Here is a 72,089-nt window from a genome sequence, read left to right on the forward strand (position 1 = left end):
GGCAATCCCAGTCGAAATAGAATTACTCTGCCCTCGCGGCACAAAATCCTGACATTGTTCTGGGCCAATCAATTCATTCCCAAAATGACATCGTATTGTACCATATCGATTAAGATGGCATCAATAAGCAAGTGTTGCCCAACTATCTCTATATCCAGGTTTTTCACACACCGGATACACTTGGTACGTGAACCCAACAGATTGTACACTTCGATCATTTTATCAACTGGTTGTACCGAAGTGTGGAGTTGTTCGGTAAAATCATCGAAGATAAAGGTATGAGTAGCACCACAATCAAACAAGACGTAAGCTGCGTGTCCATTAACAGGTATGGTGCCTTCAATCAGGTCACCATTTTTTACTTGTTCAGTCGTTACAGCGTATACACAACCTGCAGCAGGCCTTTGTTCTACTCTAGGTGGAGGTCGTTGGAACTGTGATCACTGTGGTATCTGCTGAGAGGGTCTGGCAGATCCGGCGTTCCTCTTTTGCTTATCTGCAAGCTTCTTTCTACATTGTCTTGCAATGTGGCCAACTTTGCTACAGTAAAAGCAACCACCTGTGTCACGCAGACACGACTTTCCATAGTGGTTCACATGGCATTTTGAGCAGTTTGAGTTGGACTGCTGATTGTTTGGAGCCACGTTCTGCCTTGACCTTACGACTTGTTGAGTTGTGTTCCCACCTTGAAACTTCCTCTTTTGAAAGGGTTGTCGTGAACCCTGGCCACTTGGGAACGTCTTCTTGTGGTTCTCACCATCAACTACGGGCCTCTTTGCTATGATCACTTTCGATCACTCCCAATCAACTTGTATTTTTGAAGCAGCTGTCACAGCTGCTTGAAAAGTTTGGGGCATGCTGGTTATAACTCGTGATTTTAGCCCTTCTCGTAGCCCATTGATGTACTTGTCGGCCCTTTCTTGGTCGGTCTCAAATAACTAGAAGCAATATCGTTCAAGGTTTTAAAATTTAGTGGTATAGTTGATAAAGCTCATACCACCCTGCTCCAGTTCCAGAAACTCCATCTTCTTTTTGTTTCTGAAATGCAACAGAAAGTAGTTATTCATGAAAGTTCTTTGAAAGTCAGTCCAAGGGATGACTTCGACTTGTGAGAACTAGATAATCTTAGTGGTATCCCACCACTTTCGTGCATTGTCTTTCAGCCTGTACGTGCCAAAGTTGGTCTTTTTCTTTTCTGGTACTTCTAGTACCAGGAAGGCACATTCGATTTCTTCGATCCAACTCTCTGCAAGCTCTAGATCAGCTCTACCAATGAAAACTGGCGAGTCAAGTTTGAGAAACTTCTCATAGGTTATTCCTCCCAGGTTCTCGTTGCGAGGTGTGACTGGTTCTGGCCTCGTTTCACGGATGGCTGTAACCAGGTTGTTGAGCGTCTCTAGTATGAATCCTTGCGTATGAAACTCCTCGCTCGACATGGTTCTCCTCGTCGTAGGAGTCATTTATCTATTCACACACAAGCACTTGTTTTTAGTTTCTCGATGTATATAAGTATGTAAAACTTTATTTACTTATATACATTTCATTACACAAACATCGCCTTATATACAAGTGTCATGACACACTGGCAGACATAGGCGACAATAAACTATATACATGAGTCTATAGACTCCAAAGCATCACCAGTCGCTTAAGATCTGGATTTTCTTGATGAAGATGAACTCATAAAAGTCCATATGTTGCCACATTGCCTTGGTTTAGGCACAACAAGAGTCGGCTTGGGCGGCACTTTCGCACTCTTAAGCGAATTTTGGGGATAGATGAGGGATACCGATCCACTCTCCCAGACAGCAGTATCAATACTCAGAGAGTCTAAAATTATGATTGGCGAATAAAAGGAATCCCCTCTTTCATTCGGATCATTCAAGCTTGGCGTATGTGAAGCTGGGTGGTAGCTTGACGAGCGATTGACTTCCGCAAGGAAGTTCAAATCGAAGTCTCTCAGCTATGGTGATCCATCAGAAGTCGTTGGGGTATTGTTGCTCCCAACACTTGAGTGATGCGGTCCACTGACACGCGAGGTCTCATCCCTAAGACCCTTTGATGTCCGCCAACTCATATCGACGATATACCTTCTTTGGCATTCGTTGGCGGAATGCCCATCTTCGCCACAAAACTGACAGTCTTGGACTTCATACGGGCATATACACTCATCATGCATGAATTTGCACCGATAGCAATAACTGCGAGAATCGTGAGTTGCCATCTATACAAAGATGCACCCAAATCAGAAACAAAAGTATAAAATTTATACTTACAGTGCAATATCGCAAACACGACGGATCTTGAATCAAGTTTCTCAGACACAGGATTTGATACCAATTATGTAACGCCCCGGATTTTCAAAACAAAGCTAAGTTGAAATTTTTATGAATTTCTTTTTTTTTTCTTTGCGGAACTTGGAAAAACTTTTAGCAACGGAATCAGACGATAATGAGTCGTCAGTTTTAGAAAACCCCAGGCACATTACAAGTATGTGGCCAAGCAACTCATTGACCACCAAAGTGTTCCATTTTATCAAAAACCACATGCTTATTACAACATCACTGCTTGGAAAAGCAGTATAGGTTCAATAAAAGGAAGCAGTATAACTCTATTTGGAGAAACCCTGGAACTCGATGCCGCCTTGCTCCACATATCGCAACGCAGGTTCAACACCTAAAATCCCCATTAAACGGGGTCAGAACCACTGATGGTCTGGTAAGCAAGCAATCATATATCCATTCAACTCAAGTAAATGCGTTGAGCACTCTGGGTCGCAGTTCGTAATAACGACGCTCAAGCCTCCATGACTTAGCGTATATCGCAAGAGCCTCCTCAGGGCTATGAGTTGAACATTCGCTCAAGTCTTCATGACTTAGTGCAAGCTTCTTCAGGGTTGTGATTTGAATAACTGCTCAAATATCCACGACTTAGCCTTGACCTCTTTCGGGTCTCAAAGGGATGTCTAACTCAAGTTTTCATACTTGGCACATATGTATCTCACGCATCTAAGGATAGCTCATCGAGCTTCGCTTAGTCGTGCGGATACAACACGGGTCTTTGCCTAGTTGGTCCAGTCGTATACCAATCATGACACCTTCACAAAGGTTATGCAGGACTGACTCAACAACGTTCATCCACTCATACATTCAAGCATCGTTGAACCTAAGCTAATGCTTTGTTTCGATAATTAACCCCTCCCCATGGGCTTAAGAAAGGTATAACTGAGCACCAATGCGACGATCTGGGGGTTGATTATTCTATGTATTTTTAGATACCCAGAGGCTTGTTGACCCCATCTCCTTAATAGGACGGTATATCATACCAGAAGAAATCCTTACTAGGTATTCGGATGTATCTTGTCACTGCAGTAGTTGGGTTCAATCCTTAGATATTTAAGGATAACCACGACCTCCATACCTCTGAGTGACGGAGGCCATCAATGAACTCTATTAGGTTCAGGTGTAATATGTGTCACTCAAGGTTGCGCCATCACCGTCTTCCTCGGTGAGAAATTTTGAAGGGCTTTGTCGGTCTGACAAACTACTTAATGCATGCCTATAGGGTAGCCATTGAGGAGTATATACCTGACCCTATTCAGTATGCCCCTGCGGGGTCTTTTCATTTTATTCATATGCATGCTTGATTATGCTCTCGGCACTATAGCCATTACGAGCATCTCACCTCTTTTGGGTGGACAACGTACTCTAGCTCTGCGGCCCTTACGAGTCTAGTTGTGTATCGGTCTCTCGATGATGATGCATATGACACGATCACAATGGATCAGTTGCTCGACGTATTTTTACCCAATGAGCCCAAACCTAGACACGGCGTAACCTCTACTCTGGCTCTGCGGCCTTTACGAGCAAGGTGCTCTTACAGGTATTTGGGAGACAAACCATTCTGGCATCGTTCAAACGACGGACATCATTATGTCGTTCAACCGATTTCGACAGCTCCTCTGCAAACCATTTCGTCAGCACCTCCCCTGCTCCAAAGGCAGGTGTGCAACAATCCTTTCTACATCGTAGAAAGTGTTCCATGCACCGGGTAGCACTCCGCTATATGATGGAGTATCCTGCTATGTTCTTTCTGAGCTTATTCATAGCTTTTTCATAAATTTCAGTAGCACTTCTTCTCTTTGACGGATAAAGTGTGTGTTTCTTTTATCCATTTCAGTGGCATTTCCCCTCTTTGGCGAAAAATCGCTACGCTTAACTCGGAAAATAGATGTGCACCGTTGGGCGTACCTTGCATCCATCAAGGTTGTTGGAAACCCTGGGCCATAGTCAGGTCATACGTAAATGACTTAATATTTACGAAAAGAGCAATTTGCCAAAAAGTGAAGCCTTTCCAATAGGGGCTTCATTCGTCAAGAAAAATCTTGAACAAGGAGCAGTAAGGGAATCACATTGGCGATTTGGATTTGATCTCCATTTGAACGCTCATTTATGCGTCATATATGTAGTATAAGCAGAAACATGTGCTTTATACAGTGGCAGCGTAAAGGAAATGCATATACTATTGTTCAAGGTGTGTAACTGAACGAAATATTCTACATATATATTTGCAGAAAGTAGGAGCCTTGGCGTCTTTCAACGCGACGCCGTAAGTAGATGCATAATCGAAAGTGCATAATCGAAAATTACAGAAAGCAGGAGCCTTGGCATCATACGACGCGACGGCAAAGGTAAATTATAAAGCCTGTGCGATATAAGACGCGTCGGCAGTATTCAGTCGATATATACCTAGATTTGTATCCAACGAGAGTTACGAGGCGAGCGAGTGAACACTGAAGTGTCCTAAAGGGCTCAACCAAGAACTAGGGTAAGATACCATTTTTAAAAATGCATATACTGCATATTCAACATATATATCCGATGATAGTTACGAGGCGAGCGGTTGAACACCGGAGTGTCCCAAAGGGCTCAACCAAGAATTAGGATCAAATACTACTTCAAAAAGTATACGCTATATACAAACAAGCAAATACTTGAGAAAGATGAATCAACGAAGCGAACTTACTTCAAATCGTGAAAGAAACAGCTCAGGGTTGCTCCTTCTGCTTTGAGCCTTCCTTCGAGAGGTCAGACTAAGTCAGATGAAGTCGACTTAGTTGAGAAAGAGGTAGAGTAGGTCAAGTTGCTTAACCTAAGTGGTTTGAACCAAACTGGGTTGGGTCCAAGTCAACTAGGTTCAGCAGGTTCGAACTCAGCCCAAGTAGGCTAAGTCTGGGTTCAGAAAACCAAACCAAAATTTGGACAAAAAAGGGTCTTGACTTTGACTTCAAACCAAATCAAGTTCAAGTCAAGTCAACTGGGTTTGGACCAGGTCAAGTGAGCTAGGACCAGTTCAGGTAGGCTAGGACCAGATCAGGTAGTCTCAAGCCAGGTCAGGGAGGTTCAGACCAAGTAGGCTAGGTAGGAGAGGTTTTTAGGAAGGAGGAGAGAGAGAGAGAAGGCTAGAAAGGGGGGAACAATTTTTTCTAAAGAGGTGCACCTTTATTTATAGAAAATGAAACTTGGCCCCCAAGTTTCCCTTTTACCTTTATGCCCTTGGCTTTTTTTTAATTCCAAGAGGTTCCTCGGTGTGGGGCCCACATGGAAATTCCATGGGATATTTTTATGGGTCCCACCAGATATTTTCTGAGGAATATTTATGTGGGTCCCACCAACATTTTCGTGGGTCCCGCAAAATTTTTGAATTTTCGGTGATTTTTTTCTGAAAAATTCTGAGTACGTCATTCCCTTCGTATTGACGTAACTAAAAAAGTTGGCTCGAGGAAATCTCTTGATTTTGTCCATGTAGGAAGTTATGACTTCCAGAGTGTTTGAGCATACATTCACAAAGCGATGAATATCTTAAGTATAATTGGTTCGCAAGAATTGATTTGTTTCGCATTATGAGAAAAAAATGTTATTTTTACCGGTTAATGCCTCATGAATTTTATTCATAAATCATTTGAAAAATTGTGGGTCTTACAACTGCAGTCGCCACTGACGGTTGGCCACTACAGCCGACAACGACCCACTGTTGTCAGCCATTGTCGTCTGCCGGTGGCTGCAGCGATGGAGGGCTACTAGACAGGTAACAACAATTTTTTTTTTGTAGACGACCTATGTCAACTGCAATCACCGGCGGCCGACCACTGCAGTCGACGATGACCAACTGTCGTCATCCACCGCTATCCACTGGCAACTGCAATGCAGATAGGAAACAACATTCCCTGTTCCCTGCACTCGTTGTATCATTCACCATCACCATCGGCCACCTCCGGCAACTAGTCCTGGATGCCGCCGGTGACGGCCACGACCATAGGTCAATGATGAGAGGGGGCTTCGTACCCCAAACCAAACAAGTTTTCAGTTTTTAAGTGTATTGTTCCCATCTTCGTCTCATCCAACCATTTCTGTCGATGGACGCCACCTGTGGCCGGCTATAGGCAACGTTAGAGACGGCTAACCTCCAACAGCCAGCCGCTGGTGTTCTAAGTTGTCTGTCAGTGGCTGCAGTGGTGAAATAGTTAGATGGGGGTTGGCTATGGCTCTACGAGGGCTTTGAAAACCCAGTATAAGCCAGATTTCGGCGACCCTGCTCGCTGGCAAAGCATGCCAATGCACCCACACACGCAGCGAAAGCATGGTGGTACCATAACCCAATGTTGGCAAAACCAGTATAAAGAACAAAAACATACTGAAAGTCATCATAGTCAATCTGAACGAAACTTGTGTAGACACGGGTGCTCGGAATTCTCCTCAGCCTATCGACATCCATATGAGCCCAGGCCGTTAGGTCAAAAGGTGAGCAGGACCCTCGAATCCAAACGAGAGAGACCACCTTGGTTCCCCTTATTAAGCAACCATGTGTCTTTTTATATAAGAGAGAAATAGTGAGGGTTACATGCATGGCATTCGTGCATGTGAACCCTTCACATGCCCATGTTGAATGTGATCCAACCCCCCTCCCTACTTATATTTTTTATTAAGTGTGCTCTTTGTCAAACCGAGTCACTCACGGTACGACCCGATCCGAAATGTCCAACATTTGCATCATCGGGTAAAGTCCGGCGATCATCTAATTTCAGATGTGATTTTAAGGTTTTGTAACGTAGTCATTCAGATTTTCCATGGTTTTAACTTTCTTTCTTTCCTTCTCTCCATTTTCTTTTGGGGGTTTTGATGGTTTCTTCCCGGTCTTCGTTTCCGTTAGGTTAGCACAAAATGGTGAAGAATTTGGTAGTGATGTTAGTTTCCCGACAACCTGGGAACTTGAGACGTTCACAGTTTCCCACCCTCTCTTACGGCCAAACAGTTCTGGTATGGATGCACATCAGGTCCGATCGAACCCCACTGAAGAGGAAACCAACACCAAACAAATGAGCAGAGCATTTTAAAATGAGCTAAGTTTTTGGTTAAATAGCGACCAGCCTCATCATGGTGATTAGAGCAGTGTTGTGAGAGGCGTACGCCTCAGTGCCTGAAGCGTATGCCTCAGAGGCGAGGCGCACGCTGAAGGTACTGAGGTGAAGCGAGGCGTTCTGCAGGTTCAAACTCGGTTTTATTGAGACTTATGTTGTGAGAGGCGTATGCCTCAGAGGCGAAGCGCAGGCTCAACGCCTCGCTTCGCCTCATCGCATTTAACAACCTTGGATTAGAGTCCACCTAATCATTTACCTGTAATTGTGATACTTTCAGTGTTTTATTGCGTGTCTTATATAAATTGGACCAAAAAATTGTGATCCCTATAGTTTATTTAGTGCAAAAAGTCGTCTATTGGATTAGAGAATATATAAGGTTTATACATATTTATATAAAGGAATACCAAAGTCAACCGTTCATATTCTATATATTTCATGATTAAAAATTTCAGGTCTTCTAAATAAAAAAGCTTGGATTTGAACCATGTTTTCTACTCATCAAACAATGATATGCAGATTCAAATTAAGTAGAAACCACTTGTCATAGATTTCTCAATTCTTTGTCCGCGCCGTATGGTATTAGGAGAAACCAACTCATATATATATATATATATATATATATATATATATATATATATATATATATATATATATATAGAGAGAGAGAGAGAGAGAGAGAGAGAGAGAGAGAGAGGTGGTAGCTAGTCTACTGCCAGCTTACCAGGCTTTTCATGTTATCCTTACCAAATGTCTTATGTGTCTTCAGTCTTCATATAAAGCATATTTCTTACTAAATAAATTATAAGAATAAATATATAAGGTCCGGACGTTCAAACATTAGTGAAGGGAGCATAGATTATAGATTTCGGACCTTCTTGGTTGAACAGTTCCCTATATATATATATATATATATATATATATATATATATATATATATATATATATATATATATATATATATATATATATATATATATATATATAGATTTCGGACCTTCTTGGTTGAACAGTTCCCTATATTTATATATATAGATAGATAGATAGATAGAAGGATGATTTTTTTTTCTTAAGCTTCTTGCCACGCCAAAGATTTTAATCAGTTTCTACCTCTTTCTTTACAAGATAAAAGAAAAGATAGGATAGACATAGTGGCTTTAGAAGCATGGGACCACGTGCTTCTTTTATGCTTGAAAAAACTATACGAAAGCTTGCTTCCCCAAATATGAGATCAAACTTTTGATAATGGAAATGATTTTTTTATGTTAAAAGAATTGTCTTTGTTTTTTTATTGTGAAACATGTGCATGATGGGTTATTTAAGTAAATACACAGTTTTTTTTTTTATTTCCTATTTGCTTCAAAGTTTTGTTGCGTACTCACTTCCCTTTATATATGCATGCTTCCAAAAGGCTTTGTAATTCACGTACTAAACCATTTCTTAAACACTTGCTTTTGCATGTCACTTTTTGCTTTTAGCAAGGATAACTAAATTCTCATTATCTAGATTCAAGGATATTGAGATAGCGTGCACTTAAGATCACACCTTGGATTATGTTTTTTTTTTATAGGCAAGCTGGGTTAGGCAGAATCCTACCAGATATCTACTAAGCCCTATGTGGCAGAGGGATTCGAACCTAGGCCTTCAGCTTGGATCAGGACCCTGATTACCACAAGGGATACTTATGTTTTTTCTAAGCAATTAAAATCATGACCTTTTTAAAAGATTTTAGGAAATAAGGGCACTAATTGAGTGACTGCAAAACTAGTTTGGATTTGAGGTGGCGTTAGGTTGGGTAAGGATGATGATTAGGGATGTCAATGGATTGAATTTTATCAAATATCCCACCAAATCTGACTCCCTTTAGTTGAAATTGGTAAGCCAAAACCATATCCGAGTTTAATCGGATGCAGATATAGTATTTAACTTTTTCCCCACTCAATCCAATGAATATCTGGATATCGATATCTGTTTAAGTGAAGAGGGAAAAAAGAAAAAGTGAACTTGGTACGAGCTTTTCACCATCCAAATCCGAATTCAAATTTGAATACAATTAACCAACATCCCATAAAATCGTGATACTGTGTTGAGCACGACCCCAATCCAAAACCTTTACATCTCCAATGATCTTGAAGAGAAAGCTAAGTGGGAAATACATAGCTTGGGGAGGCGCTGACCATCCATCATGCAAGATATACGGCCGCATGCAGATACATTGATGGTCCCATTTTACGAGGTAGGCCCACATGTGTGTTCCTCCTTTTTTTTTTTTAATCCAGATGGTCTGGTCCCACACATGAGCTTGACAAATCCTTCATACCATGTTGTCTGTAGTGGTGTCAACGGGTAGGGTTTACGTACCCCAGACCCGACCCATACCAAATCCTATTGGGTTCGGATATAGTGATAAATAAGAAGACCTGATTAAGACCCAGGTCCAGACCAGAGGGTCTAGTTAATACTTGGATCTGGGTATAGTTTGTGAAATTTTATACCAGACATGGGCTCAACCTGAGTACCGATTAAGACCCACAAAATTTCAAATGTAAAAATGATACAACAACAACAACTACGCCTTCATCCCAAAACAATTGAGGTCGGCGATATGAACCAACAAAGAAAATCATTATGGGTCTTCCACATGAATCCTTCTCCTCCATTCATTTCTATCCAATGCCATGTCCTAGGTGAGGTTCAAAGCATTCATATCCTTTCTTATCACCTTCATCCATGTCTTCCTAGGCCTACCCCGACCTCTTTTAACTAATATATTTTCCCATTTCTCCATCCTTCTAACTGGAGCATCATTAGGCCTTCGTCGAATATGTCCAAACCACCGTAAACGATTCTCTCTCATCTTATTTTCAATGGGTACAACGCCTACCTTCTTACGTATCTCCTCGTTCTGAATCTTAGCTTTTATTGTATTTCCACACATCCATCTCAGCATACGCATCTCAGCTACACTCATTTTTTGAATATGATGTCTCTTGGCAGCCCAACATTTTGTACTATATAGTAAAGCGGGCCTAATAGTCGTCCTATAAAACTTTCCCTTCAACCTCAATGGCATTCTACGATCGCACAACACTCCAGTTGCACTCTTCCATTTCATCCACCCAACCTTTATCCTATGATTTACATCTCCATCAATTTCTCCATACTTTTGAATGATAGATCCCAAATATTTGAAAGAATCATCCACCGGTATTTCGTGCTCACCAAGCTTCACTACACTCCCATTACTACTTCGTTGCTTACTAAATCGACATTCCATGTATTTTGTCTTGCTCTTACTCAACTTAAAACCTCTTGCTTCCAATGTCTGTCTCTATAATTCTAACTTAGCATTAACCCCGGCTCTAGACTTATCAATCAAAACAATATCATCAGCAAACAACATACACCACGACACATTTTCTTGAATTGATCTCGTAAGCTCATCCATCACTATAGCAAATAGGAAAGGGCTTAAAGGAGATCCTTGATGTAACCCAACCGTTATAGGAAAATTGGTTGTCACCCCTCCACAAGTGCGGACATTGGTTACTACTCCTTCATACATATCTTTAATTATACTAATGTACTTGAGAGACACCTTTCTTCATAATTGTCCACCAGAGAACGTCCCTAGGTACTCTATCGTAAGCCTTCTCCAAATCAATAAAAACCATATGCAAATCTTTGTTCCTCTCTCTATTTCTCTCAATAAGTTGTCTAAGAAGATGTATAGCTTTCATAGTTGATCTTTCAGGCATAAAACCAAATTGATTCTCCGATATCATGACAATCTTCCTCAACCTAGACTCAATCACCCTCTCCCAAAGTTTCATAGTATGACTCATGAGTTTTATACCACGATAGTTTGTGCAATCTTGTATATCACCCTTATTCTTATATAGAGACACCAAAGTACTCTTCCTCCACTCATTAGGCATCTTATTTGTCTGCCAAATTTTGTTAAAAAGATTTGTCAACCATTCTAAACCTTTCTCTTCCAAGTATTTCCAAGCCTCGATAGGTATACGATCTGGGCCAACTGCCCTTTTTTATTTCATTTTCTTCAAAGCCTCTGCAATTTCTTTCTTTTGAATCTTGCGCATGAAGTCACGATTCATCTCATGAAAAGAAATTGAAAAGTCTCCAAGATCCTGAGCATGACTTTCATTAAATAGCTTATCAAAATAATCTTTCCATCTCTCCTTAATCTCCTCATCTTTGACTAAAACCCTTTGCGTTTCATCTTTGATACATCTAACCATACCCAGATCCCTCGATTTCCTATCTCTCATCTTTGTAAGCCTATAAATATCCTTCTCACCCTCTTTGGTATCCAACTTGTCATAAACGTCCTTATATACCTTATCCCTCGCGTTCCGAACTACTTTTTTAGCTTCCTTCTTTGCAATCATATACTTCTCCAAATTCTCATTATCACGATTTTTACTTAGATTTCTATAACACTCTCTTTTAACCTTAATAGCTAATTTGACATCCTCGTTCCACCACGATGTATCCTTACCTAGCGGTGCACCGCCTTTAGACTCACCCAATACTTCCTTAGCCACCTTTCTCATGTCACCCGCTATCTTATTCCACATAGATTCTGAATCCTCCTCGAGCCACCAATCAACTTCCTTAACTACCTGCTCTACAAACATTCCTTGTTTAGCTTCTTTCAGTGCCCACCACTTAATTCTATGATCTATCATATGTCTATCCCTTTTGCGGTATTGTCTAATTCTAAGATCTAAAATTAAGATTCTATGTTGTGTAGCTACACTTTCTCCCGGTATAACCTTACAATCGATGCAACAACCCCTATCTCTCTTTCTAAGTAGGAAAAAATATATCTGACTCATATTAACCCCACTTTTAAATGTTACTAGGTGAGACTCCCTCTTCCTAAACCAAGTGTTTGCTAAGATCATATCATAGGATAAACCAAAATCTAAAATCCTTTCTCCACTTTCGTTTCTTTCTCCTATACCATAGCCTCCATGAATACTCTCAAATCCATCCATACTAATGCCTACATGCTCATTAAGGTCACCGCCGATGAAAAGCCTTTTTCCATAAGATATCCCTTATACTACTCCATCTAAATCTTCTCAAAATTGACGCTTAATGGAATCATCTAAACCTACTTGAGGTGCATAAACACTAATAATATTTGTACCTAATACTAATTTAATAAGTAAAATCCTATCACCCTTCCTACGGACCTCAACTACATTATCTATAAACTCACGACTCATAACAATCCCTACTCCATTCCTATTCCTATTTATTCCTGTATACCAAATCTTATATCCCCAAGGTTCTATCACTTTTGCTTTCTCACCTACCCATTTGGTCTCTTGTAGACATAAAATATCAATCTTTCTCCTACACATAACATCTACTAACTCTACCAACTTATCAGTTAAAGATCCTATGTTCCAAGTGGCTAACCTAATTTTATGGTCTTGGACTAACTTCTTTACCCCCACCCGTCCAACAAAGTGAGGGAACCCTTGCTTATTTGACACCACACCCGGGCGCCGGTGTGACGCGTCGCTTCCGGGCGACGACCTAGCAACCCTTGCCCATTTATCATTGTCTCCGGTCCTATAGAGTATAGCGCGTCGCTCAGTAGGGAACGCCCTAACGAAATTCTCATATTGCTTCATATTCATAGGGTATGACTAAGTTTTTATGCTGGCTGTCACAGGCCTACCACAACCCTCCTCCTTTATCCGGGCTTGGGACCGGCAGTGTATAACTAACAGTTATACACAGGCGGAGTTTCAAATGTAAAAATGATAAAAAAATATTATTTTAATGAGATGGCCTGGGTCTAGTTCATGTAGTTTTTATTGGGTCCGGGTATGATTTTTCTTATGATGGGTCTGATTAGATAAGGGTCCAGACCCAATACCATACCTGAAAATTGAAAATTGGGCCAGGTCTGGTTTCACCTGGGTCCGAACCAAACCCGACCCGTTGATACTCCTAATTTAATGCCCAGTCAGGTGGGTCCTAACCTAGTGCCTTTTGCACTTGACCTTGGCCTATTGAAAAGGAAACCACACGGGAGGACCACAAACATGAAGCCAAAACTAGTCCATATAAGCGCAAGAAAATAAACGTCACTGTCCCACCGGCGAGCCTACACCCTTCCCCATGATTTTTTGTTTCCATAGGTTCCCCCTCAACGAACCATTGCCACAAATTACGGATAAAAAAAAAAGGTCCAGATTTCATGCCATCACTCCCTCCCCACCACCCCTTCATTTGGTTAACAAATCTCCTCGTCCCTCCCTTTTTCGGGGAAAAAGATCAGGTGCAATATGATTGCACAAGTATTCGTTCATTCATTAAGCACTTGATCACCGTTCATCTTGGGAACAGGGCTTGTAAGGGCCCAAGGCCTGATGGAGCTCAAACATTTGTGCAATCATATTGCACCATATTGGTAAAGGTAAAGTGCATGAGAGCTGGAGCAGGCTTGGCCTTTCAGCCCACGTGCATGTGGGGGTCGAAACCAACATGCACCACATGATCTGACCCTCGAATAGTCATTTAGTTTTGTACTGTAGCCATGCTCCTATTACTGAATAGTTTATTGGAGATATGTATACATTGTCTGTGAGCGCGAGCCACACGTGTGTGAATATTTGGTGCTAATGAAGGTACAAAGCAAAATATTTTAGTTTCTTATTTTTGTTTAGATTTTTTTATATATCAGAACTAATTGATGTGATTTACAATGTTTGATTAGTAGGAAATGGATTCTAAATCATATGATTGTGACATATAAGTATGTTTAGCTTTAAAAATCAACGGCCCATAATATACCAAAAGTTTCATGACTTAAAAAATAATATTTAGAAAAAAAAACAACCAAGACATGATCATTAGGAAATAAACTTTGCTGAACTCAACTATGTGGTCAGATTGAGTTGATACAGCTTTGCCTTATGATTTATAGTTCAATAGATCATATACGTTCATTAATACCAAATATAGACCTTTGATTTTTATAAAAAGGAACTTGACAATAAATTAAGATGACATACGTACCAGAAGAAAATTAATGGCTGATAAAAACATCACTTTTTACCTACCATTTTAAACCTCAGAACATACTTTCTTCATTTTTAATTTGTTTAATAAATTTGCCTAATGAAAATCTTGCATCAAAAAATGCGTCTTTGCCTTTTATCTCTATATGGCACTTTAACCAGATGTAATCAACCAACCATCAACTTTAGTTAGATCAATGCCTAAACAAGTGTTCTACAAATATTTGATTAGGAGTTGAATTTTGATTCGGCAATTCCATATATACTTGATTGACTTAACTAACTACTGTCTGTAAACTAAAACCAAGTCAGTTACTGTCGACTTGTTTCTGTATAATTGAAGGCTAATTTTTGTGAATTTTTATGGGATCGATTAAACTGCCTCTGGAATAGGAGACTTAGACGCATTGGTCATAGCTAGGACTGCTAAACGAGCCGGGCTTGGGGTGTTCGGGCTGTGCACATCATGGGTACACCCCAGCTCCAGCTCGGCTTGTGAGCTCATCACAAGCTGGGCAAAGTTTGGTGCGCCACTATGTTCAATTAACATATATATATATATATATATATATATATATATATATATATATATAGAGAGAGAGAGAGAGAGAGAGAGACGTGATTCTGTACGCGCATGCCTATAGTCTATAATATAGGCAACGCTATAAACTAAGTAAATATCATCTTAAAGGTACTATAACTGAGACAATTTTGAACCCAAGTTGACCTAAAACAATCAAACTCCTTGACTTGCATCCTTCTTCGGGAAGCTGACAGTTTCATCCAATCTAATCTAATGTGACCAGAAAATGCATTACCATGTCGTTTACATTTTGTATTTGGTAAGATAGGACAAGTTAAAGCGCAATTATTGTGCGTTAATTATTAGGAGTCATGCATAAGCGTTTGGACCGATGTTATCAGGGTAAGTATCGGCGGAAAATCTATATGCTGCAAACCTGAATCGGCTATTTTCTAATTATTAAAAAATATACCCAAAAATATTTTTTGTAATAATATTTTAATAGTTTTTAACATTTGTCACGATAACATATAATAAATTTTTATTAATTTTTAACCGATACAGCATGATTCACTTGAGTATCGATACGGCCCGATACAGCTGAATCGGTGGCCAAACGATTGAGGGCCGATACCGAAACCAACAACATTGATTTGGACAGCCTTCCACGCAAGTAGCAGCGGCACTCCCTCTTTTGTTGCTCAGACAAGACGTGGGGACAACTCCTCGTGGGAGCTCCAGGCCTCTCGCTTACAGGTTCCATCACCAAATTTCAGATTTTTCTTTTCTAACTTCGAATTTCTTTCCATCGAAATTCTGAACCTATCTTTTCACTTGCTGTACAGAGTCCAGTAGGGTCCGATCTAATGTCCAGTCGCCTTTTTTGGATCCATCAAGATGAAAGTTTATTCTTTTTAGCCCTTTAGAGTAATTGACTTGGATTATGTCCTCTTTTATCTGATCCTAACCTACACGCAAAATGGCTTTATGTATGTTTGTATAAGTCCATGATTGAATTTGGATCTGTTCGGTGATACTGATTCTGGTTACATGGATTCAGATTTGTCCATCACATCAATACTGCTGTAAGATCACGGAAGGCCAACTGTTTTATTATTATTATTATTATTATTATTGATATATGATATAATTGATCAATTGGAGGCATCTAGTGTTCATATAGTTAGGGAATAGGACTTGGTCTCTTACCCCGATCCAGTCTAGAAGAAAATCCATCAAATGGATCCACAATGCCCATGGACTCAGTACCTGATCATCTTTTTCGTCCGCCAATCTTCTCTGTGCGGGTCCAAACAGACCGATTCGAGTCACGGACAGATTATTTTCGGATGTGGACCTTAAAAATAAGATGTGAATATTAACATAACTGAAAGTAATTTCTGTTGGATCTGCATAAGAATTAAACCCGAGTTGTTTGCCTCTTTTTTTATAATGCAAAAAGCTCTTGTTTTCAACTCTTTTTTGTTAAATTCGATATAGTATTATCATTTCAAAATCTGATTCATGTTTAACTCTAATGCACTGGACCCAGTTCCAAATTTCCAATCCCATTCGGTTTGTCTTGCTGCCCAATTGGATCGGATCTACCATGATGTGGGTTGTACTCGATTCCTTTCCAACAGTACTTCTCTGTTACAGATAACCCTCTCCTCTTGATATTATTGTCTATCACAGATAACCCAGACTTGTTATCATTATTATTAGCATTAACTATTATTTAGAGAGCAAAAACGACGGTGGAGCAGGCCCACCCAAACAAGGGTAATTCGTGAAAGAAACCAGAAGAGGGGTGGGGCCGGACCCCTTCCTTACCAATTGCAAATCCATATCATTATTTTATTGTTATCCTAACAAGTTCTAATTCCCAATTTACTTACAGGCAGGTAAGTATTTTCCAAATTTATTTATTGCCAGACGAATTGCTTGTGGGCGCAAGCCATATGACAGGGAAGCGTGGAAGGAAGGGAGGCCATTTGTAACCAGTTGGGTTAGGCTGGTACGCGATTCCTATAACTTTGCAGGTGGTTGGTAAAAGAAGGGCCTCCTCCTCCTCCTGCTGTTATGAACACAGTTGTCGTTGCGGTCGACTCTTGATTGAACGTGCTTCTGTGGAGAGGCAGAGGGGGTCTCTGTTTCCGGTGGAGTTGGGAGGAAAGTGGGCAGGGGAATGCGAATAGGCAAATATGAGTTCGGAAGGACTCTCGGTGAAGGCAATTTCGGGAAGGTGAAGTATGCCCAGAATGTGGACTCGGGGAAGGGCTTCGCGGTGAAGATCCTTGAGAAGCAGAAGATCTTGGAGCTCAAGATAAGCGACCAGGTCTCCTTCCTCCCTTTTCCCTTTTATTCTTTTGTGGGGAGTTCTTTGATGGCTTTCTTTTCTAGAGAGAGAGCGAGAGAGAGAGAGAGAGAGAGAGAGAGAGAGAGAGAGAGAGATCAACGGTTGGTCTGAAGTTTAGTTGGTTTGGTTTGTTCAAATGGTGGGTTATAAGGATTTGGGGTTATGCGTTTACGATTTTTCCTTTTCGTTTTTGAGAATGTTGGTGAATTCCTTTTTTTTGTATTTTTGAAGTGTGGTTTCGTTTTTTCTGAATATTGTTGGTTCAGGGTAGCCTTGTTTTTTAAGTTTTCTTACGACTGGTGTTGCAGATAAAGAGAGAAATTGGGACGTTGAAGCTGTTGAAACATCCCAACGTGGTCAGATTGTATGAGGTAAGATCTTCTTCGGTGATACAACCCCATGCATTGCTCGGTTCAAGGTTGGGAATTGGGTTTTTAGCTGCTTGGAATTGAAGGGAACTAATTGGATTTTGGGGCTCTCTGCTTCTCAATTAAATTCAACCATTTCCTTTGAATGAATTTTGTTTAATTTATTCTTTGCCGACTCTCTCTCTCTCTCTCTCTCTCTCTCTCTCTCTCTCTCTCTCTCTCTCTCTCTGTATAGCTTTATCTTCAGATCAACTCTTAATCCTGTAACTACCTCCGTCAGATTCGGGGACGCTAGATTTAAATTTGTGAGAAATAGGAATTTTAATTATTTATTTATTTACCGGTTAACTTGTCTGTTTGGGTTAGAACAACTCTTACGATTTAATGCTTGTGCCAAAAGAAAGGCTTTTGTGATCATAAGTTTTTAGAGGAATAAAAGAAAAGAAAAAGATAAAGAGCGAGGGACAAAAAGATAAAGTATTCTGATTATCTCAAAGAGACTCTAAGCATCTCTTTTTACGGTTTTATTTCAGGTGTTGGCAAGCAAAACCAAAATTTACTTGGTCCTTCAATACGTCAGAGGCGGCGAATTGTTTGATAAAATTGTAAGAATCGACAGCGGCTGTGATTCTTACTTACTACACTTATTGTTCTGTCACAGATTGGGGAATTTTTAGAAGCCATTAAATTTGAACGTTTAGTCACAAAAAGCTTGTATTATTAGCTACCAATGAGTACATCGTATTTTTTAAATCGTGATATGGGATAGTGGCTGTTTGCAATGCCCTGTGTTTCTTAGAATTTCTCAAGATCCTCTGATCGTAAATCATCCGCAGTACTTCATGGGCATATGGCCTATGAGAAACCACGTTTGCTGATATCTCATTCTTTTTTTCTGAAACAGGCATCAAACGGGAGGCTAAAGGAAAGGGAAAGCCTGAAGCTTTTCCAACAACTCATTGATGCTGTGAGCTATTGCCATGACAAGGGGGTCTTTCACAGAGATCTGAAGGTAAATCATTTTTTTTTCACTTTCTACAAGCCTTAACAGTTGCAAAGATGCCCCACATAATTCGGGGTCTAGCAGACTCTTGTGAATGCCTTGACTGCACATTTTCTGTTATAACTCAAATAATTGTTGGCAGAACAGCTAACTTGTGATAATTCTATCTTTTTTAACAGCCCGAGAATGTTCTGGTTGATGGGTGTGGTAATGTCAAAATCTCTGATTTTGGACTAAGCGCTTTGCCCCAACATTTTAGAGTATGCACAATTTTTACTTCTTTTGATGTCCTTTTTGGATCACCATTCTCTGTGGTTTCTCTCTTCAGAATTCTTTGTAATTTTCTCTTGGCATTTTCAGGAAGATGGTTTGCTGCACACAACCTGTGGAAGTCCAAACTATGTTGCGCCTGAGGTGAATATGGATTTTAGGATAAGTCGACAGCGATCATACAGTTTCTTTATTGACTCTGTTGATCAATTTATCTCTATGCTATAGTTCTTTATAAAGCTACTCAAGCAAGAATAAATGTTTGGCAACCTGTAAGGGACAGGAATTTTTAATGTTTAAAGATCTAAAATTGCAAGTTTTAACTCATGTTTTTTGAAAACCTCTTGCTCAGTTCTTAAAAAAGTTTAAGAGCAGTCCCACAGAAAGTTGGTTTACTAGAGTTTTTTTCCACTCTTAAATTGATGGCACTTTTTAGATAGTAATCTTCTCATGTTCTTTTTTTATGGTCATAGGTTCTTGCCAACAGAGGTTACGATGGTGCTACATCGGATATCTGGTCTTGTGGTGTGATCTTATATGTTATCCTCACTGGCTGCCTCCCATTTGATGATCGAAATCTTGCAGTTCTTTATCAGAAGGTATTGAAGGCTAACCTTGAATGCTTGCAGGTTCTGGTTTTTCTTCAGTTGAATTATTAGAGATGCTGAATAATTTGTTAATCTCTGAGATGGCTCTGACTTATGGTCAAATGAATAAGCAAAAAATAAACAGTGGCATGTTTAGCATGATTTAGCAATTTCACTTCAACACACTGGTTCATGCAATCGTTAAATTGATAGTATAGTTTTCAATTCCATGCAGCCTTTACACAACCAAAGCAAGGAAAATATAATGATTCAGCTTTTTATACTTCTTGTATAAGGAATTTAGAAAACTAACATTTAGTCCATCGCTAGGATATATTTGATCATATGCCCTTGTTTTACTTTATCTTTGCTGAGTTTTCCTTTAACTGTTTCAGATTTTCAAGGGTGATGTTCTGATCCCCAAGTGGCTTTCTCCTGGTGCCCGAAACATGATTAGGAGAATATTGGATCCTAACCCAAAGACAAGGATAACTGCAGCTGAAATTAAAGAAGATGCATGGTTTAAACAAGGCTACATTCCCGCAGCTCCTGATGAAGATGAGGATGATGAAGGCTGCTTCGACATTCATGATTTGGATGAAACTTTCTCATTTTCAGAAGTAATGCTTTTCCTAGTAGTGGTGTCAACGGGCCTGGTTTGCCTGGACCCGACCCTAACCAAACCCTATAGGGTCCGGGTATGGTGAGAAATAAGAAGACCCGGCGGTCCGATTAATACATGGACCCAGGTATAGTTTGTGAAATTTTGTACTAGACCCGGACCGACCTGAGCACCGATTAAGATTCACAATTTTTCAATGTAAAAATGATAAAAAATATGGTTTTACCGGGTTTGGTTCATGTAGTTCTTATCGGGTCTGGGTATGGTTTTTCCTATAGTGGACCCTATTAGACCCGGTCCAAACCCGATACCATACCCGAAAATCTGGTCCAAGTCTGGTTCCACCTGGGTCCTAACCAAACCGACCCGTTGACACCCCTAATTATGAGTCCATTTGTTTCCCAACTTTCTCTTATTTTCTTTTTAATGGACAGACTGAGAAAGAGATCAATGACAATGCACCAACCTTGATCAATGCTTTTGAGCTGATTGGAATGTCAAGCAGCCTAGATCTCTCTGGGTTTTTCGAAAAGGAGGTAAATTTTTTATGTCCTTATTTTCTCATTTCTAAAGATACAAGTGTTGTGCTGAAACATCAATGCTATACACAAATTTGACATTGAAACACCATGGACTGAAGGAATTTGCTTAAATCAGCTGAGAAATATTGAAGTTGTCTTTAACTGAGTCATTGACTTTGTGTTCTGATAAATTCAGTTTTATTGGGTTTATAAGATCAAGTATAGGTTACATTGTGTTAGTAAATTTTGATTAGGTATCTAGATTTTGGTCTTTGAATATTGTATTCAGTAACTCAGGTTATTGCATTCAACAGAGTCCTTGATTGATTATGCAGTTGTAATCACCAAGCTCTGCTTGTTTTACTTGAGCATTAGAAATGTTGATTTCTTTTGGTTATTCAGGAGCTGGATCCTGGACCAATTGATACAATATTTATTAGGTTCGTGGAAGCAAATAAGAACAGTTTTTCCCTGTGTGTTCTTGAAATAGATTCCAAAAAAGGTTATCCACATATTTCTATATCTATAAACAACAAATTTTCGGGTTTATTTGATTATCCTGTTTCTTGGTATTGGCATTTTTCAAGGCACTGAAAGAATTTCCTCATATGGGTTCATTTCTCTGCGGGTGTTTCAGGATGCCTCAGAGAGGAAGATCAGATTCACGTCAAATTATTCAGCAAAAGACCTACTTGAGAAGATTGAGGACATTGTTACCCAAATGGGATTTCGGGTCTGGAAAAAGAATGGCAAGGTAAATCTAGAACTTAAAATACCCAAGAGTTTTTCAACATGTTACGAGTTTCTCATGTTCGTTTTCTAATATATAATAGAGTTCTCAGTAGGCATTTTGATCACAATATTCAAGTCTTAACATACAAATATCATGCTTTGAAATTGTTGGTCGTATTCCCAGTTAAGAGCTGTGCAGACACGCAAGGATTTGAAGAGCCCTTGTTCCCTTTCAGTGGCGACCGAGGTAATTTTCCCTCCAAATGAGAATCTTTATCCTCTTTAACCGCTATTTGGTTCAGATTAATGGGGGGCTCTCCTTGATAAAGTGCTGATTATCCCTTTCATATCACAGGTTTTTGAACTAAACCCGTCGTTGTATGTGGTGGAATTAAGGAAATCATACGGTGACCCAGCACTCTACCGACAGGTAGACTATTTCTCTTCCTCTTTGTGATAATTTTGATGGGCACAAAACAATTGTTCCACCTGATTCTAGTTAGTAGATGGAGAATGCCACCGGTTCAGTCTGTTGTCAAATGGTCTAGCTGGTGCAGCACCTTACCACCCACAGCATGGACCCCCCAGCCTTTCCCACCCCCTCTGTCCTGGTTCAATAATTTACTGATTGGCAGCAATGTTGTCAGAATCTATTTCAGATCTGAGTCTATTTTCAAAACATTAAGAGTTTGGTCGATTCAAACTCGAATGGAATCAAGCTGATTTGGTCAATTTTATTTTTTAAAATTAAAAAATCATATAAAATAAAAATAATAATTAAAAAATAAAAAGGGACAGTTCAACCTCGATTCGTCCTGATTCAGGCGAAATGTTCGAGGTGAATCTGCTGATTTGATATGAATTGGTTGATTTAAACCTATTCACGACGATTCTGACAGTATTGATTGGCAGGGCCTCTCTAGAAATGGGGATGGGTGTCCATGCTAAAAAAACCAATCTATCAATGGAATGCTCTGCTGATTCCATAAAAAATTGTTGGCATTTGTGTTAATTCATGATATGTTGATTAACTTGGTTCACATGGCATCACACACTGATTTTGAAAAGCATAAAGGCAGTTGTCCAACCATTTTTCAGCTAACATCTGTATTGAAAGATTGCCAGATCTTTTACAAACAATCTGTGGATGTGCGCAGTTGTGTACAAAGCTATCAAATGATCTGGGGATGAGCGGAAGCCAACAGCTGTTGACTACTCTCGCTTGTTAAAAGGAGTGGATGACAACCAGTTCCCCGAGATGATTTTGATGTATAGATTTGTTCTTCATGTTAATATTATTCCCCCCTTTCCCCCGTGTAGAACTTCACAATAAATAATTATGATTAAATCGATGAGTCCTATTACGTAATTTTTGTGCATGCTTCGTGATGGGAGAGCAACATCAAAGTGTGAATTAGGGAATTGAGATTAATAAGTTTGTTGGTGAGAATTTTTTTTTTTTTTTTTTGATAGGCTAAATAAAAAACCTCTCCGCACATTGACCGAAGTTGCAGTTGGTGTCGAGAATTAAGCTTTCATGGTAAAGGCTCTGTGGGATAGCCCAATTGCTGGGTTATCTCTGATTCAAGCTGGGGATAACCCCAGTGGGATTTGAACCAGAGACCTATGGGTTATGACAGTTCGACCTCACCATTCAGCTTTCTTATTGGATCGCAATTGCTGTAAACCTTTGTCATAAGATTACCCAAAGAAATCGTCATTGTAAAGTTTTTGGCCACAATAAAGTAGGACAACCAAATCTGAAAAATTCATGCTTGCAGACTCCATTTTGATCTAACCAATGCAAATTGGGGTTCCTGACCAGGGTGAAATCAGATAAGAGAAACTTACATCAACGGGTCCAAGATCCCAACGCTTACATCAACTGCATAACTTTGAGTCCAGCATACAGACGTTTAGAAAAGGACCAACATCCAATGCTTTCATGGAGTTCATTGAGAAGTGTGAGAGATGATTCTCCAAGATGTATACTATCAGGATTAAATATTACCTTCTTAATATGCTAACATAATTTATTTATTTTTATTAGGCCAAAGGGAAAACCCCCTTTAACGTGCTGCATATTGGTAGGCCTTTGGTTGGTAAAAACCCTTGAGTCAATGTTTGCTTTTCATGAGTTTCGTATTCATGGTCGTCAGCGAGAGCAGATTAGGTGATCTGTCAAATGACTTTTAGGAAAGTGATTTGGCATCCTCACCATCTACAAAATGCACAAGGCAAAGACCATGAGGTCCTTGTGAGATGAATCAATGGGCCGTGAAGATGTCACAGATCACCTGATCTGCTCTCGTCGTCAAATCAGTGACATTTACAAGTCACTGCTACGCCCTTGTGAGCATACCAACAAAAGGATATACCCATTAGAATGACATTAAAAGTTGGCTGTAAAATGCATTTGGGTTCTCAATGACACTAGTATTTTTCAATGAAACATTGCAACAGTTGACAAAAAGCCTAATTCACTTGCTTTGAATTTAATATTTTTGCTAGTGCCGTCTAGGTTCTTAACCTCTTAATATTTGAAATGCAATAGATTGGATCACATAGATAAACCACAAAGAACTTTAAAAAAACTTGAGGTGACCTAACCATGCATATTGAACAAATATTAAGTCTTAGTAAGACTGGTTTTGTAACGGGCACATATTTGTTTCCAATAACAAGTCTTAGTAAGACTGGTTCCTTATAACAGCTGCATATTTGTCTTGAAGGTGGATTTCAAGTTAGGTAGACTGATTCAAACAGTAAAATACAAATATACAATATTGTTGTCCCATAATACCAATTGACATAAGCGTAAAGTACCTCTCTCAAAGTCTTCAACGTAAATGAGGTAGGAAACTGCCAAGATGCCAAGGCCCATCTCAGACACTAATGTTCTTAAGAGACATAAATGTCTGACCAGTTTTGTAATAGTGACACGAGACCTACTGCATAATATGGAGAAAAGAAAACTCTAGGTCCAGATGCGGATCAGCCTTGTATATTTTTGGCTAATTTGGGACCTACCACGGGCCTTCGTTGTCGATGTTCAATGGGGCATCCTAACCCTAATTCAGGCCATGATACTTCTCTCCTCTTTATTAGGCATGCATTATCTCTCGTCCGTATCAAACCGGCACAACATATCACGTAGAGTTGTCCCTGCTTGGCCAGGCTCAAGCTGCGATTAGGGATAGCAGTGGACCAGGGCGGGGGACAAGGTCTCCACCCCCGCCCGGTCTCAAAATCTGGACCTCCATCCCTGTACGGGTTTGGATTTTAACCTTCATCACCGGTCCAAACGGGGCTTGGCAGGACGGGGGTCGTTTCCCTTTTGTCCATTGGCATCCCTAAAGAAGGATTTGGGGATGGGGCAGGGTGGGAATGGGGACGTGGACGGGGCAGGGTGGGGATTGGGGGAAAGCATAAGTCCATCCCTGCCTCCATACCGGCACGGGTTTTGATTTTAACCTACATCCCCGCTCCCATCCCCGTTTCATGTCCTCCATCACCAGTCCAAACAGGGCGAGATGGGATGGGGCCCCATTTTCCCCTTGTCCACTGCCATCCCTAGCTGATTTGAGATTATAGTACCCGGTCCGACACTGGGCCCAATCAAACTCCATCATAAGAGAAACCATTCCCAGATGCTATAAGGATTACATAAACCAGACCCGGACCACTCCTGGTAAAATAATATTTTTTATATTTTTACATTAAAAAATTTGTTGATCTTAGCGGGAACTCGGGTCGGGCCTCGGACTGGTATGAAATTTCACAAAACATATGCGGCTCTATATATTAATCAGACTCTTTAAGTTCAACATGAATTCTAATCGGACATTTGTATTTATTATCAAAACCGACCCATTGACACCCCCTAGTCTTTCCTACTTGGATTCTACCTTTTTTCCAAAGTTCAGTGCAACCTTTACGTTGGTTCCCTAATTATTGTTGCGTGGCCTTACCTTTTCGCATAAAGCTACATTATGCAGTATATCCCAATGAAATTATTTTATAAAAAATAATTGCATGGCTACAAAGGTTTGATGAAAAAAGTGGCGACAATCTTCTGGTTGGACTTACAAACTTGTGCCACACTGTCCCTAAACCAAATAAAGTCCCTAAGACATCCCACAATGTTAGGATTTTTCCAGTTCACACAGTCAGGCAATTAGGAGTGTCAATGTATTGGGTTTTTCCTGGACCTGACCCTTACCAAACCCTATAAAATCAGGATTTAGTGATAAAGGAGGTCCGATTATAATCAGGATCTGACACAAAAGGTCCAATTAGTATATAGAGCCCCGTATGGTTTATAAAATTTCATACCAGAACTGGATTCGATCGAGTTACAGTTAAGGCCCATGATTTTTATTGTAAAAAATAAAAGAAACTTTTATTTTACCGGGTCTGGTTCATGTAATTCTTATAAGACTTGGGTAGGGATTTTCTTATGGCAGACCTGATCAGACTTAGGTCAGACCTGTACTAACACATCAAAGTCAGATCCAGATTCAGACCCACCTAGGTTTGAACCCAATACTAACACCTTAAAGTCAGATCCAGGTTCGGTCCTACTTAGGTTTGAACCAGCTCCGACCTGTAGGCACTCCTACCTACAATGCCTCTATAGCCTCCTCACCTTAGAGAATGGTGGTTTTCATTAGGTTTGGAAAAGGAATGGGTCGGCCCACCCCAGCCCATTTTTTCGGTTGAACTGACCAGCTTATTGATCAGCTAGGACCAGGCCGGGCGAGGGTGTGATCTGGCCAAAAGGATCAGGCCACGAACTGCCTGCATGCCATTTTCCATAAGAAAAAGTCTGGGTTGTGCCTGGCAGAGCCATGTCTAACTAACAAGAGGGTGGTGTGTGTTCTCCCCCGAAGACGGCCGTTAGCCATAGTGCGTGTTCGGGGGTCCCAATGACCGCCACATATATAATAAGCACATGGGACTCGTATTCCCGTGTGTGTCGGCATCACTTAGTATCGGAGTTCAGTGCAGTTGCAAAGACCTAATTAAGTACCCTTCCTTGCTAGACGGTTTGAGAAAATGACAAAAATGTTCTTCATTCAAAAAAAAAAAAAGACGGTTCGAGAAAATGACAAAAATGTCCTCCATTCAAAAAAAAAAATGACGGTTTGAAAAAAGGATAAAAATGTCCTCCATCCAGAAAATCGAGGATGATGTTAACTTTTCAAAGTCCAAACGTTCTGTTTTCGCCCTAAGCAATAAACTTTTGCACCATCTGATGTAACAAGAACTCCTTTTGATGACATAAACTTTGTCATCGGAGTAGCAACCTTTGTCGTCGTCTCGAGTCGAGGTTCCCGCCTTGGTTTTTAGCTTGTGTTACAACACATTGCCGCCTTCTCGTTCCTGCCTTGTGTTACAAAACATTCCCGGGTTCGCGATCGACTGGTTCGATCATTGGTGGGCATCATAGGGCATTTGTTGGCCATCTTTTTTTACAGTTTTTCTTCTTTTTCGTTGTCATTAGGCATTATGGAAGAAAGCAATGACGCACAAACATTCCAATAAGTGTCATTAAGGCATCGTGAGTACCTTTCCATGTCATCATGCTATCGTTGAAGAACGTATGTCATCGTGAGTGCCATTAAAGCATTATTTTGTTATTGCAGGTGGATCTTGTCCTTTCGATGGTAGGAAACTCAACGATATTTGTAAGACGCTAGGACTTGTTGATAAGAATGCTTGTTTACAGATGCGAGGAAGAGCCTCTACCCCATCCGGTATCCTTCATTCACTCAGTATATGCAATGTATCACAAATTGCGGTTGTAGTAACATACTACTGATTTGTGAGATATTATTTTGTTTGTTAATATCGATTTGTAAGCTATTATGCTAAATTTCTGTATCAAATTATAATAAATTTTGCGATGTGTATCGATTTGTAAGATATTTTATATTTTATAGTATAGATTTGTAAGTTATTATGTTGAATTATCGTATCGATTTGTAATATATTATGTGATATGTATATCGATTTGTAAGATATTATGTGTTTTCTAGTATCGATTTGTAAGATATTTATAGAAAGACTTTTAAAATGTGTGCGTGCAAAAATTCATTGTTACGCACTTGCGGTGGCGATTTTCGTATTCAAATCACTGCTCATTAGAAATCGTTTCACAATATCATAGATATAATTAAATCGCTATCATCAACACACATATACAGCAAATCGTTTCTTTTATTGGTATGGTAAGTAACAACTCGATGCAGAGTATAAGCAAATAACAAATCGTTGTTGCTTTTATACTGTGATTCATTCAATCGTTTCTTTGACTTGCTTAACCTTATCAGTATTCGTTGTTATATGCATCTTGAATAAATCATAGTAAACGTATGCACTTGCTAATGCAAATTGATATCTTTCTTATAACAGTGGTGAGCTTATCATCTGATTGCAATGAAGATGATATATCTCAATCATTTGAAAGATATGGAGAAATGAACATATGTACTAATAACGCACCTGAAGAAGTGAACATGTGCACTAATGATGCACATGATAACAAGGGTGCACGCATTGGATTCACTCTTGACTTGAATGTTCCAGCAGAAGAAATGCAATTCGATAATGAGGTAGGCGATCGTGATAGTATACTTGATAAAGGTGCAAACACTAGGAATGTACATGATAATACACATGACTTTGTTCCCATAGAAGAAATGCAGTTTAATAATGAGGATGCTGCATATAAATTTTACAATGATTATTCCTTAAAATTTGGCTTCAGTGTTAGAAGATATTTTTTGTCAAAAAATGCACAGGGTGTTGTAGTAAGAAAGACATATGTTTGTTCTAAGAAAGGTTGGAAGAAGTCAAGTGGAAATCCAACAAGGAGCATGCCAGAATCAAGATGTGGATGTCCAACAAAAATGGTGTTAAGAAGACTTCCGAATGGGAAATATGTAGTTCATACTTTAATCAGTGATCATAAACATGATTTATTTGCTTTATTTATGACTCCTATATTAAGGTCACATCATAAAGTAACTGAAGAGCATATTGTAATTGCTAAAATATCTGATAGCGCCGGCATTACACCAAGGAAGACATAATTTTTTTACGCACATAGATGGTGGTCACGAGAATGTGTCATTCACACCTGTGGATCTAAGAAACCACTTGAGAAGGAAGAGGACAAATAACATGAAGATTTGAGAAATATGTTCTTTGGTTGATTAATTATAAAAGAAATCAAGCATTGACCCTGGTTTCTTTAGTGCAGTGCAACTGGATGAAGATGGATATGCTCTGAATATGTTTTGGGCAGATTCAAAGTCAAGAGTAGATTATGAATGCTTCAATGATGTGCTTATTTTTTATACGACAGTGAAGATTAATACTGAACAGTGGTCATTCACGCGGTTTGTCAGAGTGAATTATCACTCACAGAGTTGTATATTAGGCGACACATTTTTGTATGACCAGACCAAGGAAAGCTTTGAGTGGTTGTTCAGAGTATTTACACAGGCAATGAATGGGAAGCAACCTGAAGTTGTACTTACAGATGGTAATCACGCAATTGCGGCTGCAGTGTCTCATATGTGGCCAGATGCACATCATTGCCTATGTTTGTGACATATCTTTCAAAATACAGCAAAGAACATAAGACACATATTTAATCAGAAGATAGGGTTTGACAAAAAGTTTATAAGGTGTGTACTTGAGAGCGTAGACAAGGTCACCTTTATGTCTTATTGGGAGGAAATGATTCAGATATACGACCTTGAAGATTGTATGTGGTTACAAAATTTATATGCAGAAAAAAAGAAGTGGGCATTGACATATGAAAGACAATACTTCTGTGCATGTATGATAAGCACACAAAGAGCGGAATCTATACATGCCACACTGAAGAAAACCCTGTATTCATGTTTAACAATGTTTCGCTTCATTAAACAATATGAATTATTTGTAGACGGTCTTAGACATAATGAGATTGAACAAGATATGAAATGCTTCAATACACGCCCTGTAACTTTGGGCATAAAAATATTGATGTGACTTGCAGATCTGTATACATTAACTGTATTTGAATAGATTAAGAAAGAGGTTATACAGGTCATGAATTGCAACATAGAAACTGAGAATATGCACAAATACCAAATTTTATGGGGAGGGCGAAGAGCATAATAAAAGGCAAGAAGCACATGTTACGTACAATGTTGACAATGGAACAATTGAATGTAGGTGCAAAAAGTATGAATTCAAAGGTATTTTATGTCATCATGCATTAAAGGAACTTAATCAAAAGAATATACAAGAAATACCTGAGTCATATTTAATGCAAAGATGGATGAGACAAGCAAAGATTGAACTGCTGGATATAGATAATGTCAGTCAATCTGGTGTTGATGAGAAGTGCCACATAGCCTTCCGTTACCAACAACTGTGTAGGTCATTTATGCATGTTGCAGATTTGGCATTGAAAAGTGAAGAAGCCTATGTATGCATAAGAAAAGCGTCAAGGAAGTTATTTAAAAATGTGCAGTTAATTCACCATCAGTCTGTTACAGCTCATGAAGACCAATCCAAGAAAATGGGAGCGAACAACGGAGGTGAAAATCATGCTTCCCTTGACACTCTTGAGAAGTTGTGCCGAAGCGTAAACATCATCTTCAACAAGTCAGGAGTGAACATCGTAGATTATGAAGGAAAATTTTACCTAGCAAAGGGTATCAAAAGAAAATCTGCCTCTCATCGCAGTCGTCAGAGGACAAAGGGTGCTTTAGAATTGGTTGGCAAGAAAAGGTCTAAGATACAACCAAGCCCTTCGCATGAACAGGTATGTAAGACATTATATTGCTTCCCATGTAAATTATATTACGTGAAGCAATATCTAACTTGTGTAATTTCTAACATACAGCAATACCCTACGAACATAATTTTCAACATGCAGCAATACCCTATGAACGTAATTTCCAATGTTGTAACCCTCAATCCTCCTGACCAGTTTTTTCGGAATGATAGCTTCAGTTTTACAAGTCTTTTGGTATATAATCGATGTTGGTAGGATGTTTGCATTTCTTGTGAAACTTAATGTAGTGTCATATATTGTTTTGTTTCATGACAGGCTGAGATCAATTCGAAAGTGAGTTATGAAACACAGGAATCGCGTGTGAATTTTGTTTAAGTCTTACCATAAAGTTAGTTGTCATGCCTCTTTGCATGACCCAATCTTCACATTGTCGAATTTGTTAATAGTTTAACAAAACAGAAGGTGAATATACTTATACACTGGATGATCTTATTAAGAAAGAGTTTTTGGATGAAGCCATTTTCATGAATCGTGAGCCACAAAAATAGAATTGTTAATATTTTTGTGAATCACGTTCATGAAAATGGCTTCATCCAAAAAACTATGGAACAAAAGAATTGCGTGTGAACTCTGTTTAATATTGTATCATTCACACATATAAATCATTGTAATATGTATCATTCACATGTATAAATCGTTGTCTCATCTAGCCTACAGAGGTATAATTTTGATACCGTAGGTAAATCGTCGTTGCTCAGTACTTATACAAATAGTAAAAATCAATGTCTCATCTAGTCTTCACATATACAAATTGTTATACATATATTGTATCATCCATATTGTATGGCAGGGTCTCTACCCCATCCGGTATTGTCCATTCAGTCAGTATATGCAATGTATCGCAAATCGTTGTTATAGTAACATAATACCGATTTGTGAGATATTGTTTTGTTTGTTAATATCATTTTTTAATTTATTATGCTGCATTTCTATATTGATTTTTGTAGAGACAAATCATTGTCTCGTCTATAAATTGATGTGAAATTCAATAAAAAAATCTAGGTAAATTCAAAGTGATTTACATCATGATACCGATTTACATTTTATACAAAAATAATATTTTAGTAACAGTTGTAAATCGATGAGTAAATCACAATATTATATATCAATATCATTCATAAAGACAAACAAAGATATATTGTTGTCGTTGTAGCTTCTTAAATACAAATCGACGTTATTTACAACCACATTCATTTACCAAAAATATTATTAGCTATTTACAATACATCATGACCAATGGCCAAAATGACTGATTAATAAATGGCCAAAAAAGCAATCGCCCGTAAAAGCGATTAGAAAATATCGTTGACATAGACATAGACCGTAAAAGCAAATCGTGATACCACGTAGCCTTCATACGTCATTAAGTAAATCATGATGGTACACGTCATTCACTTAGACAAAGCTCATTGTCTAAAAGACAGACGACATTGTGTAAATTTTGAGGGTATAACGATTTACACAATGACGTCTTTGTCGGCCACAACTGGATGAAAATTGCACTGTGCATGAGTACAAATCGTGGTAAAAGTGCACAGCCAATGTTTGTGCAAATCATGATCATCATTTATGAATGTTTGTGCAAATTGTTTTAGCTTTATATAAACGCTTGTTCGATTTTAATTTACGAAGGTCGATCATTACAATGATTTGTTCAGTGACATTTGTGTGCTACACTGATTAAAATAGATTTATACCCTTATAGAATGTCACGTTAAAGAAAACACCTCGTTTCCACTCTGTTTAATAACGTATCTTTCACATGTATAAATCCTTGTAATATGTATCATTCACATGTATAAATAGTAGTTAGTGAAATTCATGAAAATCGGGTATGAAAATTGAAAATTGTATGTGAACTCAATGTTTATACAATTAGTGAAAATCGTTTTCTCATCTAGCCTTCACATATGCAAATCGATATATATAAACTGTATCGTCCATATTGTATGGGAAGGCCTCTACAATATCCAGTACTGTCTGAGAATAATTCGTTCACAAAAAAAGCCACACGATGTATAAACTTAGTAAAGAACTAATCGAGAATAATTCAACGATACAAATCAATGTAACTTTATAAATACAAATCAATTTCGTATTTGTTTGTCTATGTGAAAAACAGATATGCCTTTGTTTGCCTATGTGAACGATATCGATATGTAATATAACGATTTACTCATAACGTTTTGCAACTGTTAATTGGATTTGTACTTTACCAAGACTACACATTGTGTCGATGCCTGTACACATGCATAAAACCCTGCAAAATATAAAACCGTAATAGAGATCTATATATAAAACCCTATCAGACCCGACCTGACCTGACCCAACCCAACCCGTTGTCCAGGTGTAAAACCCTAATCTATTTAACCTCTCTTCCTTTTTCTTTTATGTGGCAACGCAATTTCTTCCTTTTCTTTTTTCTTCTACGTCTTCTTCCTCTTCTTCTCTTTCTTCTTCTTCTTCCTTGTATTTTTCTTTCTTTTTTGTTCTTCTGTGTTCCTTCTACCTATGCTTGATAGACAAGGGGGGTGATGCAGATGTCCATCTATTTGATTTATTCCTACTGTCTGACCCTACATTGTTCGCAAACCATACTTCATAGTTGAAAAATCTTTGCCTAATCTTCGATATACTTCATGACAAATACTCAAAACCGATTTATCATGTAGCCCCTCAGCTCCTTCAAGGGGACAGTGCCTGACCTTACATTGTGAAGCTTATTGTCAAGAGTGCACCAATGCTAGAGTGTCTAAGAATCTGCCTCAGTCTGAGGAAAATAGTGCAGTGGGCTGCCATTACTAACGAGCTCGTTTGCTTACAGAGGATGTATCCTCAACATAGAAGGACGCGACGATGAATGATATGAATGTTTTGGTGATCTCTTATGTAAAAAAGTGAGTCTCTAAAAGATAGATATGCGTTCAACAAAATTATCCTCCCATAGATATTGTAACTAAATATTAATATTTTTTCTATATGAATGTGGTTGTAAATCATGTAAATCATGTGGATTTGTAGTTACGAAGTTACGACTAGAACGATATGTCTTTGATTCTATTTACGAACAAAATTGATTTGTATTTAAGAATTTAACTCGTTTTATATCGTTGAAGTAAAACCCAAAATCCTTAAACCCTCAACCCCAATCGCCCGTACAAACGATTAGGAAATTTCGTTGACATAGACACTGCCTGTAAAAGCAAATCGCGATAGTCGTAGCCTTCATACATCATTGTGTAAATTGCGATGGTACTTATGGTTCACTTAGACAAAGCTCATTGTCTTAAAGACAAACTTTATTGTGTAAAACGCAATGGTATAACGATTTACACAATGACATCTATGTCGGTCACAACTGGATAAAAATCACTCTGTGCATGAGTAGAAATCGTGGTACAAGTGCATTGTCAATGCTTGTGCAACTCGTGATCGATGTTTATGAATGTTTGTGCAAATCGTTTAAGCCTTATATAAAGTCACGTTAAAGAAAATAACTTGTTTCTACTTTACACAATGGTAATCACTTTTACGATTTTCAATTACCAAGGTCGAACATAACAACGATTTGCTTTTACTATATAACAGTCCAACTTATTTGTCGTGTTTAGTTAAATTGAAATTTTATTTATTTCAACCTTGACATATTTACATAATTTGTATACAGTCTTACAAATTTTTTTATATAAAATTTGGTTGTACAGTCCATAAAATATGTTAGAAGTTGATGTACATCATATTACTCCTGGGAGGTCACGCCGTTTGTTGCCATTTAGGTATTCTTGTCGGTTGAGTTTTTTTCACTTCCATAATTAGATACTCCGTCAATTTTCTGCATAGTTCTGTGCAGAAAATCGGCATATCAACCTGCAAAAAAAATGTAATGTGACACCAATATGTACATTGAGTCCCCAATAATAGAGGGTAATAAACAGCATACAGTGTCGAAATTAGGTTCTCGTCCATTGTATATTGCTTCAATATACTTCATTACAAATATGTCATAATTGACGCCATTATTTTGTAAAGGAGAATCTTGTGTTGATTGAAAGATCCACTCATAAATGTTGACACTCAAAGCGTCTTTGACGAATCCCACCTGTGGTTAATACAGAAGAAAGTAAATTCTTGACCACCGTACATGATACGATATCCTTATAGATGGAAACTTACGAAATACAAAATGTCACGACGTACACCATTATGTAACTCCAATGAATTGTAGCACCATAGTTGTTTTTCTTTTAAATCCATCATGTATATGACCCAATGCGCTTCAGTTTGTAGAGTGTTAGAATCAATATTTGCAAATCGATAGGACAAATCATGTTAGGACTGTTATGATGAAACCTTGCACAAGAGGTTTGCTCACTTACCTTTTTACTTGACCAAAAGTCTCTGCAATAATCATCGTTACCCCAGTATGATAGTCATCTTGAAATCCAATGGAGTATCGCAATCGATGAACGATACTCTGTTGAACGAAACAGTGATAATAGTAATGTTAAAACACGAAGCAACATGAGTAAATAAAAAAATAAAATAAACATAAAATAGAACCAATATACCATGAAATAAAGGCTGACGATGCGTCTACTATTGGTTGTTGCATTGCTTTGAATATACTTGACGAAATCGGATATAGTCTGTTTACAATAAATCTGAACTTGTTAACATGCATACCCATGACATACGTAAATATAAAACTGATAGTGGTTTCATACGTGTGGTTTCATACGTACAAAATTACTGAGTGTTTCCTTCTGCATATTCGTTTTGCACCTATTTGATGTTATCTTGGAGCTCTTTGTTGAGTTTTCAGGCACCACCTTTTGTGGATATTACACTAACAGTAGCATAATATTCAAGAACCGATCTTGAAATTCTGTTTGTACAGTACACAACACAAATCGCATAAACGCCATAAAAGAAAAAAAAAATTGAAGAAAATCGACAAGATGTTTAGACAATATACGTCTGATTCGCCATCGCTGGTCGTGTAGCTGTTGTCTTCTCCTTCCTTGTCTCCTTCATTGATGTCAATACCCCCTTTATGATGAAGCAGGTTATATGTTTGATTCACAAACACGCCATTTATAAAGGAAACGTTGGTTTGTCTGTTCATTGTTCATGAAACAAATCTTAGCCACACCATCCAGAACTTGTGTGATGTGTCATTCATATATAAAGGAAATGTCGTTTCACAGACTGCCAGTTTTCAAAAAAATTAATGCCAGTTTTCAAAAAGTGCGAGCAATAAATTGCATTGTGCATTAATTAAATTAAATAATGTAATTTCATCTACTTTTTAAAAAACTAATCAACGCAATAGGACATATCAATCAAATCACGATATCACATCTTGTGTGGATTTATTTTTCAACCTCTTTTCACCTTGTATATGTCATTATGTAAATCACGATAGGAAAATCGTTAACTTAGTCAAAGCTCGTCAAAACAAATCGTGATAGGACAAATCATTGTAGCGAAATCGATTTGCAACTATGACTTAAATCGACATGGAGTTGTAAATTGTGATAGGATATATCGTTCACATAGAAAAAACTCGTCACCCTAAATACTAAACCCAAATACCTAAACCCAAAACCCAAAAATCTAAAACACAAAGCTCGTCAAATCGCGATATCACTATCGTTCACAAAGACAAACAAAGATATATAGTTGTCGCGGTAGCTTCTTAAAACCTAAAACCTTATACCCTAAACACTAAACCCTAAACAGTATACCGTAAATCGTAAACCCAAAACCTAAACCCTAAACCCTACTACCTATACCCTAAACCCTAAACCATAAACCCTAAACCCTTTACCTAAACCCTAAACACTAAACCCTAAAACTGAACCCTAAACCCTAAACTCTACTACCTAAACCCTAAACCCTAAACCATAAACCCTACTACCTAAACCCTTAACCCTAAACCCTATTACCTAAACCATAAACCATAAACCCTACTACCTAAACCCTTAACCCTTAACCATAAACCCTACTACCTAAACCATAAACCATAAACTGTGCTACCCAAAACCTAAACCCTAAACACTAAACTCTAAACCCTAAACCCTAAACCTTACTACCTATACCTTAAACCCTAAACCATAAACCCTTCTACTTAAACCCTAAACCATAAACCATAAACCCTACTACCTAAACCAAACCCTAATCCATAAACCCTTCTACTTAAACCCTAAACCCAAAACCTAAACCATATTATCTAAACCCTAAACCGCTTATGAAAGTTTTTGTATGAGTACACATCTCTAATCGCTTATAGGATGTGCATTTACGAACGACGAACATTACAAGCCTTTGTTCACACATACATCGCTAATCCCTTTTACGATTTTCATTTACGAAGAGTGAGCATTACAACGATTTCTGAACAGTACACATCTCTAATCGCTTATAGGATTTTCATTTACGAAGGGCAAACATTACAAGCCTTTGTTTGTTGTACACAATGGTAATCGCTTTACGATTTTCATTTACGAATGGTGAGCATTACAACGATTTTTGAACAGTATGAATCCCTAATCGCTTATAGGATATTCATTTACGAAGGGCAAACATTACAAGCCTTTGTTCACCGCATACATCGCTAATCCCTTTTACGATTTTCATTTATGGAGGGTGAGCATTACAATGATTTTTGAACATTACACATCTTTAATTGCTTATAGGATTTTCATTTACGAAGGGCGAACATTAGAAGCCTTTGTTCGCTGTACACAATGGTAATCGCTTTACGATTTTTATTTACGGAGGGTGAGCATTACAACAATTTCTGAACAGTACACATCTCTAATCACTTATAGGATTTTCATTTACAAAGGACAAACATTACAAGCCTTTGTTTGTTGTACACAATGGTAATCGCTTTACGATTTTCATTTACAGAGGGTGAGCATTACAATAATTTCTAAACAGTACACATCTCTAATCGCTTATACGATGTTCATTTATGAAGGGCGAACATTACAAGACGTTGTTCAGCGCATACATCGCTAGTCCCTTTTGTGATTTTCATTTACGAAGGGTGAGCATTACAATAATTTCTGAACAGTACACATCTCTAATCGCTTATAGGATTTTCATTTATGAAAGGCGAACATTACAAGCCTTTGTTCATTGTACACAACGGTAATCACTTTACAATTTCATTTACGGAGGGTGAGCATTACAATGATTTTTTAACATTACACATCTCTAATCGCTTATAGGATTTTCATTTATGAAGGGTGAACATTACAAGCCTTTGTTTGTTGTATACAACGGTAATCACTTTACGATTTTCATTTACGAAGGGTGAGCATTACAATGATTTTTGAATAGTATGCATCTCTAATCGCTTATAAGATGTTCATTTACGAAGGGCAAACATTACAGGCCTTTGTTCACCGCATACATTGCTAATCCCTTTTACGATTTTCATTTATGGAGGGTGAGCATTACAACGATTTCTGAACAATACACGTCTCTAAACGCTTATAGGATTTTCAATTACGAAGGGCGAACATTACAAGCCATTGTTCACCGCATACATCACTAATCCCTTTTGAGATTTTTATTTACAATAGGAGAACATTACAATGATTTATTATAGACAAACTTCGCGTGTTTAGTAAAATTGAAATTTTTTTTGAACCCAGAGAGATTTACATAATTTGTATAGTCTTACAAATTTTGCATACAAAATTTGGTATACACATTCTACAAAATCTGTTAGAAATCTTTGTACATCATATAAATCCTAGGGGGGCATCGCGTCGTTCGTTGCCTTGTAAGTACTCTTGTCGGCTGATTCTTTTTCTCTTTCGCATTTAGAAACTCAGTCATTTTTTGGCATAGTTCGGTGCAGAATTTCAGTATATTATCTTGCAATAAAAATATAATGTGACACCAATATATAAATTGAGTCCCCAATAACAGAGGATAATAAAGAGCATACAATGTCAAAATCATGTTCTCGTTCATTGTATATTGCTTCAATATACTTCATTACGAGTACACCATAATCAACGCCATTACTTTATAAAGGATCATGGTCTACACAGAGCAAGCTCCACTCGCCAATGTCGATACCCAAAACATCTTTTAGGAATCCCTCTTGTGGTTAATGTAAAATATAGTAAAATCCGGGCCACCATACTAGATATGATACACTTATAGACAGAAACTTACCAAATACATAATGTCACGTTGTACACCAGTGTGAATGTCCAATGAGTTGTAACACCATAGTTGTTTTTCATGTAAATCTATCATGTATAAGACCCAATGCTCAGTAGTTTGCCATAGTGTAGGAATCAATATCTACGAATCGATACAATATATTACAAATCGATAGACAAATCGTGCTAGGAATGTTAGGACTAAACCTTGAACAAGAGGTTTGTTCACTTACCTTTTTACTTGACCAAAAGTCTCTGCAGTGATCATCGTTACCCCAACATGGTAGTGCATCTTAAAATCTAATGGTGTATGGCTTTACACGGACGTAAGTCTGTTGAACGAAAGAGTGATAATAGTAAGGTTAAAACACGAAGCAACAAGTGTAAATCAAAAAAGAAAATCAACAAATAAGTGTACCAATATACCATGAAATAAGGGGTGACGATGCGTCTAGTATTGCTTGTTGTGTTGCTTTTAATATACATGACGAAATCAAATATAGTCAGTTTGCAACAAATATAAACTTGTTAACATACATACCCATGGCATATGTAAATATATAACGGATAGTGGTTTCATACGTACAAAATTACTGATAGTGTTCCCTTCTGCAAATTCATCTTGCATCCGATTGATGTTCTCTTGGAGCTCTTTCATGCATTTTCGTCCACCTTTTCTATGGATGTTCCACTGACATGAGCAGAATATTCAGTATTCGATATTGAAATTACTTTCTACAGTATACAACACAAATCAAATATACTCCATAAAAGAGGCAAATGTTGCAGAAACTAGTCATGAGCTTTAGAAAATATACGCCTGAATCACCATCACTGGTCATGTAGTTGTGGTCGTCTCCTTGGTCGCCATCACTGGTCGTCTAGCTATCATCATCTTCTTTGATGACATCATTGGCCGTGTAGATGTCGTCGTCTCCTTCCTCGATAGTGATACCCCCTTTGCGATGAAGCAGGTTATATGTTCATTTCATGAACACGTCGTTATAAAGGAATCGTTGGTTCGTCTTTTCCTTAATCACGAAGCAAAGCGAAGCCACACCCTCCTGAACTTGTGTGACATGTCATTCATATGTAAAGGTAACATTATTTCACCTACCGCCCGTTTTTAAAAACCGTGTGCAAATTAATTGCATTGTACACTAATTAAATAAAAAATTATTGTTTTATCTGCATTTTACAAAACTAGTCAACGTGATATGATGTATCAGTCTAAACATCGTGTCAGTTTGTTTATTGTTTTCTTTTTCGCCATTTATGAATCAGTCATTGTGTAAATCACGATAGGATATATTGTTCATATTGACAAAGCTCGTAATAGCAAATCACAATAGGACAAATATTGTTAAATTATGAAACTTAAATTATTTTGGTTGTAAGTCGATTTGTATTTATTAAGTTACATAGATTTGTATTTATTAAGTTACCTAGATTTGTAGTCTGAACAATGTCTCGATTTGTGTGAAGGGTTTAGGTGGGAGAGTGACCCGATCTGACCTATTGTCTAGGTTTAAAACCCTAATCTATTTAACCTTTCTTCCTCCTTTTTTGTGGTAGAGAAACTTCTTCTTCTTCTTTTTTCTCTTACACCTTCGTCTTCTTCTTCTTTTTCTTCTTTTTCTTCTTTTTCTTCTTCTTCCTTGTATTTTTCTTCTTTGTTCTTCAAACATCTTCCTTCTACCTTTGCTTGATGGGTGGTGTTTGATGTTGATATCGTAGTTATTTTATTGTCGTGCAAAAAGATCTGTATAATCTTTGATAATGATTATAGTGGTTATCTTATGTGGATACATCAATATATTCATGACACATACGATTGTGGCATATTTGTCATGAAGTATATCGAAACTTACGCAGAATATAACAACCATAATCATCCTCAATCTTTGCCGCCATACCGGAGCAAGCACAAATATTTTGCATGATAGACAAGTGGGTGTTGATGACCATCTGTTTGATCTATTCCTACTTTCGGACTCTGAATCGTGCGCAAACCATACTTTTCAGTTGGAAAAATATATGCCTAATCTTCAATATACTTCATGACAAATATACTAGTCGTGCGGGCTGCATCTTCTCTGCCTATTGGGATCCATACCTTTATTTGTTGCCAATATACATCTTGAAAAAAAACTTGCAAACAGATAAGGATCTTCATTGGTAGATAGATTTGCCTTCAATCGTTCCCAGTGACTTGCGAGGGCCATTGAGTAAACTGAAATTGTTGATGCTGATGATGATGTTGATGATGTATGTTTTGAAGCACATCACTATTTGGATATGGGTTGATGCTAATGATGATGTCTGTTTTCTTCGATGATGATAATGATGGTCATGTATTGTATCTAAGCCAAACCATTGGTCATGATGTATTGTAACTAAATACTCATGTAAATGATTGTAGTTGTAATGTATCATTAAAATTATTTATAATAACGAGTGTTAAATATCTTATGACTGTTACTAAGAATGCTAACTATTACTACGATTTACAGTACTGAAAGTTAAATGCTTAATCAATAACTATTTGTACTAAGGAATACAAAATCCTACAAAGATCATTACTTATGAATGCAAACGATTATAACGATTTACAATATTGAAAGTTAAATGCTAAAGCTATAACAATATATACTAAAGAATATAAAATCCTGCAAAGATCATTACTTAAGAATGCAAACGATTACTATGATTTACAGTATTGAAAGTTAAATGCTTAAGCAATAACGATTTGTACTAAGAAATACAAAATCATGCAACAATCATTACTTATGAATGCACACCATTACAACAATTTACAGTAATGAAAGTTAATTGAAAAAGCCATAATGATATGTACTAAGGAATACAAAATCTTGCAAAGATCATTACGTAAGAATGCAAATGATTACTAGGATTTACAGTACTGAAAGTTAAATGCTTAAGCGATAACTATTTATACTAAGGAATACAAAATCCTGCAACAATCATTACTAATGAATGCAAACAATTACAACGATTTACAGTACTGAAGGTTAAATGCTAAAGCCATAACGATATGTACTAAGGAATATAAAATCCTGCAAAGATCATTACTTATGAATGCAAACGATTACTACGATTTACAGTACTGAAAGTTAAATGCCTAAGCGATAACGATTTGTACTAAGTATTACAAAATCCTGCAACGATCATTACTTATGAATGCAAACGATTACAATGATTTACAATACTGAAAGTTAAATGAAAAAGCCATAACGATATGTACTAAGGAATACAAAATCCTGCAACGATCATTACTTATGAATGCAAACGATTACAATGATTTACAGTACTGAAAGTTAAATGCTAAAGCCATAACAATATGTACTAAGGAATACAAAATCTTGCAAAGATCCTTACTTAAGAATGCAAATGATTAATACGATTAACAGTACTGAAAGTTAAATGTGTAGGCGATATCGATTTGTACTAAGGAATACAAAATCTTGCCACGATCATTACTTAAGAATGAAAATAATTACAACGATTTACAGTACTGAAAGATAAATGCTAAAGCGATAACGATTTTTACTAACAAACATAAAATCCCGCAGCGATGATTACTTAAGAATGTTAAACATTTCAACGATTTATACTACTGAATGATAAATGCTGAAACGATTATAAACAATTTTAAACCATTTACCTCATTTAATTATAGACCATCTAAAATGAACTTAGGATTATCTTGTTTTACATTAATTCTAGACCACCAGCCGATCTTTGAAAAACCATAAATCACAGGGTCACACTAAGGCCACAACGCCACAATATGCTCCCACGCCCAGGTCAATAAAATCAATATATTAGTAAGACTATAACCTTCAACAATTTTGTCTTTCTACTTTTCACTTTTTATCAGTCATTGTGTAATTTGCGATAAGACAAATCATTGTACATGTATTGTATCTTAATCATTATACCAGATATTGTCCTAGAGCGATATACACAATGACGTCTGTATCGGTCAAATTAACTTGATTTGTTCTTTACTAAGTCTAAACATCATGTCAATTTGTTTATTTTTTCTTTTCTACATTTTAGAATGTCCTTGTGTAAATCCCGATGGAACATATCATTCACTAGGACAAAGCTCGTGAAGAAAAATCGTAATAGAATATTCAAACAGATTAGGCTCGATTATTTGATGGGTTTAGGTGGGATGGTTGTACTGATTATGATAGAACACCTTCTATAAAAAATAAATCGCGATCTCTTATATACTACTGATTGCAAGCCAATCGTGATCTTTTATAAAAAAATAAATGTGATCACTTTTATTTATGAAGGCTGAACATTACAATGATCGGTTTAGTGGCACTTGTGTGTTACAATTATTAATTAAAGAATTAAGCAATTAAAAAATGTCACGTTACAAAAAATAATTATAGAATTACAACAAAGACTTATATAATTACAACAAATAATTATCGGGATAAAAAGAATCACTATCATTTATTCACTGGCACTTGAAGACTCATATAAACTATGACATATAAATCGTCTCTTTATTTTTCTTGGTGGACTGTCTATCGTCGGTGGCCTCTTGGTTTCCTCGGTCTTATTATAAACATTGGTCATCATCTCTACCAGTGACCTCATTTGTCTCCCCAAATTGCTCATCTCCTTCCGTAAGTCCTTATTCTCCCTCTCTAACATCTTGAACCTTGTGACAGAGACTACGTTCGCTTTTATGATCTGTGTTCGCTCTTCATCATATATTGTTACTGAGGTAATTATTGTTGTAGTTGGAGGGAGATGGTGGACGTATTTTCTATACTGGGATGCGACATGCTGGGGGACAGGAGGGAGGCATGGGTTCTCAATATTCTCAATCTCTAGATTTCAACGCATGGGTTCCTAATATTTTTGGAATTAGTCGGGATCATATTGTTGTTCTTTATAATCATACACTATAGCACGTACACCTCTTATGTTCCAGCTATACAATTGCTCATTGTAGCGTTCGTGTCAATTCACGTTCCTGGCCCCACCACTATTCATCTTCCTTATGACTTCCACAGGCTTCATTGGGATAGACTGTCCCAAGCCAGATTATAGGAGAACTCGACTACCATGCTGCAACTCGGCTTCATAATTGTTAAACAGCCAAATATCGCGGTCAGACAGTCTTGCACCCTCATCAACAAGCTCTTGGTCCTCGTCCTCCCCATCTCCATACGGTCTCCACACAACCTGTATATTGGAGATTATGGTTTAGTTATAGACAATTATTCATGTTAATGAATGCTAAATATTAAAATTATTTATAATAACGAGTGCTAAATATATTACAACGACTGTTACTAAGAAGGCAAATAATTACTACAATTTATAGTACTAAAAGATAAATGCTAAAGCAATAACGATTTGTACTAACGAAGACAAAAACCTACAGCGATGAGTACTTAAGAATGCTAAACATTTCAATGATTTATACTACTGAATGATAAATGTTGAACCGATTGTAAACGATTTTAAACCATTTACCTCATTTAGTTATAGACTATTTAAAATGAACTTAGCATTATCCTTCTTGACATTTATTCTAGCCCACCGACCAATCTTTGGAAAACCACAAATCGCAGGGCCACACTGAGGACGCAACGCGACAATATGCTCCCACACCCAGGCCTACAAAAATAATATATTAGTAACACTATAACCTTCGATGAGCTTATGTAAACACCCCAAATTTTTACCATCATCCAGTGTTTACATTTCATGTGTCACTGCAGGTCATTGCATGCATTTGACATGTCATTTCATTGCATTGCATAGCATTACATGTCATTGCATCTCATTATCGAGATCCATAACTCTTGTTTTCAAAATATGAAATCCAAATTCGAGTTTTATAACTTTTTTTTCAAAATCAACTTCCAAACCTGGGTTTTAAATCGACATGTTTGCCATTTGCCAACCCCCAGGATCTTATATTTCGAAATGTTTTACTCAGAAAACAATCTGGATTCATTTTAAACTCAATTTCAATTGATTTCAATTCTCAGATGAGGCCTATTTAGGTGGTGTCGCTTCTGGATTCCTTTATTTATCAAAAATCTCAAAACTTTTAGAGTCCTAGTTGGATCAGGACTCTGTATTTTCATCTTTTTAAACCTTTTTAAAACATCATTCTGATTTTAAACAAGCTATGGTCATATCCTTGCCTATTCTCGTCATTTTTTGTCCAAAATTTTAGAATCTCAGTCCAATCATGACTCTTTTTCTAGAACCCTAGTTGGATCAGAACTCTTTTTCCAGAGTCCTAGTCAGATCAGAACTCTATTTTTTACTATCCTTTTTACCTGTTTTTGAGAAAATCTATCAAAATCCTTTGTTTTGGCCAAAATTATAGACTCCTAGTTGAATTAGGACTCTTTCTCAGAGTCCTAATCAAATCAGGACTCTATCTTTCATCGTTATTTTACATGTTTTTAATCAATTCTTTCAAAATCTTGCAAAGAAAAGTCAAAAACTCAGAGTTTTGGTTAAACCAGGACTCTGTTTGAAGAGTCCCAGTCGGATCAAGACTCTGACCCTGATTTCAATTTTGAGAGAATCTTTCAAAAATCCTTCCATTTATCCCTTCAGGAATCAAAATTGTTATACCTTTATCAGGGAGTTTCAAAATTCTGAGGTTTTATCCCAGAGTCCTGATCGAATCAGGACTCTACCCAAAGTTTGTTTTTTCACTTTATTTTCACTGGTTTTTAAAAGCTTTATCTAAATCTCATCATTTGTTTCTTAGAAAACCAAAATTTTCAGAGTCCTAGTCGAATTAGGATACTTGTTCAGAGTGCTAATCAGATCAGGACTCTGAACCAAACTTCAATTCTATCTTGTTTTTCAAAATTCTCTCATTTTTTTTCTCAGAAAATCCAAAATTTTGAGAGTCCTAGTCTAATCAGGACTTTGTCCCCAGAGTCCCAATTGGATCAGGACTCTATTTTGATTTTAATATTTGTTATTGTTTTCACTGTTTTCACAAGTTCTTTCATTTGTTTTTTAGAAAATACCAAAAAAATTAGAGTTTCAGTCCGATCAGGACTCTGTCCCAGAGTCCTAATCCAGTTAGGAGTCTGTTCTAGAGTTTGTTTTTACTTTCATTTTTATTCTTTTCTATTTGTTTTTAAAAATTAGGTCATTTTACAGAGTCCAGTTAATTCAGGACTCCATTTTAGAGTTCTGATTGAGTTAGGATTCTAACCCTGATTGCGTTTTCTGACTTATTTTACCATTTCTGATAAAATCTTTCAAAAACCTTTTTTATCTGGCTTTCAAAATCCAAAAATCTCAGAGTCCTAAAAATTCAGGACTCTAGCCCAGAGTTGCAGTTCGATTAGGAGTCTATTTTCAAGCCTTTAAATTTTATTTATTGATTTTAACCCCTTTTCAAAGCTATTTTCAGTCTTTATTTCGAATTTTTAAAACTTTCATGTGGGGCGCACCTGGTTGGCGCCATATCCAGAGAAGTTCTGACTCAGACAGGACTCTATGCTATTTCAAAACTTTCAATCTCAAAGTCCACTTTTAAATATTTTTTGAAAAACCTCTTAATTTCAAGTTGTAAAATCGTTTTTTGAAAATTCAAGTGGGGCCCACTCGGGGTGGAGCCACATTTGAGGAAGTCAGGGTTAGACTAGGCTTAGTTAGTGTCCTAGTTAGTTTAGAGGTTTAGGAGAACCAAAAATCCATTTTGAAAATCCATTTTTAACTTTGATTTTGAACTATTAGTTTTAAAAGATTAATTAAAGTTTTAAAAACCCAAATGTGGGCCCACACTAGGTGGCGCCACATTTGGAGGTTTTCTAAGACAATTAGAAGTTTAGTTAGATCTTAATTAGGTTAATTAGGCTAGGGGTAAATAGGTAATCCTCCATAAAAATCCCCCCCCCCCCCACCCTTTAGAGTCCAACTTTTTCAAAATTTCTAATTTAAACCTATTTTTTTTTTATAAAAGCCCATAGGGGGGTCGACCCCCCTATCTCTCTCCTTTTGATTTACTGGAGCTTCTCTCTCCTCTACAGCCCTTCCTCCTTCCTCCATTGCAGCTGCAACCTCAAGGTAAGATTTTCATAATATTTTTTTATTTTATTTAATGTTTTTCCATGCTTTAACATGGATTTCACCATTGGTGCCTCCCCTTTCATGGATTAAACCATTGATTCACTATCAAGAACCTCAAGCCCAATCCAATAAGATTATCTAACCTTACTTCATGTTGTTTTTCATGATTCTAATCCATTAGAATCATTTATGACATTGTTTTTCATGTTCTTAACCAAGAAAACATGAGATTTATCCATTAAATGGATTAAATCCATGATTTCAAAGGTAAAAATTAGTTTCAGCCATGGATTCTCTGTGTTTTATTTATTTTTTAGCATATTAATGTTTATTACATGTGTTTCAGCATTGAAATTAATTTTTTTTTACTGTTTAGACAATTTTTTATTGTTTTCATTGATTAAATCATGTTTTATTAGGGTTTCTTAGATTTCTGTATATTTTAATCTTAGATCGGCAGAAAGCATGTTAGTTCATATTGAAATATTCTTTAGAAATTACTAATTTTTTTATGTCATACACAAACATGTCAGTAAAGTTCTGTAAAAAAATCAGACGTTTTGGGATTCACAAACCTTGTCAAAAAAATAAAATATTGAACCATGATTTTCAATCATTAAAAATCGCTATTGAAATTCATAGGTAACTTGCAGTTGCGTTATTTCTTTAATCCAATATCTGATTCAAGATCCATAAAATGCAGTAGCTTTGTACTAATGTAGGCTATTTACTGTAAAATTTTCAAAATTTTTTGCTTCTGTTTGGTATTTTTTCTTTGTCAGAAAATTGGATCCATGTTTTAAAACTCGTTATGATTTATTAAAATCTTAATACGACTTGTACTGATCATAGATCTTTAACCGTAGATTTGATTCATGATCTGTAAAAAAAAAAGTTCATTATTTTTATCTCTAATGTTCACTTCTGAAATTTCAGAATTTTTTGATTAAGTCTGCTATTTTTTTCTATATTTTCAAACGGAAGTACCTATTTTAATTGATTTTATATTCGTTAAATTTAAGTTCAGATTGCCGGAACAATATCTCCCTAACCGAAGATGATTTTTCCAATCTGTAAAATAGAGATTCTGAGTTTTTCTGTATAGTTTGTCTATGTAAAATTTCAAAAATTTCCATGGTGAATTGACCCATGATTTGAGTCTAACACTGAAACTGGTACGTGACCATGGGTAAAAATAACATATTTTAGGGTTTTAATGCAATTTTTGAATTGGAATAATGTCAAAACTATATTTTTATGATTTAAATCTGATTTTAGGGTGGTAAAAAGTGCAGGTACCGATTTTTATGAATTTTGAAATCCATTTGATACTTGAATGGATTAAATTACAAAACAGGGTGCCCGCAAGATCCCGAAACACTGCCAAAATCATGATTTTTGTGATATTTTTAGTTTTTTATGCATAAAATCATGTTTTTAGGGTTTATTCATGTTTAGAATCATGTTAGGAAACTTCATGGTCGATTTGCTTGTTATTTGATTTTATTTAAATCCTAAACCCAAAGTTTTTACCAAAATATTTTCTTAAAACCTTGATTTCAAGGCCATAGTCTTGCTAGCAGGGGCATTTTGGTCATTTGACCTCAATTTCGAAATTCCTAACCTAGATTTTCTTATTTTTTATTATGTCATATCATCTTGTGTTTGATTTATTTTCATTTGAATTCCAAAACCCCATTTTTTACGAAATATCTTTCTAAAAAACCCTGGTTTCAAGGTCATAGTCTTGCAATCAGGGGTATTTTGGTCATTTTGACCTCAATTTCGAATTTTCAAATATCATTTTTATATTTCTTCAATTTTATTTCTTATTTCATTATGTTTATCTCAGGGAATCATGAAAAAGGCTTATATCTAGCAAAATCCAGTAATTTCTAGATATTACTGGATAAATCTAAAAAAGCCGACATATCTTCACTAACAAGTTTTCTAGTTTTGCAGGGATATTGAAGACTTTATTTTCCTGTATTTAAATTCAATTAGTGATGTAAATTAAATGTAAACTTTGGAATAAGAATTTAAATTTCTGCTTAGATTAGGATTTGCATTGCATATAGTTTAATTCTGCAAATTTTAATATCTGATGAATGCATCATTCATGTGCATATTTTTAAAAATTCACCATGGTCTACACGAATGGTAAGTGCACTAGCTTTTAGGGAGTTGAAAAACTCGGTGGAATTCGTATTTATGGTCATAGTCAAAATACGAATGAGACCCAGATTTGTGATCTTCGTATTAGCCACATTCAGCCTACACTCTTAGGCTAACTTCAAAATGCACTGTATTTTTTAAAACTCAAAAGGATTTTCTCAATTCCTCAAAACCATGCCTTTCAAATTCATATTCATTCATTTCATTCAACTTGCAAATTCCAATTCAGAGAAATCGATTTTCTCAAAATTTCTCAAGTCTTATCCGGAAATCGATTTTCTCAAAGTTCTGAGTTTTCAAAGGATATTTCAAGTATTTTCTCAAGTTCAAACTCATGATTTTCCAAATCCTAACATCTTCAATTCCAAAGTTCAAAATTCAAACTTTTCCCAAAGTTACTTCAAATTTCTCAGAATCGATTTTCATAAAACTTCAAGATTTCTTCATAAATCGATTTTTACTTTCTCAGAAACATTCTCTCAATCAGGATTCACGATCTTCAAAGGGCTTCTTTTCCAAGAATTTTCCAATTATTCTCAATTTTTGAAGCAAACATCATGTTTTCAAACCTGCATTTTCAGAAAATTCATAGCACATACCTGATTCTTTGTGCATTTAGGAAATAAAACATGATTTAGATAAGGTTAGCAAAGCTAAGCACACTCTTGATCCTTGGTTCAATTACCCTGGTAAAGGCGCCAGGAACGGTTGAACCTCGTACCGACAGACGAGTCTCATTCTTCGGAATTATCCTGCATTTTAAAATGGAGGCGAGTTATTTTCAAAATCTTTTTTTCAAAGGTCAGTTTGACTTGCAAAAGTAAAATTTTGCGATGATAACAGGTTTGGCGACCGTGATGGGACCTGTCTTCGCCTGATCAATTATGTGCTTAACTTAATTCAAATTGTCAAAATCGTGTTCTATGGAATGTCAGCTTTTATTTTCTGTTATCATGTGAACCTAGGAGCCTAGACTTGAACCCAACTGACATGGATTGCATGTAGACTAGGCATGGTTTGGTAGGACCATATTGAGGAGAATTATTCATGTTCACATAGACTTAGGTCTAATACAACACTCCTCAAACTAGGAATTGTATAAAAACAATGTTTGCTTCTTCAGATATTTTAAAATTCTATCTCTTTAGGACTTAGAGCCCTCTGTTTGCTTGCATGTGCTCATATTTTCAAAAACCACCCCACCTATGTCTACATGGTTTTCACGTTGCTGGGCTTTCTTTCAGAACCATAGTTCGAGACAAAGCCTCACAACTAGGCCACTTATTTGGGATAACGCCCCCCTGCCACGTACCAAGGGCCATAGTCCAACGTATATCGACAGGCGCTCAAGGATGTTGGAAAACTTGAACCTAGAACTGGAGAAATTGATTTTATGCCATGTACATCGAGCCTCAGCTCGAGTATATAGGCATAGCATGATTGGACACAGCTGATCTGAGCCTAGAGTCAGAATTAAGGTCCTACAGCTATTTCAAAACTTGTGCATCTAAAGTCAGCTTTTAGAGGATGTTGTATGTGCATACTTGTTTGTACAAGATGTGATTGAATGCTAGTTTCTTTTATTACATTTTCCACAAGTTTTCTGGACGATTTTAAAAAATCTCTAATTGTTTCATCTGTTTCCATATAGTATCTAAAATTCCTGTTTTATTCAAACCCTGGACGATTTTTCAAATTCTCCTTTGTTTTCCTCAAAACTCCAGGTGATTTTTCATCCTTTCTTCCTTCTGGATCTCGAATTTTCTGCTTCATTTTTATCTTGCCTGCATTTTTTTAAAAATTTCTGTATTTTCCCGTCTTATTCCAATTTTCCATGTTTTCCAGTCTGATGGTGGTGTGAGTTTTATGAAAACCCTTTTTAAAACAATATTTTTAATTAAAATCCAGTGAAAGCCAGACACCAAAAATATAAAACCGGCTCGCACGAGTGGTGGAGTCCAGGTCGAACTCGGGGAACGAAAAATACTCGTATTCAAACACACAATCTAAACTATGCTTTATTGCCAAAATGAAAAGAATTCTTTAAATAATTAACTAACTACGGGAGTACGGCCCTACGCAGAGGGCTTAAACAAAATAAATAAATGTTTTTATTACAGACCCAATTAATAAAATAAAATAAAATCCTAATCTAAAAAGAAAAGAAAAGGCTTTAGTGCTTCGAGTCTTCTTGTCCCTTTTTGAGGTAATGTATGTTTTCTTGAACTTTTGCTTTTCTGAGGGCACTTTTGAGGGCTTGAGGGGACCTGAGAGGGTACTTTTAGGGCACGAAAAGGCTCCACCACACGTTCAAATGCTTTCCTGCAAGAATCAAAATACAACCGCAGCCGCAACAATACAAAACTAAACGAAATCTAATGTAACCATAACTACACTAGAAGACGAAATACTCTAACTAACTAACAAATTAAGAATCAACTATATAATCACTAATGGAATTGTAACTTAATTAAACAAACATAAAACTATGGAGCAATTTAACTCTAATTTACTAAACTATGAGAAATCTTACACTAACTAAACTAATCTATGAAACACGTTAGCCCTGACATTTAGTCTGATGTACACCATCTAACACATTCTCTTAAAACTCAATTATTTAACTACCCACTAAATCACAAACTATACTAATCTATTTATCCATTGACTGAATTCTAATAGAAATAAATTACTAACAAGCATCATCAACTTAAGTCAGCTACAGTACTAGAACTTGCCCATGTCAACATGTAATATAATAGCTGAGAAACGTGAGGTAGGGCTGACTATTAATAACAAATATCAAAGCATAATACTTAGTCAAATAAACTATATAAGGCTAAATGAAAACTAAGAATAAACAATGACTCAAGTAACACAAAACGTTGACCTAAGGGATGGGAGCACGCTAACAAGAAACAAAGCAACAGATGCTAGCAAAAAAAAAAATGCTACACTTATATACAAAATGAATGAACTTAATTTAACATGCAGTGACAGGAAAAATAAATAAATCACTAAAAAACACAAAACAAAACGAATGAATAAAACTTTATAAAATGCAGCTATAGTAAAAAAAAACTGATCAGAAAATATAAAACGTTGTAACAAAAACTAATAGAACATGCGGAACAGAAAAACGCTGAACAGTTTAACCTATACAAATTTAGCTAACCTATTGAATTAATTAACCTAACTGACCTACTGACTAACGATTAAACTACCTTCCTTATTGACATTGATTAACACACAAAATAATAACACCTAACAATACCCAGAAAACTCGTACTCTACTACACTTAATAACCTATGCCTTAATATCAAACCAAACTAACCTTAGCTAATTCAAAACAGAAAATGATTCTAACTTAAATATTAAAAGACGTTGGTACCTACATGTCACAGATGTGTTGAGAAACTCTATTTTGATGTCACATAATATGATACACTGTCTCATTTGATTTCATATAATATGATAATATGTCTTCTTGAAAAATGTTATATTATGACTGGATATGCTTTGCCATATATCTAACGAGTATTTGATGCAAGGATATCTCACTCAAAAAGGATGGAGACCTTCTGTTCAAGTACAACTATGGTGCAATCATACTCCTTGAATAAAAAGCTTGTTGAGCCATGCATTCCTAAAGACCATCTAAAGAGATCGTCTACCTCAAGTTGAAGATTTTTTCTTCTTTAGAGTCATATGTAACAGAACCTTCAGAACCATGCATATTGCATATTACATACTCATTCATAAAAGCTATTTCATAAAAGTATACGATAGTTTCAAAAAGCTCCTTTTTGAAAACAAATAATTGTACCTTCTTACAACCCTTTATGAAAAAGGTATTTTGACATGATTTCAAAATGTAATAATTGTACCTTATATCATATACAAGACAACTTGAAAAGTAATGATTTTAAAAGTAGAAAAAAGACAAAACATGAAATCGGCTACACAAAGAAAAACAAATATAATATGTTTTGAAAAGACTCTAGTTACCTTCTTTAAAGAAATGATTTCAAATATAGGAAAAAGATAAAACATGAAATCGGCTACAAATATAATATGTTTTGAAAAGACTCCAGTTACCTTGTTTAAAGAAATGATTTCAAATATAGGAAAAAGACAAAACATGAAATCGGATACACAAAGAAAAACAAATATAATATGTTTTGAAAAGACTCTAGTTACCTTTTTACAAACTCATAGAATGTCGACTTACTTGAAGTCATCATTCTCTTTGTATAGCATTAAATACCTCCTGTAAGAAATCTTTGTTAATATCCTTCTCAAGAATGTCGACTTACTTGAAGTCTTCATTCTCTCTGTAGACTTTGAAAAACACATCATAAAGAAAACTCTTGATATGACTATGTACAACTAAATATCTCAAAGCATTTATTGTACTTACACTCATTTTAAGTAAAGAAGTACTTATGTACTACAAATCATTAATTAGGATAAAGACAAAACTACATGACAGCCTACAATCCAACGTTCAATGTACTATTATAAGAAATAGACTTTTTACATAAAATATATATTACCTAAAATATTACAACGACTAGTGTACCCTATATTTTACTTTTATGGAAAGAAGACTTTCTCGAATTTCTCTAAAGATGTTTTTGAAATGACATGACATTTCACATCTCAAAAAGGCTACGATTTCAAAAAGTAACGACTACTTTTTTAAAGCTATATAAACACACTCAAATGAACTATTCAAAAAAAAGGAATGGACATGTGAGCTTACAACGAGAAAAATTCTTATTCGATATTTGAAAGAGAGCCTAGAAAAAGAAAGAGAAAAGAAAGAGAAAAAGTCAAGAATAACTCTTTGACAAAGAGTATCTTCTGAGTGAAAAGAACAGAACATTCTGAGAATCCTTCATTCGTGCATTCATATCATTCTGAAGGTTCTATAGGAAGTATTGTAACTTTTTGTTATTCACTGTATTCCTTCTTTGTTGAAAGAAGTAGACCTCTGAGAAAGAGGGTGTTGCCCTTCTCTGTTGAGAGAAGAAGACCTCTGTGTAAGAGGGTGTTGTCCTTCTCTGTTGAGAGAAGAAGACGTCTGTGGAAGAGGGTGTGCCCCTTCTCTGTTGAGAGAAGAAGACCTCTGAGGAAGAGGGTGTTGTACTATTTATTTGGTGACTTGGATGTTATAGTGGAAAGCTCAAGTGGTTTGCTTGGGGACTGGATGTAGGTCAGGGTTTTGACCGAACCAGTATAAATCCTGTGTTTATTGTGTTGTGCCTTATTGCCTTATTTTTTATTTTATCAATTTGCATCGTATTTCACTATTCACCCCCCTCTAGTGGAATTTCATTTGGTATCAGAGCAGGTTTGCTGGTTTCGACATAACAAGTCTTCCAGCACATATGGCATCTACCTCTTATGCTCGTGATATTGAAGGTCAACACGCATCTCGTCCTCCTTTCTTCAACGGCTCCAACTATGGATACTGGAAGTGCAGAATGGCTATATTTCTCAAATCCATAGATTTTGCTCTATGAAAAATTGTTGAGCATCCATACACATCTCCTTCCGCAGACTATAACTTATGGTCTGATGAAGAAAAGAAAATGGCAAACCTAAATGCAAAGGCTATGAATGCCTTATATTGTGTCATCGATCAGAATGAATTCAATAGAATATCTATATGTGAATTTGCATATGATATTTGGCATTCTTTGGAGGTTATTCATGAAGGAACCAACAAAGTGAAAGAAGCCAAAATCTCATCTCTTGTCAGAAAATATGAGTTGTTCAAAATGAACAAAGATGAACCCATCACAGAGATGTTCACCAGATTCACCAACATCACCAACGATCTGAAATCTCTGGGTGTAACCCACTCTCAGACAGAAAAGGTGAAGAAAATCTTGAGATCTCTCACAACTGATTGGGAGAAAAAGACTACTGCTATTGAAGAAGCTCAAGATTTGTCCAAAATTACCCTGGACGATTTAATAGGCAATATTATGGCCTATGAAGTCCATATGAAGGAAAGAAGGGAAGAGGAACAACCTTTAAAGAAAACTCTAGCCTTCCCAAAACACGGTCTCTTCTGAAAAACATGTTTTTCTAAAAATCCAAACTTACTAAACTAACTAAAATTTAGCTAATACAAGCCTAAACTAATTGAACTATAATTAAGAAAATCTAAATCTAATAAAATTACTAAAACTGTAGGAAAAGCTTTAAAAAAACTCAATTTTCTGATAAAATTCAATTCAATGCGGTTTCTTAAAACTAACGATAAAAATGGGTTTTTAAAGCGATTTAAACATGGATCATGCATAAATAACGATTAATAAAATACAAATATTATGCATGATCAGATGGCATTCGGTCAACTTGATTCGGTCTTTTCTGAGGGTCACATCTCCTATGAGGTGAGACAAGGTCTTCCCGAACATCAAACTCTCAGCACTGGATCCTTCATTCCCCGGTGGTACTATCCATGGCTCAAGAACTTTTCTCGTAAGTTTTCGGACCATTTGAGCGATTATGGGTTAGAACTGGCATTTGCAGTGGGAAAACAGACAGTCAACGGCAATTTGATCCACACACTGGCAGAGTGGTGGAACTCGAGTACTAGTACCTTCTGGTTCCCATGGGGAGAAATGACTTTATTGATGGATGAGTTTTCAGAAATCATGGGATTGCCCGAGCCAGCCGGTCATCCAGGAGATCCATTGGAGAAACATTTCTTAATCAATGTCAAGAGTCTGGATCCCCGAGATGCTTTAGCCTGCATGACAGGATGCAAGTCTTGGCCCTAGATTGAGGAGAATGGAAATGAATATGTGAACCTGCTCGAAATCTATAGACAGTATGAGACATTTGTGGAAGTCAGTTCCTTATCTCGAACAGCTTGAGAGAGAATCCAGCATGCGATGATCTTATGTACAGTAGGATTGGCTTTCTTTCTAGACGAACAAAACTACATGAACATCAGGATAATTCAGCTCTTGTGAAGATGGGGAAGTCGACAGACCAGCCGCCTCTCCATAGTCATGGCTGCACTCGCTTTTCTATACCGAGGGTTGACCCGTTTCACACTCGAAGAATCGATTCTTGTCGAGGGAGGCACCTATGCCTTGCAGTCCTGGTTTCCCAGCATGTGCCAACCAGGGCCAGTTCATTTAGATATAATGGTGAAAATCTCCTTCCAATAGCTCGCTACCGATTCTTGATCGACAACCTTCAGGAGAAAGAAATCGTGTGGGACTACTTTGATCGTCAAGAATCACCTCCCAGATATACTTATGCATACAACAAGCAGTTCAAGCTACTTGGCCCCTTCTTCTGCGCATATTATCATCCAGAGCGTTGTGTCAGGCAGTTCTCTCAGATTCAGAAGCGCATAGAAATTCGTCTACTATTAGAGATCTTGTCAGAGTTCGATCTCACATCAGATCAGTGGTCCAGAGCATACCATTCTGCCAGACATGGCTGGGATTCTTTTGTTACTCTCACTATTTTTCCTGGTCCTCGAGTGTCCTCTGATTACCAGGAGTGGCGGAAAATTGTCTGCCCTCCTCCCCTTTGTCAAGTTTATTATTAATAAAATCATATTTTCCCTTCAATACAATTCCTTTAATTTTCATTTTTGTTTGACAACCTTGCCTAGGTAACAAGGCATATTTTCAGTTGTTTATTTTGCAAAGAATAGCAGCGCAATTGTCATGACTCCAGCGACGACTCAGTTCCTAGTAATGGGACATCCTTCAGATTGTCTACCAGATATCCAGTAAATGTTTCATATTCAAAAACCATTTTCAGCAGCTAACCCTCAGTTTTTCCCTATAGAGAGCACTTGCATCCTTACATGGTTCAGACGAGGTCCGGAAAGAAAACCGCACCAGTCCGGTTTATCAGTTCCTTGTTAGATTCAGTACAAGAAATGGCCTCTTCACAATCCGCCAGAAACGAAAGTCAGCAAGCTAATGATAACATCGACCCACAGATGTATTTGTTGTTTCAGAGAATGATAAGCAAGTTATTATCTGAGGAAACAGGATTCGGTTCAGAAAAAACCCACAATAAGAAAAAAGGTCAAGGGCCGGACAGTGAAGAAGAATGTAAAGATCACTAAAAGGCAGAGACGTCATGAAGAAACATCCGATGAGGCAGAATCGGTGGGTGATACTGACGAGGAATATGAAACTCAGCAGGCATTTCGAAAATCTACTCATGGGCAAGGGTCGGCACACAATTTCAAAGATTTGTTCGTCAATGATTCTGCCCAACCATAATTCAGAGATGTGATCAGGATGGTTCGAGATCTGCAAGCTCGCGATAAGGGCAAGAAAGTCTTCACCAGTAAAGACTTCTATGATGGTCTGGAAGGGGATGACAGCCTAGAAGATCTCCCCCGCAAATTTGTCAAAATTGATGGGACTGGCAATCTCAAGGCTCACCTGGCTATGTTCTTTGTAGAATGCAATAGCTTCAAGAGAGACAATCGCGCTTTGTTTAGATGTTTTCCTCGCAGTCTAGAGGGCACTGCCGCCAAATGGTATTCAGAGCACATCAATCCCATTGAGTTGAAGGAATTCGACAAGGTGGTTAATCTTTTCATTGAGCAATTCTTGTTCAATACTAAGGTGCTACACACCCTGAATCATCTTTACAATCTGAAGCAGAATGACACTGAAAAGGCTAGAGACTTTATCCACAGATGGAGATCCACCTGCAATCAAATGAAGGATCCGATATCAGAAGGGCATGCATTGTCGGTCATCCTGAATAATTTCTCCCAACCTTTGAGAGGCTTGATCTCTACTTTCCCGGCACAATCTTTCATCGAATTGATAGAATGAGCTGAATGGCTCGAGATGAGAATAAAGAATGGAGTATATGAAAGCCTCACACTTTCAAAGAGCAATTCAGATACCAAGAAGAAATCAAGCTTCACATTCTCCGTGAATGCCCTTGGCAACAACAATGGCAAAAGCAAAAGGGGTGGCAGAAAGAACCACACTGACAGATCAGGGAGTCTAAATTACAACAAAGATGATCATACAGGACAAGAGGACAGAATCAACAAGCAGAATGACAACCTTCCTGCGAGAGTCCAACTAGAATTAAAACCCCAAGGGAGACCAAAGCATGATGGTTGGGGATACGACCGCAATTTTACTCCCTTAGAACAGCCGCTCGAGCAAGTTCTGGAATACATGATAGCCAAAGGGATGGTTAGACTCTCCAAGATAGTGGATTCTCCTGTGACCATGGGAAGATTTAAAGATCAGTTCTGCAAGTTTCATCGGACAATGAGTCACGATACCGAGCATTGTTTCGTCTTCAAGAATATCGTTCATGACTGCATTGATAAGAATCTCCTCATTGAAGATGAAAAGGAGGGCTAGTCATCTTGATTGAGATCTTTCCTCAACCATTCAAGAAGTTGATGATGCTAGCATCTTTTGAAGGGATAATGCAATCCCATTTATCTTTCCTTGATTTGTCATCTTTCCTTCAATGCATTAATAAAATTATCAATTTTCCTCATAAGCTTGTTCTTCTTTTCTGCAAAATGTCTCTTATAAAGAATGACCTCTCTCGAGGTGTCTCTTTAATCAATCAAGAAGCCAGTCGCTTTGTCAATTATCTTCCTTTTATCCAAAATTTGTTTCCCCTATTACATTGGGGCATTTTTTTTTGAAAAATTGTTCTTACTTCAAAATGTCCTGTATGCAGGCAGGATCAAACAAATCTCTCATTTTGCATGCATGTGCATCCATTTACATCATTTTGCATACATTTGCATTCATTTGCATTTGCATGCATTCATTCGCATTCATTTACATGCATTTGCATCAAATTCATTCTCCTTCAGGTTAAGGGATAAACCTGAGCTACCCATTCAGGATAAGGGATAATCCTGAGACTCCGGCAATCATTCTCATCACCATTCCCAAATATCTCGGGAGTGTCAGTCTCTTTCCAAGAAAAAAGATCAAATTTCAAATACTAGGTGATTTTCGAAATCCAGCATTTATACTAGTTCATTTTCACAATTCAATTTTTACACCAATACATTTCCAAAATCTAGAGTTTGCGCTGACATATTTTCAAAATCCAATGTCTATAGTGATATATTTTCAAAAACTCAATGCTCGTATTGGTACTCTTTCGAAATCTAGCACTCTTGTTAGTGTCTTGCCCATTGGTCGCATTAGTCGATCTCTTAGGTGCAGTCTTCGTGCTCACCTTCTATCAAAATTCAAGTTCAATATCAATTCTGTCAATTTCGACCTTCGAGTCATCCAATTTCTAACATCCAATTTCCAATTTCCAATTTCCAATTTCCAATTTCCAATTTCCAATTTCCAATTTCCAATTTCCAATTTCCAATTTCCAATTTCCAATTTCCAATTTCCAATTTCCAATTTCTAATTTCCAACTCTGGGTCACCCAATTCTCTATTTCAACCTTTGGGTCACTCAATTTCCAATTTTGACCTTTGGGTCATTCAAATTCTCAACTTCGACCTTCGGGTCATTCAATTCCTCAAATTTTGATCTTTGATTTTCCATTTTGACCCTTTGTGTCATTCGATTCCCAATTTTGACCTTCGGATCATTTAATTCTCAATTTCGACCTTCGGGTCATCCAATTTTGTCAATCAGGCCTCTGGGCCACCCACTTTACCAGATTCTCAAATTCAAGCCTTCGGGTTACAATCTTACCAACATCAGTCATTTTTCTACCTTCGGATTACAACCTTATCAATATCTATCACTTTCCAAGCCTTCGGGTTACAACTTTATCAATGTTAATCAATTCCAAATCATTAAATTCAATATTTCAATAAAAAACCTGCTTTCGAGCTAGTCGATCAACCAAAATCCTGCTTTCGAGCTGGTCGGTCAACAAATCCTGCTTTCGATCTGGTCGGTCAACCCAAATCTTGCTTTCGAGCTGGTCGGTCAACCCAAATCCTGCTTTCAAGCTAGTCGGTCAATAAATCTCGCTTTAAAGCTGGTCGGTCAACCCAAAACTTGCTTTCGAGCTGGTCGGTCAACCTAAATCCTGCTTTCAAGCTGGTCGGTCAACCCAAATCCTGCTTTTGAGCTGATCGGTCAACCCAAATCCTGCTTTTGAGCTAGTCGGTCAATAAATCATGCTTTCGAGCTGGTCGGTTAACCCAAATCCTGCTTTCGAGCTGGTCGGTCAACCCAAATCCTGCTTTCGAGTTGGTCGGTCAACCTAAATTCTGCTTGTGAGCTGGTTGGTCAATAAATCTTGCTTTCGAGCTAGTCGGTCAACCCAAATCCTGTTGTCGAGCTGGTCGGTCAACAAATCCTGCTTTGGAGCTAGTTGGTCAACCTAAATCTTGCTTTCAAGATGATCGGTCAATAAATTCTGCTTTCGAGCTGGTCGGTCAACCCAAATCCTGCTTTTGAGCTAGTCGGTCAACAAATCCTGCTTTTGAGCTGGTCGGTCAACAAATTCTGCTTTCGAGCTGGTTGGTCAACCCAAATCCTGCTTTCAAGCTGGTCGATTAACCTAAATTCTGCTTTCGAGCTGGTTGGTCAACAAATCCTGCTTTCGAGCTGGTCGATCAACAAATCCTGCTTTCGAGCTGGTAAGTCAAAACAAAACCCAACTTTCGAGTTGATCTTTTACTGAGTCTTTTCAGGACTTAATCTAGCCACGGATGTGTCATTTAGACCTCAAGTGATTTCTTTCACCAAGGATTCTAAGAATATTTTACTAATTTGTCATGAAAAATAGTTGTTGATCTCAAAAATCTTTTATTGCACAAAAAGAATTACCTCAGATTACCTTCAGTATTACTGCCAAAAAGAGTGAAGCTTTTGCAAAGAAGGATTCAAAATCCAAATTCTTTCTATTGACCAACCAAAGGGATGAAGAATAAATCCTTGATGTGGCCAACAAAGAAAATTCAATATTGTTGTGAAGTCATAAGTGATCGATATTGATCGCAGTCAATGACACATTTTTAAAGATCATTCTTGTAAAGACAAGGCAGTCGAAATATTCTGGGTGATACAGAAAAATCCATTCAATTCCTATATCTCCTCAATCATTTAAGCTGCAATTAAATATCTGCAAAAGGGGTCTCTCAATTGTCGTCAAGTTGAAGACGAATTATGTGAGTTAGACCCCCGGGGCCAAAGAAGATTTAGATCATCTCCGAGATGAAGGAGTTTGTGACGGATCCTTCTAGGGAAAGTTTATATCACCACCAAGTTGAAGGCGAATGTGATGAACCTCCCGACAAACCCTAAAAGATATTTAATTTCAGCTATCATCAAGAGACCACCAACCAATGAGCCAATATCGTCAATATAATCCCTGAGGCAAAGAAGGATCGGAACATCTTCAAGATGAAGGAGTTTGTGACGTACCCTTCCCCAAAAAGAGAGAGAAAAAAAAAAGTCAGGACATCTCTAAAATAAAGGATGATGTAATAAGTTCCCCAGAAACCCAAGAGAGCTCCAATTCTGTTGAAAAAAAAAAGAGTGCAGAAAGACCATCATGAGAAAAGAATCTCAGGATATCAAACTACCAAATCTGTTAAGAATCTTCTTTGATTTTGTGAAATTCTTTTATCAATATCCTTTCACCAATTGCTTTTACAATGAGAATTCTTTCTTTTCTGTTCATATCAAGGAAATTGATAGCCTCCTTAAAAGAAAGTCAATTGCAAGTAATTTGAATTCGAATCTTGATTCTACGAAGTTAAGTCTAGTTGAAGGTAAAACTTCAGGTAGAAAAGAGGGAATATTTTTCATATAAATATGCTTATATTTCAATCATTTTTCAATCAACTACAATTTTTATCTTATTCGCAATCTTTTCAAGTTATCCTGACATGAAGAGAGAGCTTGATGTCTATTTTGACGTATCCAAGCGTTGTTGTTATCCCTTTTAGGATCGGATGACGGGAGTTGTCCAAGATCCTTCCCTTCTTGTTTTGATTTGAGTGCCTAGGCTCTCAGATTCGCATACTTTCCTGTGCTCCCCAGTGTCCCACCATAGACAGTTCCCGTTCAGGGTAAGGGTTAAACCTGAATTTTCTGCAAAAGGTCATCTGTCTTAAAAGCCATTTTCAGTCTTAGTAATGAGACGTTCAAGATCAATCCCTTTTCAAGCTTTAGGGAACCCCCTTTCTTCCTTTTGCAAACCCCTTTCGGATTTATTGTGCAAAATTCGAAGGTCCCATCATGGTTTCTTCATTTGAGGATTTCGTTTGTTGCCCCCTTTCAGGTTAAGGGTTAAGCCTAAGCCTCATTTTTCCATGAGGTATTGTCCCCTTTCAGGTTAAGGGTTAAGCCTGAATATCATTTTTCTACGAGGTATCTTTCGTCCCCTTTCAGGTTAAGGGTTAAGCTTGAACCTCATTTTTTCACGAGGTATCGTCCCCTTTCAGGTTAAGGGTTAATCCTGAGCCTCATTTTTCCACGAGGTATCGTCTCCTTTTAGGTTAAGGGTTAAGCCTGAGCCTCGTTTTTCCACGAGGTATCGTCCCCTTTCAGGTTAAGGGTTAAGCCTGAGCCTCATTTTTCTATGAGTTATCGTCTCCTTTCAGGTTAAGGGTTAAGCCTGAGCATTGTTATTTTCATGAGGTATCGTCCTCTTTCAAGTTAAGGGTTAAGCCTGAACCTCATTTTTTTATAAGGTATTGTTCCCTTTCAGGTTAAGGGTTAAGCCTGAACCTGGTTTTTCCATGAGGTATCGTCCCCTTTCAGATTAAGGGTTAAGCTTGTGCCTCATTTTTCCATGAGGTATCGTCTCATCCAGGTTAAGGGCCAAGCCTGAGCCTCGTTTCGATGAGGTGAATCTTCTTCTTTATTCTTTATTTCATATATGTCATTACCGTCGTGACCAATTTTGTCATACCCGGTCCGATTCTCCTAACTGGGGCATTTTTATAGTCCAAATTTGGTGTGTTTTCTTTGCCACTAACCTCGGCCCTATACCGGCTTAGTAGCAAAGATAGACATCTATAAACACCCTAAATTTTCACCCTCATCCAGTGTTTATATTTCATGTGTCACTGCAGGTCATTACATGCATTTGACAAGTCATTTCATTGCATTGCATCTCATTATCGAGATCCAGAACTCTTCTTTTCAAAATATGGAATCCAGATTCAAGTTTTAAAACTTTTTTTTCAAAATCAACTTCAAAACTTGGGTTTTAAATCGACATGTTTGACATTTACCAACCCCCAGGATCTTATATTTTGAAATGTTTTCCTCAAAAAACAATCTGGATTCATTTTAAACTCAATTTTTCAATTGATTTCAATTCTCAGATGAGGCTCATATAAGTGGTGTCGCTTCTGGATTCCTTTATTTATCAAAAATCTCAAAAATTTTAGAGTCCTAGTTGGATCAGGACTCTGTATTTTCATCTTTTTGAACCTTTTTAAAACACCATTCTGATTTTAAACCAGCTATGGTCATATCCTTGCCCATTCTCGTCATTTTTTGTCCAAAATTTCAGAATCCTAGTCCAATCGGGACTCTTTTTCTAGAATCCTAGTTAGATCAGAACTCTTTTTCCAGAGTCCTAGTCGGATCAAAACTCTATTTTTTACTATCCTTTTTACCTGTTTTTGAGAAAATCTATCAAAATCCTTTGTTTTGGCCAAAATTATAGACTCCTAGTTGAATTAGGACTCTTTCTCAGAGTCCTAATCGAATCAGGACTCTATCTTTCATCGTTATTCTTACCTGTTTTTAATTAGTTCTTTCAAAATCTTGCAAAGAAAAGTCAAAAACTCAGAGTTTTGGTTGAACCAGGACTCCGTTTGAAGAGTCACAGTCGAATCAGGACTCTAACCTTGATTTCAATTTTGAGAGAATCTTTCAAAAATCCTTCCATTTATCCCTTCAGGAATCAAAATTGTTATACATTTATCAATGAGTTTCAAAATTCTAAGGTTTTATCCCAGAGTCCTGATCGAATCAGGACTCTACCCAAAGTTTATTTTCTCACTTCATTTTCACTGGTTTTTAAAAACTTTATCTAAATCTCATCATTTGTTTCTTAGAAAACCAAAATTTTCAGTCCTAGTCGAATTAGGACTCTTCTTCAGAGTCCTAATCAGATCAGGACTCTGAACCAAACTTCAATTTTATCTTGTTTTCACTTGTTTTTCAAAATTCTCTCATTTGTTTTCTCAGAAAATCTAAAATTCTGAGAGTCCTAGTCCAATCAGGACTCTGGCCTCAGAGTCCCAGTTAGATCAGGACTCTGTTTTGATTTCAATATTTGTTAATGTTTTCACTGTTTTCACAAGTTCTTTCATTTGTTTTTCAGAAAATACCAAAAAAAAAATAGAGTTTCAATCCTATCAGGACTCTGTCCCAGAGTCCTAATCCAGTTAGGAGTCTGTTCAAGAGTTTGCTTTTACTTCCATTTTTATTCTTTTCTATTTGTTTTCAAAAATTAGGTCATTTTACAGAGTCCAGTTAATTCAGGACTCTATTTTTAGAGTTCTGATTGAGTTAGGATTCTAACCCTGATTGTGTTTTCTGACTTATTTTACCATTTCTGATAAAATCTTTCAAAAACCTTGTTTATGTGGCATTCAAAATCCTAAAATCTCAGAGTCCTAAAAATTCAGGACTCTAGCCCGGAGTTCCAGTTTGATTAGGACTCTATTTTCAAGCCTTTAAATTTTATTTATTGATTTTAACCCCTTTTTAAAGCTATTTTCAGTCTTTATTTCAAATTTTTAAAAGTTCGATGTGGGGCCCACCCGATTGGCGCCATATCCATAGGAGTTTTGACTCAGTCAGGACTCTGTGCTATTTCAAAACTTTCAATCTCAAAGTCCACTTTTAAATATCTTTTGAAAAACCTCTCAGTTTCAAGTTTTAAAATCGTTTTCTGAAAATTCAAGTGGGGCCCACTCGGGGTGGCACCATATTTGAGGAAGTCTGGGTTAGGCTAGGGTTAGTCAGTGTTCTAGTTAGTTTAGAGGTTTAGGAGAATCAAAAATCCATTTTGAAAATCCATTTTTAATTTTGATTTTCAACTATTAGTTTTAAAAGTTTAATTAAAGTTTTAAAAACCCAAATGCGGGCCCACACTAGGTGGCGCCATATTTGAAGGTCTTCTAAGAAAATTAGGAGTTTAGTTAGATCTTAATTAGGTTAATTAGGCTAGGGGTAAATAGGTAATCCTCCAGAAAAATTGCCCCCCCTTTAGAGTACAACTTTTTCAAAATTTCTAATTTAAACCTAATTTTTTTTATAAAAGCCCATAGGGGGGTTGACCCCCCTATCTCTCTCCTTTTGATTTCTTGGAGCTTCTCTCTCCTCTCCAGCCCTTCATTCTTCCTCCATTGCAGTTGCAACCTCAAGGTAAGATTTTCATAATATTTTTTTTTATTTAATGTTTTTCCATGCTTTAACATGGATTTCACCTTTGGCGCCTCCCCTTTCATGGATTAAACCATGGATTTACTATCAAGAACCTCAAGCCCAATCCAAGAAGATGATCTAACCTTATTTCATGCTGTTTTTCATGATTCTAATCCATTAGAATCGTTTATTACATTGTTTTTCATGTTCTTAACCAAGAAAACATGAGATTTATCCGTTAAATGGATTAAATCCATAATTTCAAAAGTAAAAATTAATTCCAGCCATGGATTCTCTGTGTTTTATTTATTTATTAGCATATTAATGTTTATTACATGTGTTCTAATATTTAAATTAATTTCATTTTAGTGTTTAGACATTTTTTTATTGTTTTCATTGATTAAATCATGTTTTTTTAGGGTTTCTTGGATTTCTGTATATTTTAATCTTAGATCGGCAGAAAGCATGTTAGTTCATATTGAAATATTCTTTAGAAATTACTGATTTTTTTATATGTGATACAAAGACATGTCAGTAAGGTTCTGTAAAAAAATCAGACGTTTTGGGATTTACGAATTTTGTCAAAAAAATAAAATATTGAACCATGATTTTCAATCGTTAAAAATCGCTATTAAAATTCATAGGTAACTTGCAGTTGTGTTATTTCTTTAATTTGATATCCGATTTAAGATCCGTAAAGTACAGTAGCTTTGTGCTGATGTAGGCTATTTACTGTAAAATTTTCAGAATTTTTTTGCTTCTGTTTAGTATTTTTCCTTTATCAGAAAATTGGATCCATATTTTAAAACTTGTTATAATTTATTAAAATCCTAATCTGACTTGTACTGATCATAGATCTTTAACCGTAGATCCGATTCATGATCTATAAAAAACAAAGTTCATTATTTTTCTGTCTAATGTTTACTTATAAAATTTTCAAATTTTTTGATTAATTCTGTTATTTGTTTCTGTATTTTCAACCGGAAGTACCTATTTTAATCAATTTCATATTCGTTAAATTTAAGTTCAGATTGCCGGAATAATATCTCCCTAACCAAAGATGATTTTCCCAATATGTAAATAGGAGATTTTGTGCTTTTCTGTCTAGTTTGTCTCTGTAAAATTTTAGAAATTTCCATGGTGAATTGACCCCTGATTCGGGTCTAACACTAAAACTGGTACGTGACCATGGGTAAAAATAGCATATTTTAGGGTTTTAATGCAATTTTTGAATTGGAATAATGTCAAAAATATATTTTTATGATTCTAATCTGATTTTATGGTGATCAAAAGTGTAGGTACCGATTTTTATGAATTTTGGAATCCATGTAATGCTTGAATGGATTAAATTACAAAACAGGGTGCCCGCAGGATCCCAAAATATTGATTTTTGTGATATTTTTAGTTTTTTATGCATAAGATCATGTTTTTAGGGTTTATTCATGTTTAGAATCATGTTAGGACACTTCATGGTCAATTTTCTTATTATTTGATTTCATTTAAATCCTAAACCCAAAGTTTTTACCAAAATATTTTCTTAAAACCCTGATTTCAAGGCCATAGTCTTGATATCAGGGCATTTTGGTTATTTGATTTCAATTTCGAAATTTCTAACCTAGATTTTCTTATTTTTTATTATGTCATATCATCTTGTGTTTGATTTATTTTCATTTGAATTCCAAAACCCCATTTTTTACAAAATATCTTTCTAAAAAACCTGGTTTCAAGGTCATAGTCTTGCTATCCGGGGTATTTTGGTCATTTTGATCTTAATTTTGAATTTTCAAATATCATTTTCATATTTCTTCAATTTTATTTCTTATTTAATTATGTTTATCTCAGGGAATCATGAAAAAGGCTTATATCCAGCAAAATTCAGTAATTTCTAGATATTACTGGATAAATCTAGAAAAGTCAACATATCTTCACTAACAAGTTTTCTAGTTTTGCAAGGATATTGAAGACTTTATTTTCCTGTATTTAAATTCAATTAATGATGTAAATTAAATGTAAACTTTGGAATAAGAATTTAAATTTCTGCTTAGATTAGGATTTGCATTGCATATAGTTTAATTCTGCAAATTTTAATATCTGATGAATGCATCATTCATGTGCATATTTTTAAAAATCACCATGGTCTACACGAATGGTAAGTGCACTAGCTTTTAGGGAGTTGACAAACTCGGTGGAATTCGTATTTATGGCCATAGTCAGAATACGAATGAGACCCAGATTTGTGATCTTCGTATTAGCCACATTCAGCCTACACTCTTAGGCTAACTTCAAAATGCACTGTATTTTTCAAAACTCAAAAGGATTTTCTCAATTCCTCAAAACCATGCCTTTCAAATCCATATTCATTCATTTCATTCAACTTGCAAATTCCAATTCAGAGAAATTGATTTTCTCAAAATTTCTCAAGTCTTATCCAGAAAACGATTTTCTCAAAGTTCTGAGTTTTCAAAGGATATTTCAAGTATTTTCTCAAGTTTAAACTCATGATTTTCCAAATCCCAACATCTTCAATTCCAAAGTTCAAAATTCAAACTTTTCCCAAAGTTACTTCAAATTTCTCAGAATCAATTTTCATAAAACTGCAAGATTTCTTCATAAATCGATTTTTACTTTCTCAGAAACATTCTCTCAATCAGGATTCACGATTTTCAAAGGGTTTCTTTTCCAATAATTTTTGAATTATTCTCAATCTTTGAAGCAAACATCATGTTTTCAAACCTGTATTTTCAGAAAATTCATAGCATATACCTGATTCTTTGTGTATTTAGGAAATAGAACACGAAATGGTTGAACCTCGTACTGACAGGCGAGTCTCATTCTTCGGAATTATCCCGCATTTTAAAATGTAGGCGAGTTATTTTCAAAATCTTTTTTTCAAAGGTCAGTTTGACTTGCAAAAGTAAAATTTTGCGATGATAACAGGTTAGTCTACAAGTATTAAATATGTAATAAATAAATACCTGAATAAATGGCCAACCCCCCCCCCCCCCTGACGGTTTTCGTACCCTTACTCGCACGATAAAGTTGACTATACAAATGTGCGAGCATAGCAGTACTCCATGCATAGTTGTCGACTTCATCTAAGTCTTCCAGAAACTGCAGTCACAAGTAGATTATTCTCGAACCAGAACAATCGAAAAATAAAGTAAGACCAAAAAAATAAAGAAGAAAGTCGTGCAACTCTTGGCCAGCTCTTTCAGATGCACATGTAGCGAACCAAACTTCCCATTTATTACAAAAAGAAGAAACTTTCATCGATGTGGAATTGCCTCCACCATAAATACATTGACTCCAGTCGTCCATCGACATTCCTAGGAGAGTCGTGCACTTTTTCCTTGCGTTATAGTTTGAATCCTGTAATAGGACAACACTTTCATGGCACTTAAGGCCAGTAATATGCACCACATCTTCTAGAGTCGTGGTGATCTTAAAAGAATCAAATTGGAATGTGTTTGTCTGATGATTCTACTTATTTACCAGGTGGGTCATGGTGTTCCAGCACATTTCAAAATAATGTTGGTCCAAAAGGCCACCGAAGTGCATATTTTATAATCGATCCTTTTGATATTCACTCAATTGTCCATACCACGACAGAACTACAAGCCATTGACACCGCCCTTTGAGCTTTTCACCTGGTGCTCTACTTCTCTTCTGACATCCCTGTAACACAAAATAGCATATTATTTGTATGGATTATAAATTAGTCTCATTTGTACTTCTGCACCTTGTTGTAGACAGTAATCGCTATAAATAATAATCGTTGCACACACACTATCACAGTAATCGCTATACATAGTAATACCTATCATAGTAAATCATTCACAATAATCGGTATTATAGTAATCGCTATACATTAATCACTATCACAATAATCGCTATTACAGTAATACCTGTCACAGTAAATCGTGATAGACAGGATCAATTTACGTACCTTGGTCACAATTTTCTCTTCTTCATCCATCCTCTGCCTTTCTTGTTGCTCCACCACCTCTCACTGCTTTTCTAGTTCTTCCGTTCTTTCGCTCTATCGCCTCCCTCCTCTACTTTTCAATTTCTTCCTTTCTTTCTCTTTCATTCTCTTCCTCCTCATGCTTTTTCCTTTTCCTTTCATTTTCTTCCTCCTCCTGCTTCTTCTTTTCTCTTTCCTTATCTTCCTCATCCTCATTCTCCTTTATTTGCCTTTCTTTCTCTTCCTCAACCTCCTTCTCCTTCATTTGCCTTTCCTTCTCTTCCTCGTCCTCCTTTTCCTTCTCCTTCCTTTGTCTTTCCTGTTCTTCCTCATCTTGATGCTTCTTCATTTGCCTTTCATCTTCCATCTTCATCATTTGCCTTTCCCTCTCTTCTTTTTCCTTTTTCTTCAATTATTTTTCCCTCTCCTCCTCCTTATTCTTTTTTTGCCTTTCCCTCTCTTCCTCCTCCTTCTTCATTTGCCTTATCCTCCTTTGCATTTCAAAATATTTTTGCTTCATCAGTTGCCTTTTGTTCTCTTTCTCCTCCTTCTTCTTCAATTGCCTTTCCCTCTCCTCCTCCTCCTTATTCTTTTTTTGTCTTTCCCTCTCCTCCTCCTCTTTCTTCATTTGCATTTTCTTTATTTGCTTTTCATTCTCCTCCTTTTTTCTTTGTCTTTCCCTCTCCTCTGCCTTCTTCCTTTGCCTTTGCTTTTCATTCTCCTCCTCCTTATTCCTTTGTTTTTCCTTCTCTTCGTCATCCTTCTTCTTTTTCTTCATCTTTAGTTCTTCTTCATTCTTCCTTTGCTCTTCTTCCTCAATATATAATGGATAATCCTCTACATAATACAATTCCTACGCTTTGTCCCTGTCTTTATCATTATCAATCTTCATTATAGTTTGTTACATTTCATAACGCTCGTATAGATGAAACTGGTGGATAACTTCTCTAATATTCATCCCATAGAACGTCGGGGTATTTCTTGTCTGACAAGCTTTATACATTGCTAATCTGCACAACAAATAAATTCAATGACATCATTATATGTTACAACCGCCTCTCCAAGTATATAATAATATAAATTATCACATTTATTACACAATCACCAACATTACAAATCATCGCAATATTTGGCTTCATAAGTACACATCGTTGTAAGATTTAGCAAACTTAAGTACAAATCGAGATAACTTCATAAATACACATTGCTAGTGCTTTAAATGTATAAATCATTGTTGCTTCAAACTTACAAATTGTTATATAAATCGCAACCTTCATAAGTACATATCATTGTAACGTTTGGCTTCATACGTATACATTGTTGTACGATTTATCAAACCTAAGTACAAATCATGGTAGTTTCATTAAATCATTACTGTTTCAAACATATAAATCATTGTTTCATCGAACGTACAAATCGTTGTAGAAATATAGCCTTCATAAGTACACTAGTTGAAATGTTTGGCCTTCATAAGAACAAATTGTGCTAATTGTTTTTCAATGCCCAAAAGGTGGATAGGTACAAATCAATTTGTTTCAGTATGAAAATAGGTGCTATTTAGCATGAATAGTAAAACCAGTTATAAGATTTAGCATTCATATTTACAAATCAATTTGTTTGCATAACGAAACCTTGGTAATCCGATAGTGGAGGAGAAACACCCAAAAGGTAGACGCAACAGATGATGGCAATGATCCTGCCATTGCGCAGACGACGACAAATGATGCTCCAGCGGTAGTAGACGACAATAAAGGGTGTTTCGGCGACAGCAGACGATGGCAAAGGGTACTCCGGTGGCAGCTGACGACGACAAAGGGTGCTCTGGTGGCAGCAGACGACAGCAAAAGATGGTCCAATGGTAGGAGATGACGGCAAAGTTTGCATCATCAAAAGAAACTCCTGTTACAGCAGATGGTGCAAAAAGTTTATTGATTAAGGCGAAAACGAAACATTTGGACTTTAAAGAGTTAGCATCATTATCGAACCGGCGTTTCACTTTTCTAGATGAAGGATCTCGAACCGTTGTTTCCCTTTAATGGAGGACATTTTTGTCATCTTCTCGAACCGTCGTTTCATGGCAAGAAAGGATACTTATGTCTTTGCAATTGCACCGGATTATGATGTTAAGTGATGCCAACACACATGGAGATACGAGCCCGCGAGCTTATATATGTGCCCCTCATTGGGACCCCCAAACACACACTGTGGCTAACAACCATCTTCAGAGGGGGGGAACATATAACCTGCTTTGCTAACTTTGACCAGTGACACTGGTTTGTTGAGGGGTCATGGGTTGTTTGATTGGCCTGTGGCCTGTCACTAAGTGGGGGCCAAGAGTCAGCTTGACCTAGGCTACAGGACAGCCTGCAGGCCGCCCAACCCCATGTTAGGGAAAGTTTGGAAGCAAGAAAAATTCTCATAGAAAAATAAAATTGCTTATGAAAAGTTTTGACATGATAATTTTTTAAATAAAATTTTTTCACTTGTTTATATGTAGCATGAAAAATAAAATAAAAAATGTTAAAAAATGAGAGAAAAAAAGGGAGTGAGGGCGTGGTGGTGGCTGATAGGACCTTGCCATCAATTTGGGACCTCCGTTCTTGATTTCACAGGAATTATTCATCTTCGATGAGAGGAGAAGGGCGCACACACGGCCCACAACCATCATTATTCTGTCAATGCACAAAATCCAACCGCCAAAACAAATGAATGCAGCGGCACAGAGGAGGTCCCAGTGGAAACTGCACATGGTTTTCACTTAGAAACGAAGAGAAAGGAGTAAGGAGAAACATGACACAACACTTGAAGAACAAACGTGCATCCAGAGTTTAGGGTTCAGAAAAAAACAAATAAACAATAAGAAATCTATGCCATTACTTCCGAGAAGTTGAAATGGCCATGGTTTGGGAACATAATCAGAAAGAGAAGACAGCCAATAATAATCCATTCTAT

General features: G+C 36.8%; 1 protein-coding gene across 2 annotated transcripts; it reads left to right on the forward strand.

The window, feature by feature from the left end:
* Window positions 1–17,061: 17,061 nt before the first annotated feature.
* Window positions 17,062–22,831, forward strand: LOC149820955 (CBL-interacting serine/threonine-protein kinase 1-like). 2 transcript variants are annotated; one of them, XM_089983749.1, is made up of 13 exons: window positions 17,063–17,342; window positions 17,672–17,734; window positions 18,265–18,336; window positions 18,636–18,743; window positions 18,914–18,994; window positions 19,095–19,148; window positions 19,478–19,603; window positions 19,987–20,211; window positions 20,648–20,749; window positions 21,372–21,488; window positions 21,651–21,713; window positions 21,822–21,896; window positions 22,624–22,831. In XM_089983749.1, exons 1-13 carry the CDS (start codon window positions 17,193–17,195, stop codon window positions 22,693–22,695), a joined length of 1,308 nt encoding a protein of 435 aa, XP_089839875.1. In that variant the 5' UTR covers window positions 17,063–17,192; the 3' UTR covers window positions 22,696–22,831. The 2 variants fall into 2 exon arrangements, with proteins under 2 accessions (XP_089839876.1, XP_089839875.1); XM_089983750.1 differs by lacking the exon at window positions 18,265–18,336 and having other exon boundaries at window positions 17,062–17,342.
* Window positions 22,832–72,089: the final 49,258 nt, after the last annotated feature.

The sequence above is a fragment of the Nuphar pumila genome, chromosome 12 (genome assembly GCF_984573655.1).
Source record: "Nuphar pumila chromosome 12, dmNupPumi1.hap1.1, whole genome shotgun sequence".
Classification (NCBI taxonomy): domain Eukaryota; kingdom Viridiplantae; phylum Streptophyta; class Magnoliopsida; order Nymphaeales; family Nymphaeaceae; genus Nuphar; species Nuphar pumila.

Bases quoted from the DNA above. Each gene is read 5' to 3' on its own strand.
- LOC149820955 (XM_089983749.1), top strand. From the start codon at position 17,193: ATGCGAATAGGCAAATATGAGTTCGGAAGGACTCTCGGTGAAGGCAAT. The intron at 17,735-18,264 runs GTAAGATCTTCT...GTTTTATTTCAG, and splicing joins ACGTGGTCAGATTGTATGAG to GTGTTGGCAAGCAAAACCAA. The intron at 18,337-18,635 runs GTAAGAATCGAC...TTTCTGAAACAG, and splicing joins GCGAATTGTTTGATAAAATT to GCATCAAACGGGAGGCTAAA.